Genomic DNA, 72,089 nt, shown 5'->3' with positions numbered 1-72,089 from the left:
ATTCTCAAAATATGGTGGATCTTCGCCTACAGTTAGCCAGGTTTCAGAGAACAGCAACAAGTCAAAGCTAAATGTAAGGGAGCTAAATATACTGAGGATCTTATCTGTCTTGTGGCGTATGCTGCGTGTGTTTAAATGAAAAACCTTTATGCACCTGCGCGCAGCCCCAAGAAGACCATTCGCAGAACTGCTATCATGATAGTCATCACTAGGTATTGCTGTATCGGTGCTCATCTTAAACGAACGTATATCAGTTTGTGCATGTTCGAAAAAAAAAATGTTCACTCTGTGGCAGTTCCGCCCCCTTCCACGGTCATCTTGGCAAGATCATCTGCGTTTCTTATCTTTAGTATAGGCGAGGTTTCGTTTCTACGAGCAAATATCTTGCCCCCCGATGTCCAGACAAATTTCCAACGCATTTCCTTCTTTCTCTGAATAGCTGATCCAAGAAGCTGTTTTCCGTGTTTCGTCAAGTGCTCATTGACATATACTGCAGAAGACGTCTGGCTGCCCAGGTCCTTGCTGTCAATTCTAACTTTCTTTGACTTGCTTAGAATGGCAAGCTTCTTTGTCCTGCGCACAAATCGGACTACTATATTAGTTTGGTCATGACGAGCAGTCGGTACTCTGTGACAGATATCGACGTCATCTGAAGTTATTTCCTCTTGAATGGCACCACAGATTTTCTTAACCGCATCAAGGGGTTCAACATCAGATGGGACACCCTTAATTTCCAGATTATTTGAGCGCTGGTAAGTTTCGACCTCCTCTATTCTACGATGTAGTCTGTCATTTTCAACTTCGAGCTCTTGGTTTTCTTGTATTACAGATTGAATATCTGCTCTGAGTTCTTTCACTTCGTTCAAAGCATCTTTTATATCTCGAAGTTCCTTTCTTAGTTCTCGTCGTAAGTCTTCGATTGCTTTAGCAGTATCGCGCGCATCCTTCGACATGGTTAGCCAACACAAATGCGTTCACTTGCAAACGATGACACAGGAACAGCACGTCCGGCAGCAGTGCACAAATCGCAAAAAAATAATAATAATAAATGCTGTTGAATACAACAGACAAATTCTCCCCTGAAACAGGCGTAGATTTAGTAAGCGATGCCAATGTGCACTGCTGCCGGACTGTAGGCGACCAATTTCTTGCAGCGTCTTTTGTAGCAGCGGTGAACCGTCGCCCTCTGGTGATGCGCTGCTTTCGTCGTCGACAAGCAAACACGCCCCGCTTCGCCTGGGCCAGAGTATCAGGCTGCGTCAACGATGCATCGGTCGTAGGCGTATCTGAAACAGGCGTAGATTTAGTAAGCGATGCCAATGTGCACTGCTGCCGGACTGTATGCACAACCAAATATTGCTGTGTGCTGCATCGAAGTTTAAACGGGCTGGCACTCCCTTACCTCCTATTGCCTAGCACCTCTCTGCCAGAGGAGGACATGGCACTGCAATTTATAGAAAGGCATAAAGCTACTCTGAAAAGGTCTAACTGCTTTGCCTCATACTGCCATCACCTGATCTGTTGGAGATAAGGTAAGGTTGCATGAAAAACAGGTAACCGTGCATCAGTCATTCCCTAATACGTACCTCCTTCAAAAATCCAAAACATCCACGGGATGTCCTGAAATGACGAAAATATTCTTGTCCTGTAGGGTGTGCCACAAGACTAGCTGATATATCTGAGTCCATTAAATGCAGTTAAAATATGTAGGTCTTTGTAAGGACATTATAAAAACTGCCTTGAACAGTGTAACAGTGAAATACAGATTTAATAAGTAAACTGCAAATCAAGTGCAATGTTATCAATGCAATAATAATAATAGTAGTAGTAGTAATAATAATAATAATAATAATAATAATAATAATAGTAATAATAATAATAATAATAATAATAATAATAGTAATAATAATAATAATAATAATAATAATAATAATAATAATAATAATAATAATAATAATAATAATAATAATAATAATAATAATAATAATAATAATAATAATAATGAATATATTACTAACATGATTATAATAGTATTGTGGGGTTTCCACATACAAAGTAACTAATTGCAAGTATTAAAAGGGGGTGCACAGGAAGGCAATGAGGTATATTTATAACAAATTCAATCTAACGAATTCTCCTACTGAGTTGCAAACGAAAGCTGGTCTATTAACACTACAAGGTAGGGCAAAAATAGCAAAACTAAAGATTTTGTTTCAATTAATTCATAGTGACATAAACATCGACACGTCAAAAGTAATTTTTTTCTGTCATTTTAAGTTAACACCTTACAGGCACTCACAAACACATAATAAATACACTTCTAAATCAAGTTGCTATAAATATTCATACTTCCCCCAAACCATAAAAGAATGCAAACCAAATAAGTCCTTTTGGTACTGATGCCTCATATTTCACTGTGTCTTTAGATATGGTACAAGCGTCACGCATAACCGAGAGGAGAGAAAACAAAGAAAAGAAGGCAGTGTTTGCCGAACAGTATAATAGACAGCGCTTTCTTAAGAATTACATAGAAGCTGCAGTTGGGTTAAGATAACTAGATGGCGCTGTACCCCTACTCTCAGATTGGCGGCGTGGGGGGCTGTGCCTGGATATTCATAGAACGAGCCGATCTCTCAGTCTTCTTTATAGTCACCATACGTAGTGGATCGTTGGTGGGGCATGAACGAAGCAGAGTGGCGGGCACGTTAAAGACGCTTGCGCTCGGCTCCTTTGGCACGCGTCTCATCGGTGTTACCCATGCGTCATCTGCTTTCTCGAACGCAATCGAACGCATAGACGCATGCATGGACGGACGCTTCACCCCACTCATCATCAATCACTCCATGAATATGCTGTAATTTTTTTTAATTTTCTTTTTTTCTTCTGGAATTTGAAAATTTATTATTATTTTTTCTCATTTTAACTTGCACATATGTTGTAATACCACTACTATTATTATATTCTAACAAAGCTTATTCAGCAGCTAAGTACCTCTATATCACCCTACATTTCATACAACACTACGCAGTATAGACTTAAAACTACGCTTCAAAGTTAGACTCCACTTATTTACTCATAAATTGTGCCATTCTCTTGATAGAGTGATTCATAGACTGAATTATTTTAGAATTTTCTAACACATTTGACAAGGTCAGTCATAAACATTTACTTTAAAATTAAGTCATCTGGACCTTGGCACTACCGAACAAAGTTTAGTACTTTGAATGCTTCGCATGAAATTGAACTCACTTTGTGCTCAGCTAAGCCCAGCTTATTTCTCATTTTAACTGCCAACGCCCCTTCCTTGCTATCATCTAAATTTCGTCATGATTTGCTGATAATAGTGTTGTCATTTGTGAAATTACTAACAGAAACTATTTGTACCACATGTTATAGATATATTGCTAAAAAAATAGGCTGGAATCAATCGGAAACTCCCGCACTAACTATAAAGTTAGTGCGGGATAAATACCATAGTCTTTCGTCACGATCGTAAAAATTCACGTGGCAGAGGCATACTCATCGCCACTAAAAAAGAACTATCATGCTCTCTAATCAACACATCTTCACAACTAGAATCATTATGGGTAATATGCCGTGCCCCTCCCGAAGCAATAATACTTGGCGTATGCTATAGGCCCCCTCGAACTGACCCAGACTTCCCCCGCAAACTTAACGAAATCTTATCCCAGCTAACTAATAAACACCCTGATTGATTTGGGAGGTTTAACGTCTCAAAACCACTATTTGATTATGAGAGACGCCGTAGTGGAGGGCTCCGGAAATTTTGACCACCTGGGGTTCTTTAACGTGCACCCAAATTTGAGTACACGGGCCCACAACATTTCCGCCTCCATCGGAAATGCAGCCGCCACAGCCAGGATTTGAACCCGCGACCTGCGGGTCAGCAGCCGGGTACCTTAGCCACTAGACCACCGTGGCGGGGCAACTAATAAACACCCTAACGCACGTGTTCTGCTTTATGGTGATTTTAACTTTCCCTCCATTAATTGGCTCAATCAGGTTTCACCTACCTCGAGAAATACTGAAGCATGAGAATTCGTCGATGTTTGCCTCAACTTTAACCTCATCCAACAGGTAACCGAACTAACGCACATCACTAGTGAATCCTCAAACATTTTAGACCTACTATTAACAAATAGCCCCGAAAGCTTAAAATCTATTGCATACTTACGTGAAATCAGCGATCCCAAAGTCATCCATACCATATTTAACTTCACCCCAAAAATACGCTCCATTTTCCGCAAAACGATTCACTTGTATAATAAGGGTAATTATGAATTAATTAATCGTGAATTACAAGATTTCATACCATACTTCGAACTCAATCTCGGTTCCTGTTCTCTCAATGACAGCTGGCTAATGCTTAAGGACAAGATAACTGACTTGACTAATAAATTCATCCCCACAGTGAGCTTTACTGCCAATAAAAATAAACCATGGTTTTCCACAAGTTTGAAAACACTTGAAAATAAAAAAAGCGCCTCTTCCGAGCTGCGAAGTTTAATGGTAATGCGTGCACATGGGGCAAGTACTATGCTGCGGAAGATGCTTATTATGCTGAAATTAGAAAAGCGAAACAGACATTCTATCACAATGATTTATCTAAAATTCTGAAATCTAACCCTAGAAAATTCTCGGAAATCATAAACCTGCAACTAACACGAGACATCACGCTTACAAACGATAAAAATGAGGACATAAGCGACACTGTTTGTGCCAATATCTTTAACACCGCGTTCTCATCAGTGTTCACTAAAGAAGCCAACGTACCATTTTCTACGCCACCTACTACATCACCAGTGATGGCCCCGGTTGTGTTATCCGTTAGTGGCATTTCATCACTCATTGACAAATTAAAACTTTCATCATCAGCTGGCGTAGAAAATATTAACTCTAAATTGTTAAAAAATACTAAGAAAATTATTGCAGTGTACTTTTCGATGATTTTCTCATTGTCACTCGAAACAGGAATTTTACCAGAAGACTGCAAGGAGGGAAAGGTCATAAAAGTCCACAAATCAGGTAACAGACAGTCCCCCTAAATTATCGACCCATCTCTCTAACAAGCGTCCCCTGCAAAATCATGGAACATGTCATATATTCACACATCATGAACTTTCTTGACACCAACAATTTTTTTCATTCTTCCCAGCACGGATTTCATAAATCATTATCCTGTGAAACCCAACTTGCTATATTTATTCATGATATACACTCTTCTCTCGACCATCACTTTCAGACCGATGCAATCTTTCTCGACTTCGCAAAAGCCTCTGATAAGGTACCGCCCAAACGCCTACTGCTAAAACTTTCCCAGCTGAACCTGCACCCCAACATTCTCGCATGGATCACACAATTTCTTACTACCCGCTCTCAGTTCATCTCCATTAAAAATAACCTTTCTAGCTCCCTCCAAGTAACATCCGGCGTCCCCCAAGGATCTGTACTCGCACCCCTGTTGTTCCTAATATATATTATTGATCTTCCTGTTCATGTATCTTCCCATATCCGTTTATTTGCCAACGACTGTGTCATCTATCGCACAGTTACTTATATTTCTGATGAAACTACACTCCAACAGGATCTGGATCTCGTGCAACAGTGGTGTGATCTTTAGTTAATGAAGCTTAACCCTACTAAATGCAAACTCGCCTCATTTCAACGCCAGTGTAATCCTTTATCATTCTCATACTTAATCTCTAATTCCGCTATCGAACAAGTTCAGTCATAAATACCTAGGCGTCACCTGAACATCTGACCTTTTCTGGAACACTCACATAAACAACATCATATCATCCGCGAACAGACCCCTCGGTTTCCTAAAGCGTCATTTGCGTCACGCACCACTAGACATAAAACTTCTGGCTTACAAATCGCTCATCAGACCTAAACTAGAATATGCAGGGCCCATCTGGAGCCCGCATCAGATATACCTAATAAACGAAATAAAATCTGTACAAAATCGTGCCACTAGGTTCATTCCCTCTTCATATTCATACGAAATAAGCATATCATCCCTAAAACATGACATTGATATTGATAATCTTTCTGTGCATCACCGCATCGCCAGCCTCTGTTTGTTTCACAAGTTCTTTCACAGTTCCCTCAATCAAGCACCTTACATTATCCCACCAGCGCGCATATTTCACCGCACAACCCATCCTTATTCAATCGCATTCGCACGCGCTCGCACTACTACTTTTGCTGCCTCATTTTTTCTTCGCACAGCAGTGGACTGGAATGGCCTTCCCCGTGACATTGCAGCCATCACGTGTTCATCAACGTTTGCGCAAAACATAAATACATATTGTTTTTCAGAAGATCACTCTCTGTAACCTCCATTTGTTAACCTACCCCTTATGTAATACCCCCTCACCGGGGTCTTTAAAATAATAAAGTGAAGTGAAAGTTAGCAATGCTAACCACATGCTTGGCTTGTGCCAGAAATGTCGCACCACTCCTTCCTTTCTTAATGTTAACGTACAATCAAACCAAAACATGTGCACACATGTGCCTTTAACACATTTTGTAAACAGATTTGTCCAATGCCTATGAACAAGCCTTACCAATGCCTTTTGGTCTGTTTGACACTTCAGGGCATTCGATGCACTGTAAGGGCACAAGAAAACTTGTGGGTTTTAAATGTGACTTGTTTCAAGACTTTGCAATATGATGGTTGATTGAAAGTGCTAAAATACTGAAGTTGATAAATGAGTTGGTTGTGGTGTCTTGTATAATAATATGCATACTCTGTGAAAAAGAAGCAAGCATGCAAATTACTAAATTCATAATGAAAACATAATGACATCAGTGCAAGATTGGTTGTTGTGGTAACTCACCTGCAGTTTGATCGTAATTATGGAATATGAATGTTTAACTATCTTGAGTTTTAATGAACTGGCATTTAGTTTGTGAATAACAGTATGCTAAAGAGCATGTACATATTCCTGTTTGGTTGTACAACAACAGCGTTAGGAAATATTTTTAAAGAATGAGTGGTAAAAAATTTGTGGCACAAGCCAAGAACATAATTAGCATTGCTCATTTTGTAGCCAGCCTGGACATTCGAGAATAATTTAACAGACATCTTCCCAGCCAAGTATTTAAAATTACCAAGGATGTTTCGAGGGATGACTACATAATAATTGCACCTGCATGCATGAGCTCGTGTCTCTTAAGTTTCATGCATGTGCTTCGTCATGGCACAGCATGGTGCAAATACACCCAATGGTTGTCGGTCACTGTTTGGTACACAAGTTGTGCAGCAAAACGAATTTGAAATAAAATTTAACACAAAATGTTTCATTGCTATTTCCCAGTTGATGTATTATTTTCATTGCAATATAAAAACAAGTAAATCAAATACTGGCTGTATCTCCCTTTGCAGCTATGATAAGGACTCCTAGAAATCTTAAAAGTAGGAATCGAGTATCTGGCGAAAACATCAAGCCCTTAAAATCTACAGAAGTGTTAAGAAAAGGTAAGTGACAATTGTATAAGTAGCAAAATCACTTTCCTAGAGCGAAGCAGCCAGCTGCACTAGATAAGCTGTCATGTTTAATGCGTATAACCTGCCAGGGATGAAACTTATGATACTTTTACACATTTTCTCTTTATTTCAGTGCACTTAACATTTTAAATTTTATTAAACTAGTAAAAAATGTTTAGTTCTACAAATAATGGCGCCTGAATCAAATAGAACAGTATTCAACTTGGTATGTGAAATCGTAGAATACTTTGCACACCCTTCGAATTTGGCAGTTGCAGAATTTCCCTGGGACACATACTTCTCCATATGGGCTTTACATGTTTTCTAGAGAAAGCTTCTGGGCCATCATCGTGAAATATTTTTTTTAATTAAGCCATCATAGCAAGTGTTATACTTGTACTTCATTTGTTTTTTGCAAAGCAGTTGTAGGGTTCACATATCTCTATTTTCAAGAAATATGAAGTGAATGAATGAAAGTATAGTTAGGCAGCTAACTGAATGATATAATGACCCGTATGGACTATGACCACTGGAAGGGTGGAGCGTGTGTTGTTACACGTGGACTTACAGGCTGTTAAGGGTAGATAGACAAATATGGCTGATTGTGTGTAAGTGTTAGGGCATGTCAGTTCAGATTAAATACCAGACAAAGACTACAGGCAGCAGTCCTGATAGATGTGAACTGTTGGAAGCAGTTCAAGCTGGAAAAGAAGTGGTGTATTTAATTGTGACACATTTGTTGAAACTTTGAAAACCAGGAAAATTTCTCGAGCAGGCAATGTTAAGTGATGTTTTTGATGGCTGTGACATTGCACACTGTCACTCTGCACATGTGTCTGTTTCCTTATATATTTTCTACCAAAGCCACAAAGATAGATGGCAGTTAACTCGCGTCCTGTTCCCTGTCTCATGCAAGTGTCATTCTGCACTTTATTACTTTAGAAGTACTTGCTGCTAGGCAGGTTGGTATAACATTATTAGGGAAAATTCTAGACGATGCGAATGTGTGGTGCAGTGTAAATATTTTCTGTAGTTCAGCTGCGACCGATGCTCTTTTTCTGTGCTTTTTTATTTTTCCAGTGCTGCTTAGGCATCTATAATTTTCTGCCTTAGCTTAATTACCTCCCTGAAGCTATGCATCATCTTGCCCATTAACAACCATTGTTAAACTATTGTATGTGGCATTGTTGATGCAAAATTACCTTAGAGTATATGCTAAAGCTCCTGCAGGATCACCGGCTGAATGTGACAACCAGTTCACCATTTATAGGACCCGAAGTATTGACATTTTCAATATATCTGTTCGCACAGTGCTTCATTGGAGTCATGCAAGCTTAAAGTATGGTGCTCCCACAGAGAAATTTTTCTTCCTGTGCTGTGACCAACGGGAAAACTATGTAGACAATAATGAAAAAAGATCACAACTAGGCTTAGCTGTGTGATGTCTGCCTCAATAAAAATGTAATAAATTAATGCAAGTGTGCTTATATCACCATGGTGTTGCCAGTTTATTACTACATTTGATATGAATCTCTGCTCGCTCCACCATGGTGTTCCTAAGGGTGTACACAGTCTTACCTCTGAGACAGCATTGCCAGAACTAATTTCACTGTCACAATCTTGAACAGGTGTGCAACAAGCATGCGCCAGTGCAGAGAACACAAGAGAAGTGGTCACTGCTTGCATGTTCAAGGTCGTATGCACGCACACCGGACTATGATTTTGCAGTGTCTTACATTTTGAGTGGAGTATACATCGTGATGGCGGGAGCCATCTCTGTGGTCACCAGCTAGACTGTCACAATGTGCATATTGTTGCTTCAGACAACTGTTTAGGACAAAAAAAGGGCACCGTAGAAAAAAATATTTTTAGGCTAATGTAAGGGCTTATGGTGAGGAGACTCTCAAAAGGTATATGGTGTGTCATCTTGCAATAGAGAAGCAACATTTATGCCTAGTTTATGTTAGTAGGAGTCTGCTAAACATTGGCCATACAAGCTTGTGGCTAGAGAAGGATGATGTCCAGAAGATGCCCTCCTGAAATGTTAACCTGCACCGTCCTCCCTTGCCCTTCTTGGTGCACTAGAATTTTTGCCCTATAGGTACTAATTCCTTCAGTGGGTACTCTTGAAGGGCTTCTGAATAAGCTCACTCTTACCACCTGCTTTACCCAAGGGCAAATCCTACTGTTGGAACTTGTTTGCTTGGCAGAAATTTTCAACAGGAAAAGAAGCTTAACTCGTTACACAAATAAAGCTATAGCATTGCAAGATTACTATGATGTTATGTACACAGACCTCCCACATACAACTAACTAAAATCTCACTACTTACCTCTATGGTGAGCCTGATTATGCCTTAAGACAGCATGTAAGTTTCTTGATCCTATACTTTTTAATCAGTACATGAACCTTGAAAAAACAAGATAATCACGTGCAGTCCGTAAAACCAGTGCTTATGAACTGCAATGATGCCATCGAAAGAATCAGTGAAAGTAAATTCACCCTGCTGGAAAGCAAATTCTGCATGAAGCCTGTAAATGTACTGTTAACAAAGTCTTCTCGACAACTTCATTATGTCTATTTCTGCAATTTGCATAGTCTTGTTTCATACATACCTTGCTGTTCACCCTATAATTATTGACCTCTGAGTGTTACTCAAGTGACCATGCTCATTTAACATACCTGCAAGCCTCAGTGCTAACCTAATGAAATTGGAGACTTTAATAAAGTAATGCTCTCTAAGGCTCACCCCTTCAAAAAAAGTTTTTAGCATCCCCTGAAAACCTATTCTTTAAAAATTTGGTCATTAGAGATGCGATGTATCTCCGCACCTGATGACAGACATTTGTCTAATTACAGCTACATTATAACAACAAGCAGCCTTTGTAAGATGCGTGAACACGTGCCATCATCTCAGGTCAACATGTTTCCTGAAACCAGCTTGCTCTTAGTTACGCGACAGAATGGTTTTCATAAATCATTTTCTTGCTAAGCTCAACTTGCCCCATGACAAACTGTGTGTTTAATTTTAGACCATTCTTGGGGAGCTATTTTTCTTAATAACTAAAGAAAGCCCGATAAAGTGAAGCATGAGCTTTTAAAAGGAAATTTGCAAAACATGCACAATCGTCTTCAATACCTAGCCTGAGTATATATTTCACTAATAATGATCATTTTCACTTTAGAGCACATATCTGATCATTTTCATTTTAGAGCACAAAATCTGGAGTACCAAGGAGTCTGTCACAGGTATTTTTCACTTCTTTATTGGGGGCCATGCAACAATTTTAAATTATTCATGCGATATACTAGAAGTTTACTGCAGTGTGAATCACTTGCCACAATTAAAAAAAATAATTATGGGGGGAACATATGGACTCTTTACAAAGGTTGAAGTTGGTGCTGATGCCGTCTGTCGCATGACCAGTAATGAGACAAAGCACGGCGCATCGCATTAGGCCTAATAGCAGTGCTACGCTTCCATTTCACACACATACACGCGCGCATAATGTATGCTTTACTGCAATACACGGCAAGCACTTCACCCATGACACTGCTGCATTGCGGCAATGTTAACGTTTAAAAAGACCTTTACGGGTTAGCAATTGAAGCTCGACAATGCTCCCAGCAATGAAATTTCTATTTTATTACATTTTTTTCATTTTTATACACTTGCTTAAACTAGTGTTATCAGCCGTCCCGAATTTCGCTGGACTGTCCAAGACTTTGCCCGCGCTGTCCCAGTCGGGACAAATGTCCCCGATTTTTTCCGAACTGTTCAGTAAATGAAAAAAAAAAGAAACGTTTTGCGTTATAAAAGGCATGCCAAATAACGAGCGTCCGTCTGATCACATAGACAAAGAAATGTTGCTGTGGTTAGCTGCAAGGAACTTTAAACACTTCAGCTGAACTTTAGTGTCAACTTTTACTAGAGCATTCTAGAGCGAGAGGAAGTGTCACGAAGAGCACATAGCAAAATTTAGTACCACATCAAGAGACCGACGCAATAAAGAGAAGAAATAACGGATTTGTTTGGAAGGCACCGCAACAAAGAAAACTAATTTCCTCACCCACACACAACTACCTCCACTGTTGGTTACCCCAATCTAAACACACACTGCTAAGCAAACAAATTGCCATCATCTGCGACTGCTTAATAAAGCCACTCGGACAAGAACGTTCTCTAATTCCAACTTGTGCATTCCGTATCTATCTCGCGCACTTACGCAAGAACAAGCTTCAATGAAAGCGTTGGCACAGTATATACTTCCTCCCAAGTGACACCAGCTGTTTGATCGGTCCTCAAGCAACACGCATGCACGTACCATACATCCGCGTAGTACATGCATCAGACCAACATTCATAAATCGCGTTCCAAAGGCCTTTATTTTATGCTCGTTGTCATTGCTTGTAGATTTGGTGGCAAACACTTCGGGCTGGTAGGTGTTAATTCTGTGCTTCGGGCGAATGACGTTAACTACTCGATAAGCACGGATAAGAAGCTCCTGAACACGGCGACATCACAGGAATTAAGAAAAGCGGCAGCGACTTGCGTATGAATCACTTTCTAACAACAGAAAGCGACCACGACCCCACGGGCAGAGGCGCTTCTCGCCATTTCAAACAGATTACAGTCCAATCCAACACCAACATCGGAGAAAAAAACATCACGACTAGAATACGATGAACCCGCCACAGACTGTGTGTCACAAGCTAGTGAGGAACTCTACCGGAACCACAGAATAAAGAACACCCAAATTGCCTGAAAAATGTTTTCCTACACACCGATTTTAACGGCAACTATTCATACACTTTAAGCCAAGTCAAGCCGGTTTTAGGCGGCTATTGGGTGAACCGAACGCTTTTGCCTCGAAAAGGTTCGTGCCACCGGGGGAACCGAAACACTTCCCACGCGAACAGGTGCCTTGTATTAGCAAGCCCTCCGTGGCTTTGTCTGAGAAGGAACGCAGGTTCCTCGAAGGTTTCGGTGCGGGCAGGTAGTTATTTTATCTTAACCGTTCTGTTTCGTTTTCTTCTAGGTTTTTTCTTTGCTGTTTTTTAGTGCCTTTGTTTTTGTGTTGTTTGTTTTTGTTTTTCTTATTCATGTTCTGCTCTTTGTGCCATACGGTTTTTATCACATGGTCACTGTCTCCTCTATATATTTTCGTGCTCTGCGCAATAAACTCGGAAGTTAGCGCTCGTGTCTTTCGTGTCCTTCTTGTCTCTGTGTCGTCGTTTTGTTCTCGCGCTATAACTATCGTCTCTGTGTGGGGGTGGCTTGTGCACCGCGCGGTGCAGTAGTCTCTGCCTAAGTATTGTGGCTTAGTGGCGCTAGCCACCGCCCGATCTAAAGGATACAGCCATATCCATCCATCCATCCAACGTTGCGGGAATGTAATGTCACGCACCACAGGAGGTCAAAATTACTAGGTGGCGTTAGCCGCCGCCTTATCTAGAGGGTACAGCCACATCCATCCATCCACCATCATATAGGTGTTCTGTGCTTTCGTTGCCTTCGTAGTAGGACAGAAGGGCAGCGCGTTCGTGGGTCATGTTCCAGGCATAAGTTTTTTTAGGAGGCGTTGGGCAAATATACGCGTGGGACGTTTCCTTCCTCCGTGCGTGCGATCGAACAGCGGTCACATATCTCAGTGGAAATCTCGAAGGCTGTCCTTGGCGTGGAGAAGGAAAACGGACCCTCACCACATGTGAGTTGAGCTTAGGAGCACGGTAGCCATGACGCTTGTGACGGGAGCCGAGCTGCGGCGTCTGCTGCACCCGCATTACCTGGTGAACCTGCTTCTGGCGGCCTGTTTCCCTGTGCTTCGGTTGGTGCGGCCGTTCTGTGATGTGCTATTCCCTGGCGGTGATTGCCAGCTGGACTTCAGGGAGACCGAGATCCTCACGTTCGTGGCCGTTGTGGTGCTCTTCCGAACGCGCAAGACGGGCGTGGTGCGCCTAGTGCCATATCTGAGCACGGCGTGCATGTACGCCAAGGTTAGTTGGCACACTCGTTGTTATTCAGTCGTCCTAACTTGTTCGCTGCCGTATTAATACACATTTGGTTTGCTTTAGTGCTTGCAGCACTTAATTTGCATCGCCTCTAGTTTATGCGCACACGCTTCACCTGCCACTACTTGAGATGCTTTGTGCCCTACAACCGCCCCCGCACCTTTGGTGCCATTCACCTGCATGCCACAGGACATATCCATTATCTAGGCCTCTATGATAGTAAAAAAAAACAGCGCAACAGATAACCAGACACACAGGAAACCGACGCACGCAGCGCTGCCTTAACAATTTTGTTGGAAGTCTGTTCTCTTTCAGTGTGTCCTGTGGCTCTTTTTATTCATGTGCTACCAGCAAGACCAGCTTTTCGTACTTTTGGCTTTGATGATGTATTTGGATCAGGTGAGTGTAGAAGTGTGACCGTGAAACCCCCAGCGTTTTGCAAGCCACAACACATGAACGCTCTGTTGTGCACAAGTTTCGTCACGTGTCACCAATGCCTCATCATTACCCTGTATGAAAAAAAGTTTTGTTGGGCAAAATAAACAACTATATCGGGCCAGTGGGTTATTATATTGGGGTAGTTGGTAAGCGCTTGTGTCGTATGTTCCCTGAATAAGTTGCTGCGCTTCCTACCAAGATTGTTGGGCGTTTAATCTCAAGAAATGTTAAGGACGCAACCCATATAGATGAAAAAAAGGTGGGGAAGGGGGCAGAATAGGACAAAACCGCAAAGCCCAGTGAGCTAAACGGCTGAAGGTGTCCTTCAAAGTGGAGAACCAGCAAAGCGCATGGTGATCGGTAACTATGTCGAAAGGGTGGCCATGTAGGTACGGTCTAAATTTATCTGGAGCCCAAATAATTGCCAGACACTCCTTCTCTGTCACAGAATAATTCTACGCTTTGGTAAGGGTACGGCTTGCGTATGCGATTACATACCCCTGGAATCCCAATTTGCACTCCGCGAGCACGGCGCCAAGTCTAACACTGCTGGCATTGGTGTGTACCTCAGTCGGAGCAGTCGGGTAGAAGTGACGCAAGATTGGCGCTGAGGTTAACAGGTGGCGCAAGTTTTTGAAGGCATCGTCACAGGCGGGTGACCAAGCGTAACTTTTCGAGTCATTCCGTAAAGGTTCAGTCAAAGGGGCTGTGATCATCACGAAATTCCGAATAAAGCAGCGGAAATACCAGCAGAGTCCAAGGAAGCTGTGCATATCCTTCAGAGAAGAAGGTTAATGGAACTATTCAACTGCCCAAAGCTTGGCAGTGTTAAGAAAAATACAGTCTTTAGAGACAACATGGCCGAGGATCGTGAGCTGACTTGCACCAAAGTGTCATTTTTTTCAGGTTGAGGTGAAGGCCGGCATCAATTAGGCACCGTAGTACTTCATTTAGCCTGCAGAGATGCGTGGGAAAATCAGGCGAAAATATAACCACGTCATCTAAGCTGCAGAGGCATGTTTTCCACTTCAAGCCGCGCAAAAGATTGTCCATCATTCGCTCGAATGTTGGGGGTGCGTTGCAAAGACATGACAAGGAATTCGTAAAGCCATCAGGTGTGACAAAGACTGTTTTAGGTTGATCTTTGGGTGCCATAGGGACTTACCGGTAGCCGCTCCGTAAGTCAATAGAAAAGCACTACGGCGTCTCTCATAATCATATGGTAATTTTGGGATGTTAAACCTCACATATCAATCAAGTCAATAGAAAAAAATAACTTCACACCTTAGAGGCAGTCAAGGGCGTCGTCGCTTCTCGATAAGGGGTAAACATCCTTTCCGGTTGTTTTTTTTAAGGCGACGGTAGTCAACGCAGAAGCGAATCGACCCGTCCTTCTTAACAAGAATGACTGGAGATGCCCAGGGGCTATTCGAAGGTTAGATGACGCCATGCTTGAGCATGTCAACTACTTGGTCGCCGATAACCTGGCGCTCTATCGCGGACACGCGAAAGGGTCTTCAACAGAGTGGTGCATTGGTGCCCGTATCGATGCGGTGGCACACAGCTGAGGTGCGGCTGAGGGGACTATGCTGGCAGTCAAAAAAAGAATGGAACATTTTCAGGAGTTGTACAAGTTAAGCGCATTGCCAAACGGTTAACGTGTCTGGGATGGAGCTGCTCAGTATGTCAGTCTATAGTTTTCTGCGATGAAGAGGCACAGGTCAATCCAGCGACTTCATGTTCAGCGAAAGAATCAGTCGGCATGTCGATAATTGCAGAAGGGTCGAGACTGTAAACACACCCGACGCACTCGCCCTGAAGTAGTGTTACAGGACATGACAACAGATATGAGATGAGCAGTCTTCTGACGCCATCACGAAGTTACAAAAAGGCATAAGGTAGCGGCCAACACTTGCGACGAACGAAAATGGCAGATGGCGTGAAAAGGGCACTCGACTCTGTGAGCGTCTAGCAAGACAAAAAAGTGCGGCGGTATAGTAATGTCTTCAGCAACAAATAGTTTGTCCCCAGTTTCAAGAGCGTCATATGAAAGAGGATTGCTCAACACTTCAAATGCCACGTCAGGGCGAGAGCAGTCGATGACGGCCATATTAGCGGAGAGAATGTCCGTGCCTGAAATGAGGTCATGGGAGCAGGAATCCAACACTAGCAATTCGACGACATAGATGAGGCAGTCAATCGCAATGCGAGCAGTACAGGCAGTGGCCGGCATGACGTGCTCTACGCTAGCTGTACGAAGCGATGTACTTGCTAGTGGCGTCATAACTTTTTTGAGCAAGCGGCAGAGCCTCGCACTGATCACTGACACTACGGCACCAGTGTCGACAAGAGCGAGTGCAGCGTCCATATATACGCCCAGAACATTCGTCGGTCAAGAGAGAAGCCTTGGTCTTTTGGCGGGTGACGCAGTTCCTGCCTATGGAATTAGCAATTAGTTCTCTCGCTCTGGCGATAAAGGAATACTACGCATTGGTGATTGTGCGTGGCAGTTAACAGGAGGGCGGTGGTCGGCGTACAATATCTGGTCAGGATACTGAGAACCTGCTAACGATGGGCGTGGTGGCACATAAGGGGCAGGTTCGAAGCTCTGGTGGTAGTTCTGGTGATAGACAGGGACACGCCAATGGCAGTATCACGCTATGTGGCGAGGCAGGCCACAAGCAAAGCATATTGGCCGATTGTCGGGTGTACGCCATTGTCCACTACTCTGGAGGGACTTTGGCGAGCGAACCGAGGAGTGGGTCGCAGCGGCGCGACTGATAGTAGTGACGTAAAAGTCTGAAGAGGTGGCCGTGCGGCAACCTCAGCATAGCTTAGAGGTGCATTCACATTTGCACAGGCCATAGGGGTTGGCATCGGCAACATGTCGCGGGCAGATAGGAGAGCCGCGCAAACTTGCTCCTGGATGACCTCAAAAATGTTTGCTGGCAGATGTGATGGTGGGCTATTAATAGCAGCGACAGCTGACGAGCAACCTCAGCACGAACAAACTCCTTGATCTGCAATAGCAGCGACTGAAAGTCAGAGGTGGTAGTCAGGCTTGAGATGAGAGGGTGTCATTAGGGCGTCGCGTGAGAAGACGCTGTCGTCGGAGCTCGTCGAAACTCTTGACACAGCTCGATGAGCTCCGAGGCAGTGGCAGGGTGCTTTGAGAGGAACATTTGAAAGGGGTCGTCGGGAATGCTTTTCATAATGTGTCTTACCTAGTCGGTTTCCACCATCTTTGGGTCAAAACGCTGGCAGAGGTCGAGGATGTCCTGAATGTAGCTGGTGAATGTCTCACCAGTTTGTTGGAACTGGCTTCATAGGCGTTGTTCTGGGTGAAGTTTGCGCACCCCAGCGTGTCCAAAAACAGCTGTGATGCAGGTCTTGAAGGTCGTTCATGTAGTAATTAATGTCAGCCTCGTGGTTTCCGTACCACAGCTTGGCGACATCCGTTAAATAAAACATCACTGTACCGAGTTTCACGGCATCATTCTATTTATTGGTAGCCCTGGCTTGTTCATAGTATTCCAGCCAATCCTCAACGTCTTTCTTGTCTGTGCCACTGAAGATGTTGGGTTCTCGCAAGAGCTGGGCACCAGGACTGCCCCTGGGCGGCAAAGCCCTGGGGATTTGAAGACAGCGTCATCAGGCATGATGGACGGCAGCTTTCGGCTACGCAATTCCAGGACCGGGGAAAACCGCAGCAGCCTCCACCAAAATATAACGTAAATGCTAGGCAAAAAGCGGTAGCAGCGTCTGGACAGAAGCAGCAAGAGCTGGACGGGCGTCGTCGCAGCAGCAACCACGCAGCCCTAGCTTGCGCCTCGCAAGCTAGGGCTGCGTGTTGATGTAGAGCTACGTGTTGATGTCGCTGCAGTAGTGAGCATTCCTCTTCACTACATTCTTACTTTCAATTGAAAGCTGATGCTCCCTTGCCCTGTCATGAACTCTTTCACTGCCACGCAAAAATGGTTATTTTTAATATGCCTCGGCAAGATAGTTTTGCCAGTTTGAAAAGTACTCCAGCACGCATTGCAGCATACCAAATTTTTTGCAATGAAATGCTCTTTCCAAAAACTTGTGTTGCATAGCTACAAAAATGTTTTGGGGTGAATAAAAATGCAAAAAGTAATTTTTGGTTACCAGCTGGCGAACAGTGCAGTAAAAAATGCTCTACATGCAAAAATATTCAAAGCAATGAAAATTCAGAATATACATTTTGAAAATCAAGAACCCAGAAGTACTATAAAAAATGACGAATCTTGTACGAAATATTCCTATTCATATAGACAAAGAAAATCGGTGCCGAGGTGCTGCTTCATTGCTCGAGCCATGTGGTGAACCATGTGGTGAAGCATTGCTTGGTTTTTCTGAGACCATAGTAAACTCGTACACTTTTTTAGGAAATTATTTTTTTTCTGGGATAAGACCCTGCAGGTGTTTTAATATAGATGGATGCTTATGATGGGAATAATCCCTCTATAAATCGGATACTCAATGAGCTTCGCTATTCAGTCTAGTGTCACCTCTTTCCATCAGCAGCTTCATTCCGCATAGGTTGGCGTTCCAATATATGCATCCAAGCATATTTGCATTTTTCACATCGTATTAAAAGAAAAAAAGAACAATGTCGCATTCAGTTCTGAAACATTCCGCTGTGCTCTGTAGCCAGGGACACGATGTGCTCCTGTGACCTTGTCATGAGGAGAAGCTGCATAGCCAGCGGGCCGCAACCAAGGAACATGTGTCACTCGCACATAATCAGAGCAGCTATAAGATTGTGCTCAAAGGTCACTGGCTACACACTTGCATGGAGGAAACAACCCGAGGCCTGAGCCGCGATCCACAAAGGGACAACACCAGTGCCACGCCATTTTGATGGTTCATGCGTACGCGCCGTCCTGCTGTCCGTGCTTTGGCGTGCAGGAGGTGTTTCGGAGGTCTTTAAAGATCTAAGTTGCAATGCGACGGATCTTGGACACAGCGAGATTTTCGCGAGTGTGACAAACGCGCCGACCGCCAAAATGGTTACCCCGATGCTAGCAAGCCGCGCGGATGACGTCAAGTGCATACCCCCTATTAAATAGCTGGCATAAATTTCTAGCAATTATTACTGCTTAATAGTGTCAGATATCCAAGCACACACGTTACTTTGATATTTTACTTGGAAAGGTTCTTTCAATAACAGTATCACTGTAGCACAGCTACGAAGGACACGCATTTCTGTCAAGTTCGCCAGCCAAGTGCATTTTCCCAACAACACACGCACATTGGTTCGTGCAAAAGTCTGTCGAAACTCACTATGTTGCCGGAATGGGCAAATTCAAACTGATTGTGAAAGTCGATTGGCTGGACTAGCTATTAGAAAGTGCTAGGTGCACGAGAAACAAATTCAGCATGCCAAAATTAACGATTCAAAGCATCGATCACCGGTGATCGATTTGAATAGGCGTGGCAATGAAAGAGTTGACGCATCGTCCAGTCTGGCTTATAATAACTTTGCTGCATGTAAGTGGAATTTCATAAACCATGCATACTGTGCAAGGTACAAATGGCCTTATATGCTTTTTACCTCAGAGGGTCACCTTTTACGGCGCTGTGATGCGAGGACATAGGCCTGCTGGCTTTTGTGGGGCCACGGTGGAAGAATAAGTTTGGTGCTGACACTCAATGCTCCGCACAAGGAGAGGGTGCAGGTAGATTGTGTTTGCTGATGATTTTGAGGTACGAGTAGTTGCCGTCGCACATGTTGAGCTGGCGCTACTGTATGGGACGCCAGGTATTCGTGCAACACTCATTCTGAAATTCGCCCGCCATAGAATAACTTCCTGAAAGCTTTAAGTGCATGGGATTTTGTGATTTAGAAACACGCCCTGTGTCTGTGTGCCCTGCCAGTGCATTTGTTCAGCTGATTCGCACTTTGTGATTCAGTGCATGTATACCTCTGTGCTGCATATGACTCCGAGTACACTAAAGCGGCTTGTCGCTGCCTGAGCCTCGAATTGGGCAAGTGGTGTTTTGTCCTAAATTGCAAGACAGGGTGTCGGATTTGTATGGAACGTGTGTTGCTTCGCTTCAGTCAGAGTGCTTGGATAAGTGGCGACGGGCACTTCCGAAATCTGACTTATTCTTACACCGTGGTGTAGCTAAAAAAAACAGTAGGTAGTTTGTACCTATTTGGCACCTTCTTTAAGTTGTGGGAAACTTTGTGCATATCTGGCATAGCTGGTGGTCTTTTATCTACCGGTGGCTTGCCTTTCAATTTCAGAAGGAGGCTTTTCACTACCGCTATCATAACACAACAAGGGTATCTGGCTAATAATATAGCTAGTCCACTTGGTGGTGAAAACTTTCCTGCATTTTGTCAGCACAGGACCGCATCAATGCGGATTCAAGGTACATTCATGCTGTGGCCCTCTTAACAAGTTTCGTGTGTGCTGAGTTGTAGAGTAAAAGTTCTATACGAGAGCAAGGGCAGCAGGCCCAGTAAATGTGTGGCTCCGATAGCGGGAAAGTTGAATCTTAAAACTGCAATTGGTGATATAAAGGCAGCTCATGGGTAAAGGAAAGCCATTTACCATGTTGTCTGAACAGAACAAGAACATCGTCCACTGCATCAGTGGTTGTTTCAGAAGGGTTAAATTATAGGATCACTAAAAAATCTTCAACATATCTAAAAATGTGTTGCACTAGGGCATCGCCAATAATCAAAGCTAACTCGTGAGTAACGGCTCAAAACAACTGCCAGAAAACTGGCACAACACATGACCCTATGCAGATACCTTGACGCTAGATATAGTACTAAGTCTTAACAAAGAAAGGTTGAGTAAAGATAAAAATTGAACGAAGTAATGAAGCTATCAGCCGTGATGCCTGTGCTACTCTGAAAAACAAGTACTCCATTATGTTCAATACATGATTGAACTATTGGGAGTAGCTCGGCATATGGAACGTAATAGAACAAGTCTTCAACGTCTACCGAGAAAGTCGTGAAGATAATGCAGCATGAGATTTCGTGACATATGCCTAGAAGGCTTCACCTTCTGGGTAGATGTTGAAGATTTGTTCATTTGCACAATTAGTTTTAGTTCAGCTATGCACCCACTAGTTTGACAGCAGACGTTACTAGAGAAGCTAAATTCAGCAGTGCTACTCTTGCTGTGTTATGGTAGCGGTAGCGGAAACCCTCCTTCAGAAATTGAAGGGCAAAGTGCCAGTAGATAGAAGACCACAGGTCATGCGAAGTATTGCCAAAGTTTCTCACAACTTAAGGATGGTGGCAAACAGGTTTAAAGTACCTATTGTTTTTTCAGCCCCATGGAAGCTGACCGGCCTGTTTTCATGCATTGCAGTGCCGCAAAAGCTGACATTTTCTGGTAAAAAGCATGTAAGGCGGTTTGTAGCTTGCACGGTGCGCATGGTTTATGAAATTCGACTTACATGCAGCGAACTTTATATTGGCAAGACCGGACACTGCATTATTAAGAGGGCAAGGGAGTATGAGCTTTTGATTAAAAATAAGAATCGATGCCCATTAACCCATGCACTGTGAATCCTGTCTGTGTGAGCCGCACCTTACAATTATGTGCATGCTTGGAAGGAGCAGAAACGCTGGCACATGAACTTTTTGATATTGTCACGGGGTCCCGGCGTCGAAGAAGGGAGCAGACAGTCCTTTAAAGCATAAACAATTTATTCGGCCGAACCTGAGGCCTTGCAAAAGAAAAGTAAGATTACAGTGGGACACTGGTACTAACAGCGGCTACCAAAGCGTCAGCCGTCGTTCAACTGACAAGCGGCGAAGCGCATCGGCATTTATATACTTGCCATCGAACGTTTTAGCGTTATCGTTAGCAGTGATGTAGGTTCCAGAAGAATCTGTAATGTTTGCAGAGTGGGCGTAATCTTAATGAAATGATCTACTGCAGTCCCAAAGCCTCCTGAACACTGCAGGCGCGGTTTGTACTGAGAATCACGTACAGTGTAACAGGGCGATAACAAAACTTGAGGAAAAAAACGTGTCATTGCCCCCCTCTGAAAAAGGCATCGTGCCAATGCTGTAACAGAAGATGAAAGTACTGCAATGCAAGAAAGTACAAGCATTAAATTACGATATAGCAATGATACAACAAAATACACTGTTTCAGTTTGTTGACAGACATGAAACGGCGTAAGGCACGCGACATGGACAACTTTAGGTCACGATCGGCGTCGTTGAGAGTTCGTGATGCCGTCGGAGACAACCTCGTGATCAAGTGGAACAAGACGTCAAACCACCCTGTACAGTACGAACTACCATCGCAGACGCTTTTCACTGAGGCCACGTCGACGTATTGGCATTCACATCCAAACACGTTCACCGAGCTGTTATTCCACAAAGCGTTGTCGAAGATTGTAACGGCGTCTGTCAGTCTGTCGGTTCTTGATACGGAGGCGGGCGAGTTGTCGGGCTTCTTCAGCGTGCTGAAGGTGCTCACTCACAACGAGGTTTTCTTTATGGCTGGGGTCCTTCCATAGACTAAATTATAGGGCGTCATCTGCGTTGTTTCTTGTACGGCGGTGTTGTATCTGAAGGTTGCGTACGGAAAGATGGCATCCCACATCTTGTGTTCGACGTCGACGTACATGGCCAGCATGTCGGCGATGGTCTTTTTAGGTGGTCGGTGAGGCCATCGATCTGTTGTCCAGCAGTGACTTGTCTGGTTGTATGCCAAAACCGCTTGGGTTAGCTCAGCCGTAAATGCGGCACCTCTGTCGGTGATGAGAACCTCCGGGGCGCCATGACGCAGGACGTTTTCGACGAAAAATTTGGCTACCTCAGATGCACTACCCTTCTGCAAGGCCTTCGTCTTGGCGTAGCAGGTAAGGTAGTCTGTAGCTATGACTATCCAGTTGTTTCCGACAAGCGACGTTGGGAACGGCTCAAGTAAATCCATACCGATTTGCTGGAATGGACGGCGAGCTGGTTTGATGGGCTGCTGAAGTCCTGCTGGCCTTCTCGACGGTGTCTTGCGTCGCTGGCAATTCTCGCATGTTTTCACGTAATGTGCGACGTCGGCGACAAAGCTAGTAGTATTTCTCTAGTATTCTCGCGAGTGTGCGGTAAAAACCAAGGTGGCTAACTGTTGAAAGGTCGTGCAGGGTCTGCATAATTTCTGGTCTCATTGCCAAGGCCACAATGATAAGGTAGCTGGCTCTGGCCGGATAAAAGTTCTTCTTTACAAGGATGTCGTTCTTCAAGAAAAATGACGCCAATCCTCGCTTTAAGATTTTTGGGAAGACACAGGGTCGGCCCTCAGGGTATTCCACTAGCCCTTTCAGTTCCTGGTCACATCGCTATGGCGTCAGCGCTTGTGATTCCCAAGAAGTATTTGTCATCCTGGTCCCACGGTGGTGGATCGACGGGGGCACGAGACAGGCAGACCACATTGAAGTGTTTGCTTCGAGACTTGTACATAACTGTAATGTCGAATTCTGGAAGTCTTAAACTCCACCGTGGGTCCTTCAAGCAGCTAGCCAACACAAGGTGTGGCGGTCGCTCACAATTTTGAAAGGCCTGCCGTAGAGATAAGGGCAAAATTTCTACGCTGCCCAGATGATGGCGAGGCACTCCTTTTCTGTTGTGGAATAGTTGGCTTCGACCTTGCATAGACACTGCCTAGCATAACTGATAACCGTTTCCAGGCTGTTGGTCTTTTGAACAAGGATAGCGTCGTGTCCTACGCTGCTTGCGTCGGTGTGTACTTCTGCTTCAGCATATCAGCCAAAAGGCCCAAGTAGCGGCAATGTCTGCAGGCATCGTTTTAGCTTCTGAAATGCTTAAATTTGTGCCATTTCCTGTTTGAAATCGTCTGTTTTTGTGAGTTGCGTTAGTGGCTCGGCGATCCGCGAAAAGTCCTTGACAGAGCGTCTGTAACAGACGCACGAGCCGAGAAATCGGTGCATGGCCTTCTTGTCTGTGGGTGGCGGGAAGGAGGCGAAGGCAGCTGTTTTCTGCGGGTCTGGGCGCACTCCAGTCTTACTGATCATGTGGCCCGAAAACAGGAGCTCCTTGTACGCGAAGCGGCATTTTTCTGGCTTTGGGGCGAGTCCAGAGCTCCTGATTGCTTGAAGTACGAATTCGAAACGCTGGAGGTGTTCGTCGAAGCTCGAAAAAAACATGACGACGTCATCCAAATAAACAAGGCAAGTCTGCCACTTCAAGCCAGCCAGAACTGTATCCATGACTCGTTGGAAAGTTGTAGGTGCCGAGCTGAGACCAAAGGGCATGACCTTGAACTCGAACAAGCCGTCAGGTGTTATGAAGGCTGTCTTTCTTATATAATCAATAAATCATTAATAATAGCATTATTAAATGAGATGTGTATATCAGTGACACGTCTGTTGCCCTGCATAAATCTGAAGTGCAATTTTTGATGTTTTGCTTCCATGCTGTCTTAACTGTAGGATTGCTCGCCCATGTCCTGTGTAACTGTAACTACGCACATGTATTGATTTGTATGTGGGGTTTAACGTCCCAAAACCATTATATGATTATGAGAGACGCCGTAGTGGAGGGCTCTGGAAATTTCGACCACCTGGGGTTCTTTAACGTGCACCCAAATCTGAGCACACGGGCCTACAGCATTTCCGCCTCCGTCGGAAATGCAGCCGCCGCAGCCGGGACTCGATCCCGCGACCTGCGGGTCAGCAGCCGAGTACCTTAGCCACTAGACCACCGCGGCGGGGCAACTACGCACATGTATGCATGCATATAAAAATAGGGCCTTCATTCAAACAAAGCTGGTTGCAAGTTGATGCCCTATCCTTTTTTTCCTCTATGGGGGTTGCGTCCTTCACATTTCGGAAAGAAACAGTGCGAAGAACAAGAAATCAGACATAGAAGGGCACATACAAAGTAGAGTGCATTTAGTTTATTTTTTTGCGCTGTTTCCTTGCAATATGTTGTACCATTGCGCCCAAGCAGCCACTTTGGCTTAGCATTTCTTCATGAAAGGCATTGGTGAAACATAATGATGGTCAATATTAGCTATGTTTGTTCCTCAAATAATGCCCTTTTAATTCTTCCAACAGGTGGCAGGTCTGCTACTCTTCTTCTATTGGGACCCACGGCTAGGCCTAGTGTATGGTGCTCTATGTCTGCTGCAGCTGCTGGTGCTGCCTGAGCCAGCAGCTTATGGTGGGCCTGACCCTGTTTTATACTTGGATGCAGAGAGCTTCCGTGAGCAAGTGCAGTGCGGTGACCGGCGAGTCACCTGGCTTGTCGCCTTCTACGCACTGTGGAGCCCAACTTGTGTTCAGATGGCACCAGCATTTGCACAGCTGGCAACGCGCTATGCGCTCGACAACCTGCGTTTTGCCAAGCTGGACGTGACTCGCTTCCCAGACTTGGCGCACGAGCACCACATCAGCACGGCGGCCCTGAGCCGCCAGCTTCCCACGGTGCTGCTCTTCCGAGCCGGCCGCTTGGTGGCACGGCGACCAGATGCCCAATGTGACAAGCTGGTTCCGTTTGCTTTCACCGAGGAAAACATGGCAGCTGCCTTCGACCTCAACAATCTGCATCAGGAATGCCGCCAGAACCCAATCCGCAAGAAAGTGGCAGGCAAGCAGTCCTGAGTTCTCAAAGTGGGCCTGTAAGCCATTGGCTGATTACATTGACCTTTGGTCCAGCTTAGAACATCCACAGTCACACTATGAACGCTGTGTGCCATACACATGATTAATAACTGCTCGTCTGCTTTGTATACGAGAGAATGAATGTAAGCAACTAGTCAGTAGGTAGCAAGTTGGTGTTTCAATAGTTTCAGATGCTAGGTGTGAGACCATGTCAGCTACTGCTTCCAGTATTGTTTTTGGGGTGATTTGCAATGTACAAGATCGCATATTGGCATATGTACTTGCTGTTTGAGATGAGCTTCATTTGGTACAACTAATTGCTACATTATCAGCCATCCAGAGGTCTACATATGTAGGAGGCACTTCATTTGTGTTCATATTAAATGACTGGGTATGCAAACATGTGCACAGAAGTCAAGGCACCACAGGTGTCTGTGATGTTTGACTTCTTTCCTGTGTGCACAACTCATCTTTTACAATGCATAGTACTTACAGATTAGCTCGGCTCTCTGTTGTTCTATGATTAATGTTATAGCACAGATTACTGCTCTAGGCTACAGTCTACCTAAAAACTATGGCATGACAAGTTCGCTGTTTTGTACATTCAGTTGAAACCATGGAATATCAAGCTAAGTTTGTTGGACAATAATTTGTTGTTTCCAGAACTTTTTCTAAATAGAAGGAGCTTCTTATCATTGCAAATATGTGTATTGAGGTTTCTATATATCAGTGGATGGTAAATACAGTTAAGGAAGCCAGCAAGTTAGTTGGAGTGACATATTGTAAAGAGTTCACAGGGATCAAGGGGAATCAACTTGCCGAAAATTGGGTAAATTAGAGATTACTCTTGTCCTGCAGTAGACCCAAGTAGGCTGAGAATGATAGCTATTTGTTCTAAAATTTCAGAAGTGCAGGGGTATTTTAATTACCACTGTGTAGCCAGCTCTTGAAAAACACGTCCATCACAGCTGGCTCTCTTGCGAAGAAGCGCGCAATCTCTTTTTCTTTCAGAGCGAAAGCTGTTCTTGCCCTTGACCCACTACGTGTAGGTGGCATTATCGCCCTTCAGAAAAAAGTAAAAAAATACAAAAACCAAAAGAGAAAAAATAACAAGACGTAGCGCGGCCCCGACGCTATAGCATAGGCACGTAAAGGAAAAGGAGATAAAAAACCCCCGATAAAGGCAGAGTAGAGAATTAAGAGCGTGGCAATAAGAAAAAAAGTCAATGAAGGAACAGGCCAATTCACAAAAAAGAAAACACAGATGGTTTCATGCTCGCAATTTAAACTGGGTCCGGGCTCGGTCGCGTTCTGGTCTATGCCTGCATTGTCGAGTCCGGGACTGCTTCATAGTTCACGTCACTAATGCAGCATAGCACTTCGTACGGCCCAAAATAGTAGCTCAGTGACTTTTCACTGAGGCCTCAGCGGCTAACGGGCATTCATTCCTAAACTTGGTCTACGAGCTTGTAGACCACTTCCCTGTGGCAGGTATTATAGCATCTGCCTGCTGCTGGCCGATGTCCAGTCATGCGAGCTGTCGAGCTTCCTTGGCATGCTCTGCGAATTTCTCAGCGTCAGTTGCCAACTTGTCATCGTTTTAATACGAGAGCATAGAGTGCAGCATGCTTTGCACTTCGCGGCCATAGTGAATCCGAAATGGCGTCAATCGTGTGGTCTCTTGCACGGCAGTGTTATGCGTGACGGTGATGTAAGGCAAGATCTGATCCCATGTAGTGTGCTGTATGTCGATGTACAGTGCAATAATGTGTGTGAGCATCTTATTCAGTGGCTCGGTAAGCCCAATGGTTCGCGGATGGTACGTGGTTGTCTTTCGGTGTCTGGTGTTGCTTAGTTCAAAAGCTTGTTGTTATGCTAGAAGGTGCACCGTGCCACCTGCATGTAGTGAGTCGAGGGCAAGAGCGACATGTACGTGCCTTCGTAGTACAATATGTGCTGCGCTAACTTGAGTGACTTGGTAGAAACAGGATGAACAAGCAGTGGCGGAGATGCAGCAGGGCGCTTCAAAGCTTCGCATAGGTTGTCTTACGGCGGTATTCTGTATGAGCTGGGGCAGCTGTATGGGGAAGCAAGGTGTCTAGGAGGGTTTGGTGCAGCTATTTCTTGACCACAGTTGCAGTAGAGCTAAGCGTAAGATGAGGTGTTGGACTTGCCTTTTGCAGCTCTTCATGCGCTGTAGAACGGATGAGTTTGCGTAGGCAGTCATTGCTGGTTCCAGTGGCGGTGAAAGCGTCAGCGGTGAACATGCTACTGATTTGCCTCTTGTATAGGTTGGACCGCTGCTGCAGCATTTTTTCGATCGTCACGGCCTCGGACAAAAACTCTGCAGCCGCCTTTAGAGGGCTCCACTTGAGGCCGGAAAAAAGCTGTTCTCTTACGCCGTGCATCAGATGACACAGCTTCTTGTCCTTCACCATTCTCGGGCCAGCTCGCCTGAAGAGGCGCGACATGTCTTCAACGTATATAGTCACGGTTTCATTTGGCAACCGGACGCGGGCCTGAATCGCTCGTTCCGCTCATTTCTGACGATCAGCGTTGGTGTAGGTCTCTAGAAGCTTATGACATAATGCGCGGCACGATGTCAGTAGCGCCTCGCGGTTTTGATACCACGTACGCACCCCATCCTCTAGGTAGTAGTGCTTGTCCAAGTTTTGCCCCGTCATCCCACTGGTTCAAGGCGGCTACTCGCTCGAAGTGCCTCAACCAATTTTGGACGTCCTTGCGCTCCATGTCATGAAACACTCTTGATACCCACGGACTCGCGAATATACGCCGGTTTGACATCATGCTTGCTGTGCCGGTTGAAGCAGTTTGCAAAGAAGTGGTAGGCATACCTGTCGAAGTGGTGGGAAGTATGTTGCGAATTCCCGGAGGCATTTTTTTTTATTGGTCAGCTAGCCCGATGCACGGGAGTGTTGACTGGCACTGGGCTTGTACGGCGGCTCTCTGGAGGTGTATGCAGCATCCGTGAGGGCTACCCAGCACCTCCACCAGTTTGGCATGAGCCTTCAGAAGTGGAGGTTTTTTTTTTTAATTACGATGGTGCAGCCATCTCCCGAAAAACACGATGGTTGGTTGGTTCCTCAATATCCTGGCACAACCCACTCTGGGAGGCTCTGATCATAGGTAATTCATGGGACTTGGCTGGCTCTCAAGCAAAGAAGTGTGCTATCGTCTTCTTTTTCTGGGCGAGAGTCATTCTTGCCTTCAAGCCACTACGTGCAGGTTGAAATATGGAAAAAAAGCCAAGCAATTAAACTGAATTTTGTCGTAAGCTGTTGATATATAGGTTGTTCCAAGATACAAACACAGGCCAATAGACCACGGCTTCAGTGTGTCAGTATGGCACTGTTATAGCTTGCCTTTTATGTGAGGCACATTATGCTTGGGCTCTTGGAAAGTACGTCACCACTGCAATATCCAAAGTTTTTTGCTTGCACTGTGAACCCATGATGTCATAGCCGTGCCAATTGCACCAAACAGTGCCAATAGGTGTAATGTGCTACATCTTGCTACATTTCTGCAAAAATGTCATTTGCACCAAGTGTGCACGAAGAAGTCATTCTTGCTGCCTTGCGAAAAAAAAAAAACTGAACCAACTTGCAAACTATACAAAATTCAGCACTATGATAATTTAAAGTGATCATTGGAGCATTCTGGCGAGTGCTATGTGGCTAAAATAGTTGCTTGGTGCAACCCTGTTAAATAATTCAGATTGGCCTATTCTGCGAGATCACATTATTAAGTCTAATAGAGCAGCCTCTAACTTTTGTAGACCAATATATTTATTTGATATCATGAACTACTGTGGCCGTTACGTGTATGCAGTTGTGTAGAGAATTTCGTTATACTTTGTTTCAAAATCAAATTATTTCAGTTGCTGTAATATGCACATAAACAGAACGACCTTAAATGTAGTACAGGCTTCTTGATTTTCAAGCGTTATTTTATACGGTCACTAGAATTTTTTAAGAGTTCTACAAACTGCAGTGGACTGTGTTATTTTGTAGAAAAAGCATGATGGGGGGGGGGGGGGGGCAGGATACTGTCGCATGTGAAAAAGAGGGACTTGCATCTGTAGTTTGTTGTTGCGTGATATGCAGGCATGCCAACTGTCGAGCTTCTTCGGCATACTGAGTAAGGTGTTCAGCGTCAGGTGTGAGCGATCCGTTGTAATCGTGTGGCAACATAGCGTCTAGCATGGGCCGGACCTCGCGCCCCTAGACAAGACGGAACGGTGTGAATTGTCATTTTTTGAATGGCAGTGTTATACGCCAATGTTATGTATGGGAGGACCTGATCCCACGTCTTGTGCTGAACGTTCACATACATAGGTAACATATCGGCGATGGTCTTGTTAAGTTGCTCTGTCAAGCAGTTAGTTTGCGGGTCATACGCCGTCGTTTTGCGATGGCTCGTGAAGCATAGTTTGAATATATCGTCAATGAGCTGAGCCGTGAAAGCTGTTTCGCGATCAGTGATCACGCAAGATGGAGCGCCATGGTGAAGAACAATCTGGTCGACGAAAAACTGGGCAACATCGGAAGCTGAAGCTCATTGGAGGGCTCTTATCCTGGAATATCTCGCTTGATAATCTGTCGTTACAACTATCTACTTGTTACCAGCAGATGACAGAGCAAAGGGCCCCAGTAAATCCATTCCTACTTCATCGAACGGAGTCCTTGGTGGTGTGATTGGTTGGAGCAGGCCTGTGGGCTTCAGTGGTGGAGATTTGCGACGTTGACATTCACAGCAGCTTTTCACACATCGTTTGATGTACGTAGCAAGTTTCGGGCAGTAGTATGTCTGTTGAACTCTGGCGAGAGTTTGTGAAGAACTTAGAGGACCAGATGTGGGCTCGTCTTGGCAGGCCAGAAGAGTGTTGTCTCGCATATCGGAAGGGACCACTAGCAGGTAGGCTTTCCCACTGCCGTTCGAGTTTGTTTTGTGCAAGACACTGTTTCGTAGGCAGAACGAAGAGAGATTGCGAGAAACGTGTTAAGGTTCGGGTGTGTTGCGTCATTCTAGATTGTCAACGATTGCGTGAATCTGGACGTAATCGTGTTGTCATGTGATCAAGTCTGTTGCAGTGAGCACTCTGAGGAAGGCGCCGTCATCCTCATTGTTGGGATCACAAACTGCAGTAGGTGCATGGGACAAGGAATCAGCATCTTCGTGCTTGTGGTCCGATTTATAGACGAGGGTAAGGTCAAATTCTTGCAAACAAAGACTTCATCTTGCCAGACGCCCACATGGGTCTCGCAAATTGGCTAACCAGAACAATGAATAATGATCACTCACTACTTTAATGTGACGACCGTAGAGGTAAGGCCTGAATTTCATGGTGGCCCACACTACTGCTAGGCACTCCTTCTCCGAGGCGAATACTTCATCTCGGCGCAAGACCGGGTACGGCTGGCGAAAGCTATTACGTGCTCGGTGCCTTCTTGATGTTAGACGAGCACGGCACCGAGACCTACATTGCTCGCATCGGTATGAACTTCGGTGGCAGCATCCTCATCGAAGTCAGCAAGAACTGGTGGTGCCTGCATTCGCTCACGTAGATCGATAAAAGCCGCGTTCTGTTCTTAATTTCAAACGAATGGTACGTTGTCACGTGTGAGACAGGTCAGCTCTACAATTCTAGAAAAATTGGCGATGATAGTAGGCGCACAGGCCGAGAATGCGGCGTACCACCTTCTTGTCACGGGGAACGAGAAAGGAGGTCAGGTCGAACACCGTCTGCGCGCACAACATGGCCCACGAATTTAAGTTCTTTATAGCCGAAGTGGCATTTTTCTGGCTTTACCGTCACGTTCGCAGAGCAGAACGCTTTCAGAACAGCCTGCAGACGCTTCAAGTGTTCCTCGAAGGTAACCAAAATCACATCATCGAAATAATTTAGGCAAGTGTTCCACTTCAGACCAATAAGAACAGTGTCCATCATTCCTTGGAAGGCCGATGGTGCAGAACACAGGCCGCAGGGGGGCACATTGAATTCATACAGACCATCCGGTGTAACAAAAGCAGTTTTCTTTTTTCAGTCTCTTTCATCAACCTCAATATGCCAGTATCCGCTTTTCAAGTCAATGGATGAAAAATACCTTGCCAGCCATAGCCTGTCTAGTGAATCATCGATGCGTGGCAGAAGATACCTGTCTTTTTTAGTCAGCGCTGTTCAGTTTTCAGTAGTCCATGCAGAAACGCAACGCTCTGTCCTTTTTTTTTTACAAGAACGACTGGCGATGACCATAGGCTATTGCTGGGCTGTATATCATTATCCTGAAGCATTTCTTCAACTTGAGTATTGATGGCGTCATGTTCTTCAGCCGAAACTCGGTAGAGTTGTTGCTTTATGGGCTAGAGGTGTGTGTAATAATACGATGTTTCGCGAGGGGCGTTTGACGCACCTTCGAGGACGAAGCGAAACACTCTTGGAATTCAAGCAACAGTTTCAGCAGCGCTGCGCGTTCTTGCTGCGAGAGGCCTGAATTCATGTCCACCTTTGCAAGAGCCATAGAAACGCCTGTCGATGTCGATTGTAGCCCGCTGTTCATTGATGTGGCGGCAAAACATTCAGCAACGTCGTCGATTGGGTAGGTGAAAGTGATAGCGGTGCGACGAAAAAGGTGCTGCTGCTCATCACTAAACTTTGTCACAAGCAGCGTGGCACGTCTGTCGTGAAGAGTAATGCGGCTGCGGGCCGCACAGACACCTGTGCTGAACAAAAGTGTCAAGTTGCCTTCGGCGACTGCGTCACCGTCACAAAGCTCGTCTCACACATCAACTAGGACACTAGAATATGGGGCCAATGTGATTATGTCGGCCGAAACATGAAACGTGCCGATATGCCTGTCATTAGGTTTTTCTGCTGCTTTGACTGTCTAGAACATCACGGTGCTCTGTCGGAGGTCAATTATAGCACTGTATTTATACATAAAAAGTCGATGCCTAGGATGAGGTCTCAGGAGCACTAGGAAAGTATAAGGCAATTACACAGAAATGTGCGTTTGCGAATGCCGACTCTAGTCATGCACGGATTTGTGTTCCGTACCACGGCGTAGCAAGTTTCTTGAGAAGCATAGCCAGTTTTCTGCTCATAGTGAAGTAGTCAGCCCCTGTGTCTAATAAAGAACTAACATTGTGGTGGCCATCAAGCACTAAGGTATGTCCAGAGAAAGTCGGCTTTCTGATTCGGAAGCTGTCGTCGTCAAATCGCTGCTGGCACGTACTCGCGTCAATGGGGGCCTTTGCTCGTGTGGTTTATCAGCGGCCCCGCCCCCGAAGGTCGCTGTCGTTAGTTTTCCCACCTAGGGATGAGCGAACGCGCTGGCGCCGCCCCTGGGTAGTTCAAGGCACTTGAAGAAGACCTTCTTGAAGATGCTGATCATGACTGTCGCTGCGGGGGCAGTGGCATGGTCTGCTTGGACAGGTATTCCTCGATCGCTCTGGGTCTTTCACCAAATCCGTGCTCTCCAATTATGCCTCTCCAATTCGGAATCCACACCAATCTTATTTATAGACGCCCTTGAAGCCATTAAATATAGCGCGGCTCATTTTATAGCCTCCCAATACAATTTCCGTACAAGTGTTGCTACTATAAAATCATCACTGTCTCTCACCTCTCTGGTTCTTAGACGAAAAATAGCACGCCTTTGTTTATTTCACCAACTGTGTTTCAATTATTCTTACTTAAATGGCTCCCCACTTCTCCCACCAATTCGAACTTCGCGCCGTCTCTTCAGTTCTTCGAGTGTCCAAAATTTAAAAGGTTAAACCAACGCTTTTAACAAATCTTTTCTCCCGTTCACAATTGAGGATTGGAATCAGCTTCAAATCAAATGCAATAGCCAACGGACGTAATACTCTCAAGTTTAAAACCTTACTCGCAACTCATTTTACAACCATACCGTCATAATTCCTGTGTAGCCAGTTGCCTTTCCTTTATTTTTATGCCACTTTGAATCATGCTATTGTTGTATAATGAGTTTTGTTATTATTATTGCCCTGTAATTCCAATTCGTGAATATTATCCTACTTTATGTTCTTGGTCTGTAATTGCCTTTGCGTATCCTTGTTTGACCCCCCCCCCACCCACCCTTATGTAATACCCCGTCAGGGGCCCTTAAGGGAAAATAAATGACGATGGTCTTGGCCTGGGCGAGTCGACAGTGAAACCCTGATGTCCGAGGCGGCGGTACTGGCATTTGCAGTATACATGTCCAACTTGGCCACTGTAGTAGCACCGCAGCCGCCTGTCCGGTGTGCGCCATATGTCCGATTTCTGCAGGAGGAGCTGCCGATTCTCGAAATGCTGGACTGGTAGTACTGATGGAAGTGCATCGTGAGGTGTAGGGTGTATGAAGCAGTGTGGAGGGACGTAACAGCTCACAGCTTCGGCGTACGACGCAGGAGGGGCGTAACGGTTCGCAGCTTAGATGTATGATGCAGGAGGGGCGAAAAAGCTCACAGTCTCGGCATAGTGGTGCACGGCGAGGCTCTGTCGGTACAGACCGGGAAGCATCGCTGAAAAGCGGGACTTGCAGAGCTTGCTGTACTTCGCTCCTGATGAGGCTGGAGATAGATCCTGCAGCAGGTGGAGGCAGGCAGTGAATCTTTTGCAGCTCTTCGCGTACCACTGATCGGATGAGATCGCAAAGAGCTTCGAGACTCCTTGCAACTTCAATCGGGTCCACCGGCGAAGCAGCATTGACATGGCGGTCATACACAGCCGATTGCTGCTGCAGCATGTTTTCCATGGTCGTGACTTCAGTTAAATACTCCGCCACAGTTTTCGGGGGATTTCGAAAGAGACCAGTGAAGAGCTGCTCCTTAACTCCTTGTATTAGGTGCCGCAACTTCTTGTCTTCTGCCATACCTGGGTCAGGGTGAGGCAAAAGGCTCGTCATGTCCTCCACTTACTTCATCACACTTTCGTTCGGCATTTGAATGCGTGATTGGATGGCCCGCTCCGCTCGTTCAGAGCGATGGGGGTCGGCGTAACTTGCCAGCAGCTGACTGCAAAACACCGTCCAAGCTGACTGCAAAACACCAAGTACGAGTGCCATCCTCAAGGCTGAAGTATACATTCCGCAGCTTGTTGGCATCGGTCCACTCATTGAAAGCACCAACGCGCTCAAAGTGAGCCGATCAGTCCACGTCATTCTCCAAAATAGAGCCGGGGAACAGCTTCGGCACTCGTGGCTTCTGCAGCGTTTAATTAGCCGTCGGAGTATTTTCCGTACCGCTCTGGGGGGTGGGGGGGGGGTGCAGTTGACGTCATTTTCAGCAGAGGTTCACGCTCGGGGGACAATCCTCGTATTCTCTGGCTGGCCCGGTGAACAGGTGTTGTGACTGCAGTTATAGGGCTACCAGAAGACATTTGGATCATTGGCTGGGAATACCCAGAGTTGCCGAGTGTGAAAAAGAGGAACTTAGGGCAAGGAATACAGCATAGTCGCAAAGACCCAGGTCAGTGACTCAAAACAACCAAAAAGCCTCGGGGAATGCACGCCCTGTCCCAAGACGATTTCGTTTGTTTCTCCAGGATGCGGGCTCGTGCTCTCCACAGTTCATGGCCAGGTGGCAATACCAGTATCTCTATCATGTTTCTTAACCACATTAACAGTTGGTGCTTTAGAACTTGTCGAAAAGTTAAATACAAGGCCCATTACTGTGATTTTCATATTGCATAAATTGATTTTGGCTCAAAGGACCAATTATTCAATCCTCTATTAACCACCTATGAACTGGAATCTTAGCGATTCTCCTCATAACGCACCACAGTGTGCACTTTTATTATTTTATTAGGACTGCAACCACTATTACCAGTGTTTTAGCTGACAATGCATGAAAAATAAAAGGTATATGCCGCTCAAAATATATATATATATATATATATATATATATATGAGATATAACAGATAGTAATGCCAAGGAATGTACAGGGGAAGTTATTAGAACCAATGGAATGTAAATAAGAAGAAAGAAGAAAGAAAAGTGGATGAAAAAATTACCAACTGTGAGCAGGAATCGAACCTACGACCTTCGAATTACGCGTTCGAACGCGTAATTCGAAGGTCGTAGGTTCGATTCCTGCTCACAGTTGGTAATTTTTTCATCCACTTTTCTTTCTTCTTTCTTCTTATTTACATTCCATTGGTTCTAATAACTTCCCCTGTACATTCCTTGGCATTACTGTCTGTTATATCTCATTAATATTGTGTTAAAACACGGAAAAACGAGCCCTTAGGTATACACTTCTTTCCCTTATATATATATATATATATATATATATATATATATATATATATATATATATATATATATATATATATATATATATATATGTACGTACATGCAGAGGGGACTAAGAATTGAGGGGCTAGTTACGCACAGAATATAGTAGCCAAAAATAAAATGCTAGAGATATGGTTTTAGTAATTAAACAAAGCATTTTTTTATATAGGCACTGCTTCGCAAAGATCACTGTTGTTCTGAAAGCATGAACATCATCAGAATAGTTGTGGATCATATACAAATGCATTAAAAGTGCATACTGCTTGTTTTTCCAGTGTTTTCAATTAAGTGTGAGGGAAAGTCATTAACTTAGAGATATGAAGTGGATTTTGGATAAATGTTTGGTGGCCTAAGTTTGCAGCACGAAAAAACTTGTGGCTGTCTGCTAAAAGAACAGAGAATTTTCTTGCCTTCACGTTTTGGGATATTTTATGTCAGCAGCTATGTTTATATATGTTGTTTTAAGTAAACATGTGGTACAACTGCTTTAGCTTTGGGATAAGTGTTATACTTAGAATGTTTTTGGTGCAACGCCGCGGTGGTCTAGTGGCTAAGGTACTTGGCTGCTTGCCCGCAGGTCGCGTGATCGTGTTTCGGCTGCATTTTCGAGGAAGGCGAAAAGGCTGTAGGCCCATGTGCACAGATTTGGGTGCAAGTTAAAGAACCCCAGCTGGTCAGAATTTCTGGAGCACTCCACAACGGCATCTCTCATAATCATATGGTTGTTTTGGGACGTTAAACCACAGATATCAATCAAAAATGTGTTTGGTGGCTGCTTTGAGGCGAGGTTTTAGCTGGTCGAGAAGCTGTGCCAAAGTTGCTTTAGTCGGGCACACCACTGTCTGTATCAGTGAAAAAAAGAGGGAATTCAGGGAGCTTGATAATTTGTTGAATATAACCAAGTCAATAAGCAAAGACAGGCCAGCGGTGACAAAAAGGACATTTATTGTCATCTTCAACTGCAATGTAGTCATGATTTAAGGAAATAATGTGGACCACATCACCATTTCAGTCTGTGGGAACCAAGCCCACAAAATTCACATTATACATCCGATGCTCTGCCAATTGAGCTACGATGAAAAGCACCTCCCTGTACAAGAATGGAGATTAGGATAACGCGGGAGGTAAATATAGCGCTGAAAAGGGCCAAAGAGCAGCCAATGCCTTGTTGAGGACGAGATGAAACCACACAGGATGCAAGAAAGCAGCATATTTCTCCTTTAAGTGTGAATCATGAGGCACTGTTTATGAATGTATCAAATTAACATAGCATAAATCCAATGCACTCAACATTACGTTTCCCAGAAAAAATGTATTGTCTGTGAGCTGCAATAATGGTAATTGGCATGTAATTAAATACTTTTTATTCTGCTGTCAGTCATGTTTCATTTTGACCTGATGATGTATTCATTGGCTACAGATATGTGTGCAATCAGTTTTTGGTTGTATTAATTTCGAGAAAAGCAGAGTACTACGATTGATTCTGGAAAAGCACGTCGAACGTCGTAGTGCCTTCATCAAAGTGATTGGCTGCAGGCATATCCTGCCGCACACCTCGAGGGGCAAGTCCCCCTACCTACTGAAGAGGAGCTCTGTGCACACTGAAGGTTTGCTTCGTCTAATTAGGAATGTATATTACGCAAGTTGACAATTGTCATGAACATGTACTGATGAGCTAGTTGGTCTGCCATGATAATAAATGTAAAGCATGTCTTTGTGTATGGCAGGCACTTTGAGCGTCTCTCTGCATATCTATCCAGCCGCCTACGTCTAAGCGCTTTCGTGATTACCCCCTTGACTTGGGGTGAACAAAAAGATTACTGTGGAAGGGTAAGATGGTTTGAAGAATATGTCGCTGGTCATCACTTCCATTAATTCACAATCCTGTTGCTTACATTCTCAAGCTAGTATTGAAAGCTCCATAGAAGCCTATACATTCAGAAAATGGCGGCCGATCAGCTGCTCATGGAGCTTAGCATCGTCTCAGTGAGGAGAGAGTAGTTTCGGTGAAACAAAAAATAAAGTAAATATAACTTTAACTTGTCCCAGACAGGTTCTCAGCACTGGGTACTTGAAGATGGCAGCCACTGTGACTTTTTGACGCATTTAAAAGGCCACTCACCAGACCTCATAACAAATATTAGTTAGACCGTGGAAGTTGTGTGTCCAATAAGGAGCATTATGGCACAAAAATTTTTCCAATCGGTTTACAACGAACTAAGAAAAATTTGTTTTGTTATTTTTAAGCGGCGTGAAACGAAGATGAGAGGGGGGCAAGCTCGAAACCATTGCGGCGTAGTCTTTGCAAGCCAAATCTCTTCCCTACCCTCTCCGGCATCCGACTAAGAGGTCACGTGCACATGACGGTCCTAAACAAGCCCAACCCGCATAAGTTTCATACAATACCTAGAGGGGAAACTGGTGCTAGTGTCTACGCTGGCTCCTTCAGCGGCACTTGTACCCCCATGGGAATTATGGAAAGTTGAGGCTTCGGATCTGCTTCGGATGAATTACATTCTTGAAATTCGCGACGCATCTTTTTCGAGTGTAAAACAAAATTATATAAACTTATGTCTAATTGAACCTTGTTTTGTTTATTTGTAGGCGAACTTTATTGCAAAAACTTTTTGTGACTAGACGCAAAAGTGAATCCTGAGCAAATTTAACAATCAAGGTATGCATTGCTCCGCCATTGCGTTCTAGATTGGCCATCAAGATTTAATTAATTTTTTTCACAACTCTTGAAAACCAACATTCTTATTTTTCTCTCGAAAGTACGCATTATCTATTAATAAAAATAATAGCGCAGTCTTAAGTGAGAAACGCTTAACATTTTGTCTTCTGCGACGCTAGGTGCGGCTGCCTAAGTGGTCTGCCCGCAACGCACCTCTGCCTTTGTGTTGAGGTCGAGTCAGAGGAACGTGATGGTGCGTATACTTAGCTTCTTCACTATTTTCCAGTCGATTTACAAGTTTAGGCAAGATGCGCTCGTGAAAAAATATGAACTTGATGCATATCCTGCACTGGCATGAGACGCTACATCTATGTGCAGCGGTGCGTGGACAACGCTTCGTTTAAACAGTCAATTACGACTTGTAAAGCTCCAATACCGCAGCAAATGAAGAGACCTAGTGGTCTTCAGCCTCTTTGAACAACAAAGGCACTGCTTCACCACTTTTCAGTGCACCCCATTACCCGTGCTGTGAGAAGAACGAAACTGAAACTGTAGAAAAATGTCTGTAGATAGTTTGCTAGCTAACCCTGTCCAGTTCTAAGCCTGTACTTCCCATAATTCCCATTGGGGTTCACGATCGCAGTGCCAGATTTCTCTCTTGGTATTATTCTATGAAACTCTATGCCAACCCCCAAGCACGCTAGCAGCGTTGTTTTGTTGACCAGTGTTAATTTATGGTGTACTGCCTGTTTCTGTGGGATGGTTTGAAAACGTTGACTTATACGCGGTAGAATAGATGAGCACAATGAGTGAGCAAACACGCAGGAGCGTTATGTTCGCTTTTACAGCTGTCGTCTACTCAATGCGCTGATCACGGGGACACGAACGCATGTGAAACGCTAGTACATTAACCCCACATCTCGTCGCAATCAAGGGAAAATATGGAAAAAAAAGCACGCATTCCCTTATTGTGTATCATTATTTATTTCAAGTTTTATTAATCTCTTCAAGCAACAAATTACGTAAACTACGCATGTCGTGTTAAATAATTTTCACCATGTCGCATTTCACTGTTGACGACGTCAGAGCACAGTTGTCTACGTAGAGGACGAACCTCACTGAACTGCCGTGTACGTAGGGCAATTCACAGGTGCACGTCATGTCCTCATTCTCTGGGCGTGCGCTCGCGAAAGGAAGAGGGAGCAGGGTCAATTTTGAAATTTGACCCATTTCCGCGGCGCGTAGCGTTCCAAATTTTGGCAGATGTGATCGTGAACGCCCCATCGCACATGTTGCGCTTGTCAGCTCGAAATTGTCAAACCTGGTGAGTGGCCCTTTAAAGGTGCTCTGGAACGCACTGATATCGTTGCACAAATGGCAACGCCGAAATCGACGCTGTTATAATTTTAATTCATGGGACAAACTACCTTGGTTTCAGGCTGCGGCGACACACATCGGCTATTTTTGTTATGGGAAGTGACGTAATGTCATGTGACGTGACGACAAACACCGTCCACTTTTGATTGGCTGACGTAATGTCATGCGATGTGACAACAAACACCATTCACTTTTGATAGGCTGGACGTGATAATTAGCGTGCAATATTCATATAGTGGTACCTAGGCCATACGAGTGAATGCTAAAAACACCAAAAACGTTTTTTATACTTTCTCAGAAAGAAATCATTCCTGTTTCAAAATGATGGGTTTGGAGAACAACGAACACAACACAGCCTGCGAACAAGGCTATGGTATGCCAGCGAGCAACTAACCATGAAGAGGCATGCCGCATTTTTAGCGAGCCAACAATGCGGTGGGCGCCGGCGTTGACGTAGAACGAATTTTTGCATGCAAACTGAGAAGTAACCCTGCCCAAAGTGTATGTGCGTATTTTACACAGTGACCATGGGAGCGTCTTCTAAGGTTCTACTCGACGCATGTTCATAGTAACCATGCTAACGATGCCGTCCCCCGCAGGGGCGCCTGCGCAAGTAGGCGTTCGGTGTGTAGCGACACCACGGACCCGAGCTAACGGTGGAGTTTCTACTCCCTCCCACGCCTAGCCGTGCGTGGCTTTGCCATGTCCGGGGAAAAGGGGATCCTGGGGGTTGAGCCGACGCTGGGTGGTTGGACCGTTAAGGCCCCCCGGCAGAGGCAACACACCCCTTTGGCCCCGGCTTCACGTAGACGGCACCCCTGGGCTGACCCACCAAGGGAAATCAGCAGTCGCCTTTTCCTATCTCTCTCTCCCTACATCTTCGTCTTTATCTCTTACTATTTATCTGTCCTGTCTTCTACTCTCTTCCGTTTACTTCCAAACTTCCTGGCGGCTAGGGTTAACCCTGTGCAAATAGCCTACCTTGGTCTAGGCGCATTGGGTTATAGTGACGTTGTACGGCTGGCGTCTGCAGGTTTCAGCATCCGCAAACTTGTAGCGTCCCCTCGTTGGGCTCTGTGGTGGGTGGCCGCCAACGCTGCTGAACAAAAATAAGACAGGCATGCATAGAGCATTCCCCCTACTGTCTGATCGTACCGGCGTAAAACGGGTACGCACCGATGATATAAATTTTTTCAACCGGCCAAAAGAAACATATCCTCACTTTCATGTTAACCACTGTGAAAAAACTGAAAAGCAAGCCAGGACCGTCTCTCCTTTCCTAGTTTCTAGATGTCTTACCGAAACTCTTGGCACAGGATACAAGGTAACCAAATAGGCTAGTGGAGACCTTCTCCTCGAAATCCGTGACAAAGAACAATTTGAAAAGCTAGACCGTCTTTCAGATTTCGGTGGCATACCAATAACCATAACACCACATAGATCAATGAACACAACTCACGGAGTGGTATCTGACATGGACTTACTTGACCTGACTGAGACTGAACTTTTGGAGGGGTGGAAGAGCCAAAATTTCACTAATGTACAGAGAATCATCATGAGAAGAGATAATAAGGAAACACCGACAAAACACCTAATACTCACGTTTGCATCGAGTAAACTACCGGAATATATTCAAACAGGGTACACGAAGACGTCTATCAGGCCGTACATACCAAACCCTCGTCGTTGCTTCCAATGCCAGAGGTATGGCCATGGCTTTAAAACCTGTCGTGGTCGCCAGACTTGTGCACAATGTGGAGTCCTAGGCCACGTGTCTGAGAACTGCAAACAACCACCACACTGTGTAAACTGCGAAGGAAACCATGCCGCATATTCACGCTCCTGCACATACTGGAAAAAAGAAATAATTACGTTGAAGGTGAAGGAGAACATTGCATTTAAGGAAGCATGGCGAAGAGTCGCTCCATTCTATGGACCTACATACGCTGATGCGGCGCGTCAGGGGGCACCGCAGCACCAGCCCTCGCCACTCCTTCGGCCCGCGCATACCGAGCAGGTGGTTGTGGCACCTGCCCCCAAGGCGGCTGTAGCACGGGCTACACCGCCTACTCCCAAACAGAGACCGGAGACTCCAGAGTCCTCGGGTCTCCAGGCCTCACCTCACTGGGCGAGGCCCGAAACTCGAACTAACAGCCCGCACGTGTGGGCATCCAGTGCCTCCGAGGAGGCAATGGATACGTCGGTACCCTTGGTGCCGAAAGAGCGGCGTGGCTCCTTGGAGCGCGCCAAGAAAACAAAAAAGCAGATAACAGGGCCTGGTGACGGCCCTGTTAAGTGAACTCAAAACTCCCTGTCTAAACAGCCACTCGCTTTTCGTACACACAGCACTATTTTACATTCATCATGAACACTCAAATTATACAATGGAACATCAGGGGCCTTTTCAGAAACCTTGACGACATCCAAGAACTCTTACATGAACACTCACCAAAAGTGCTGTGTGTACAAGAAACACACCTTAATTCAAAACACACAAATTTTCTTCGTAAATACGTTATTTTCCGAAAAGACCGTGTTGATGCCATGACATCATCCGGAGGTGTTGCCATCATAGTGAATCAAGGAATTGCATGCACACACTTACAACTCCAAACATCCCTTGAGGCAGTGGCTGTTCGGGCAGTTCTTTTTGATAAACTGATCACAATCTGCACTATTTACATTCCTCGTAGCTATCAGCTGCAAAAACGTGATTTACACTCTCTAATTGATGAACTTACGGAGCCTTATGTTCTCCTTGGAGACTTTAATGCGCATAGCGGGCTATGGGGTGACTCTCGGTATGGCGTGGGAGGTCGACTGATCGAACAGTTCCTTCTCTCTTCGAGCGCGTGTCTCCTAAATCGAAAAGAACCAACCTATTATAATCTCGCTAATAACACCTACTCCTTCATAGACCTAAGCATAGTATCTCCATCTCTTGTGCCTCTACTCCAGTGGAAAGTCGTCAGTAATCTGTACGGAAGTGACCACTTCCCCATAGTTTTGAGCACAACTACAGTAACTGAGTGTCCACCACGTGTTCCCAAGTGGCTCATAAACAGAGCCGACTGGGAACAGTTTTATACCATCGCTCGTCTAGGTTGGAATGACATATGTACTTTGAACATTTATGTTGCTGTCAACTACTTCACAGCGTTTTTTATTGATGCTGCGACAAAATGTATCCCACAAACAAATGGACACCCTGGAAAACGGCGTGTGCCATGGTGGAACTCTGAATGCCGAAACGCGCGCAAACAGCAAAACAGAGTTTGGAGGCTGCTTCGGAACTTACCGACAGCCGAAAATCTTGACACCTTCAAGAAAATAAAGTCTCAAGGCAGGAGAACGCGTCGGCAGGCCAGAAGAGAAAGCTGGCAGAAGTTTTTGTCAGGGATCAATTCATACACACAGGAGGCTAAAGTCTGGAACATGGTCGGTAGGATAGCAGGAAAACAAGTACACACACTTCCACTCGTAAACACTCAGGGTGATACCTTGGAAGATCAGGCAAACTTCCTCGGTGCACACTTCGAACAGGTGTCCAGCTCATCCCACTATACTGACACTTTCCAAAAATACAGAACAAGAATAGAAAAGCAGAAACTCGAACACAAATGCTCTAGATACGGGGCATATAACCAAGGTTTCAGTCTAGCTGAGCTGCGAACGTCTCTAAACTCCTGCAGTACTTCTGCCGCAGGTTCTGACCGTGCGGTGTATGAAATGTTGAAAAACCTACCAATCAAAACACGAAAAACCTTACTTTGTTTGTACAATGCTATCTGGTTTTCTGGCACTATTTCTACCCCCTGGAAAGAGGCTATTATTATTCCCATTTTGAAAGAGGGCAAGGACCCTTCTTTACCTTCGAGTTATAGGCCTATTGCACTTACAAACTGCTTGTGCAAAGTCTTCGAAAAAATGATAAACTGTCGACTTGTACATATCATTGAAACAAACAATTTGCTCGACCCATTTCAGTGCGGGTTTCGAGAAAGTAGATCCACCACCACAGACCACCTTGTTCATATCGAGGCACAGATCAGGGACGCCTTCGTCCATAAACAATATTTTCTCTCTGTATTCCTCGATATTGAAAAGGCTTATGATACTACATGGCGTTACGGAATTCTAAGAGACCTGTCCCACCTTGGCGTGCGCGGAAGAATATTTCACATAATCGAAAATTACCTGTCAAACCGGACATTCAGTGTCCGAGTGGGCACGGTTCTTTCCCAATTATTTGTCCAGGAAACAGGCGTGCCACAAGGTGGTGTACTTAGCTGCACACTTTTTCTCATCAAAATGAATTCCTTGAGCTTGTCCATTCCTCGCAATATGTTTTATTGTACATATGCCGATGACGTCCAGCTTGGCTTTAGATCTTGCAATCTGACAATGTGTGAGCGGCAGGTTCAGTTAGGTTTAAACAAGGTCTCCAAATGGGCAGAGGAAAACGGATTCCGACTGAACCCACAATAAAGCACGTGTGTCTTGTTCTCCCGAAAGAGAGGCATGCACTCAGAACCCGACATTGAACTGAACGGTCAACGTCTGTCTGTTAATACGGAGCATAAATTCTTAAGATTAATCTTGGACAACAAGTTGACCTTCGTACCGCACATCCTGTATCTAAAAACAAAATGTTTAAAAGCCATGTATGTTTTAAAAGTGTTGTCACGTACTAGGTGGGGTAGTGACAAGCAATGTCTCATGAACCTATATAAAGGCCTCATTCGCACCCGCTTAGATTATGGGGCCGTTGTTTATCAGTCTGCGACTCAAAGTGCTTTGAAGATGCTGGACCCCGTGCACCATTTGGGCATCCGCCTTTCTACGGGTGCTTTTCGCACCAGCCCCGTAGAAAGCCTTTATGTTGAGTCAAATGAGTGGTCGCTTCATCTGCAGAGAACTTACATGTCCTTTGTTTATTTCCTTAAGGTGAAAGCAGACAAGAAGCACCCCTCATACTCTACTAATAATGATTTGTTGAGCTCAATTCTGTTTCAAAACAGGCCTTCGATGAGGCAGCCCTTCTCAGTTCGCCTGAAGAGTCTAGCTGAGGAAACTGGAGTCTCACTTGAACACAGTTTAATGGCTCCTGTAGCATACCCGCCACCGTGGCAATGGCAGACTATAGACTGCGATGTGTCTTTTCTAGAAGTTACAAAACATGCGCCTATTGCCCATATCCGAACATACTTCCTGGAACTTCAACACAAATACACACGTCCTGAGTTCTTTACAGATGCCTCCAAGTCTAACTCCTCTGTGTCCTACGCTGCTGTCGGCCCATCCTTTTCGGATGCTGGCCCTCTACATCCAGGCACAAGTATCTTCACAGCGGAAGCTTATGCGATACTTGTGGCGGCTAAACACATCAAGCAATTACGAATACAAAAAGCAATAATTTATACGGACTCCCTCAGTGTGGTAACGGCTCTGCACACTCTCAAAAAACAAAAAAACCCAGTCCTTCTCTCACTTTACTCCATTTTGTGCACACTCTACACACTCAAACAACATGTTGTAGTGTGCTGGGTGCCAGGGCACCGTGAGATTCAAGGCAACGTGAGGGCGGATCAGCTCGCTGCATCCGTCCTCAAAAGCACTGCCCTACACCCATATCAATCCCGGCCCTTGATCTTAAGCCGTCTCTCAAACGAAACCTCAGGGTATACTGGCAGAGCAAGTGGCATACACACACACAAAACAAACTACACGTTATTAAGCCACACCTTGGTCATTGGCTGCCCGTATCGAAATCGCGTCGTACAGAGGTAATACTAACGAGACTCTGTATAGGACACACATACGCGACACACACTTATCATTTGTCTGGTGACGATCCACCATTGTGTGACAGATGTGGTGAAGCATTAACAGTCCTTCACATGTTAATCCAGTGCAAACACTTAGAAACTCTAAGAAAACAACATTTTCCATTACCCTACCCGCAACATCATACCTTTTACACCCTGCAATGTTCGTCGGTAGGGAACCGCTTTTAGTCATAAATCATTGTTAGCGTTTTTAAAAGACATTCATAGTTTTCATATCATATACCCGGGCATTCCGTAGCACGACCTCTCCAGAGAGGTTTTTGCTGCAGTGGCTACACAAGAAAGCACTTGCCTCGCGGCCCTTGGACGCAAGGGTATGAACGAGTGAGGCACTTGTGCTAATGCCATACATATCCACCATCGTCTTTTATTATCACCAACTTTTGTCATCTATTCACACCACACACACCTTTTACGGCATGGTCATGATTTTATTACTTGTATGTTCTTACCCGCCTTACCGCGAGGAATTTTATGGCCCTTATAAGCCGCTTATCACAATCATTGTCCATATTTTTAGTAAGATGAACTGGCGCTCTTTGGCCGTGAAATGACCCTTGCACCACAAAACATCAAACATCATCATCAACGATGCCGTCCAAAAGAGCGTAGTGAGGTATTGTGGGAAGACCACCATGAGGTGACATTTCCGGAATGTCTTTATGAAACGCGCACTGTGACTGGAAGCGATCTTTGACGTCAGCAGGTGAGTGAAATGCGAAAGAGAACGCTTCTCGTCGTCTGCTCGAGTTTTGAACTTTGAGGACTAGTAACTTTACTGTCCGTACACCAATTTCCATCATTCTTGTTGCATTCGTCTCAGTAATCATCGGTATGCGTGTTCCAGTGCTAAATAGGGCTGTTCAAAAAGTGTCGCAGGGCCCCTTCAAGAGTGCCAGTGCAAGGGACGACAAAGAGTCTTTCATCCCTCGCACTCTTTTGTGCCATCCCCGTTTCACGCAGCATCTCAACTAGCTAGTACCTGAAAATGGCGATCACGGTGACGTCAATGCAAAAGTTAGCTGGTACCTGCAGACGGCGACCAGTGACGTCAATGCAAGTGATGCAATACATAGCTTGCGTTGACGTCACTGTGATCGCCATCTTCAGGCACCAGCTAGTTAAGATGCTGCGTGAACTGTTGCTCAACCACGGGAAGCAAGAAACGGTAACACTAGATTAGTGCCTGTGCCTATTCCAATTCTTTCTGTTTTCCCTTGACGCGGCTGGCGAACTGGAGGAAGCAGGGATAGCTCAAAAAAGTGCAAGGGGTGAACGACTCTCTGTCGTCCCTTTCATTGGTTCGCTTAAATTCGACAAATAGTAATGATGGCTGTTGTCTCCAGATGCCCAGCGCAGAGAACCTGTATGTAACGACACGCTCAAGTTATGTATATTGTGTATAGCTGGTAGACAAGTCACGTCATTTTGTTGGCACTAGTGCAAAATTTTACAAAGAGATGGACTTTACTATTTCTGGTAGATTGCTGGGCTGGGCCCTCACCTAGGATTTATAGGGGAGTGAAACATACTCAAATTGGTTCAACAGAACATTTCGCATACAAACTGTGCTACCAGTTAGGACATTTCTGGGATAGTTTGCTTACCGAGTTGATTACCCATTAGGAAATTTATGGGACATTTTGTGCACTGGCTATGCTACCCACCAGAATAGGTTGTATGCTGAATTGCTGTATATTACGTTTTACTTTTATGTGAAGATAATGCTAGAGCGTGGTTGTGTACTAATAGTATAGAAACGTGTCAGTGGCGATGCAGACGATACCCATGTAGGGTACGTGGCTGCGCCATCCGCTGAAGCTAGCACAAAAACAACCAGTTTCTGAAATACTTTATTTTGGTGCCCCGGCCAGGAAAGCCAACAATAATATCCTCCAAATGATGAGGAGAATGAGGCACTCAGTAGTCTTGATTTGTCAGAATAATCAGTGTACTTCCAGTGATCCTTAAAAAAAAAGTAAGCTTTTTTGAGGCCAGTAGTTAAAGAGATTCTATATACTTCACTAGCACAGCATGAAGCCACTCTTATTATCAGTGCAGACAGTGTTTCAGAAAATTGGGGAAACAACTCTTTCTGCAGTATATGTGCCTTACACGGCAAAATTCGAGCAGATGAAATCACCAATGTGGCTCCTAATATATAGGACAAAAGTTTGGGCAAATGCATCATAGACCATGCTGTGTAGCTTCACAGTAATTGACACACTATCAAGCAGTCACGGAATTCTTCAAAAGAGTGCTATAAAAACTTGCATTTTGTAGTTCGATTTTGCTAAAAAAAAATCTGCAATAAAAGGTTCTCGGTTTTTCTAATTCCGGATGCCTCTGGACTCTTCGCTAATGGCAAACCATGAATATTCAAACAAGCTGAGCTCGTTAGGCAAACGTGCACATTCCAGCAGTTTGCCGTAGTCCTAAAATGACGAAACTTTCCTCCGACCAGCTCTCTGACCTTAAGGGCCCTACCTGGAGTTTGCAAGAGTATCCTAGCAAATGATGGTAGCGACAGGAAACAAAACTGGCTCCATAAAACTGACAGCAGTGTCGTGACTGCGGCGTGCGAGCACCACGATTCTACCACTCGCACTTGTAATATTCGCCAGCACACTGTTTTGTCATCGGGAGACACAATGCCTCAACTTTGACGGTCATAATCTGCACATGACTGCAAAGTTGGCGCCGATCATGCTGCAACGAAAAGTCTGGTAGCGCCAAGTTCACGTCGTTGTCGTCGCGCAAGCCACCGCTGATTGGACCACTTACTAGATCTGCAACAGTGATGCACCACATGTGCATTTATTAACAAGACCGGCCGAATCGCCACTAAACTCGGGATTATGCGCCATCTGCTCATTGTGCTGAGTCGCTTAACCTTGAAGTAGGGTGCAACCAGTAGATATTGTGTCGAGCAGAGAACATTACATGTTTGTAGTACACTCGGTCGGACTTTGAGCACTACATGCCGGCTCTGCGAGGTCATTGTTCATGTTCACAGCTGAACACAGGCATCGCCGCGGCAAAATAGTCATTCATTGCTTTCTACCGTCACGAATACACAAAACAAGTGCAACGATCTCAAGAAACTGGATGCAACTCACAAATGTTTATGCCTGGGCGCGTCTTCCCACGTGCAGCCTCTCCGCATGCCGCCATTGAAGTTCAGAAGCAGAAAGGAAGCGGAAGACACGTGTGGAGACTGCTACAGCCACTAGTGGTCCACTTTTTTTTTTTTTTGTCCAAACTAAAACCCCTTGATCTTGGAAAAGTAATGACACTCTCTACCATGCGCGTGTTTCCTCCTTGATTCTCCTTGCCCACTTGCCGTACGCGCGTCGCCATTTTTCGCCGACGATCCCGTGGGCGCGCAGCAGAATTCAATGGAGGCGAGTTATTTGAGGCAGCTTGCGCGCCAGAGTAGTGCTGAAATTTTTTGAAATGGTGATAACAAAATTACAAACACTGAGACTACTGTTTATTGAAGGATTAGCTTCTTTCAAAAGTTGTATAAGTGGGGCATGCTAATAAATAAAAGTTTTTATGGGGCGTCCTACGATGCAGTGTTTTTCTGCCGCATGATAACATGCTGTACGTTTGCATCTCATGTAGTTACGCTTTTGGCATGTCCGTCTGTGTTCGGACTTTTTTTTTTCGTGCTTGTGCGCCAGTATAGGACGCAAGTAGTTATAGCGTCACATATTGCAATGACTTCGTGGATGGTGGATCGTTTAGCCACGTGTTCATCTTCTTGGCATGAAAGTATCTTTGCGTAGTGGTCTCCAAACTGAAGAAGGCCTTTTAGCTATGTCAATACGATTAAGTGTCGCCAACAGTGACTCATCTACCACAATAACAGAAGCATAAGAAAATGATTAATTACAACTGCGCTTTGACGTTCTTGTCAAAGAAACTATCGAATGGATTACTTGTGAGAGGAGATACTCTGCTCCAGGAATACCATCATAATCTGCACGTCGATAGCGACCAAAAAATCCTATCCGGACTGACTGATGCCGGTCAGAAGTACCCATGTGACACTGGTATAAACGATAATATAGTTTTTTAGTGGAAAATGGAAGACATGCTAATGCTGCAGGCATGGCCAAAACTATTGCGGCCATAGTCTCCTAGAAAATAGCTCACTTGCTATCACCGTGCTATAGCTTTTTTTTTTTGCATTGCACCTCTGTATTTTTTTTTTCCTTTAGATGGACCGCATCTCTTTCATAATTTTTGTGTGTTAATTCTCCCCCCCCCCCCCCAAAGAAACAAATAATAAAAAAGATACCCTTATGGAAACGAGCGCCAATTAGTGTCATCTTCACTCATCCATTCATTTGTTTTCTCTTACAAATGTTTTCGTAAACGAATCCTTAATCACAAAAAGCGTGATCGAGAAGCTGTGTCATTCCACCTAATTGTTCGCAGCGAAAGCAGACTGCAGTTGGGCATTTTCGACGATTGCCGAGGTGGGTGCGAGATAATGAAGTACGAGCTGAATATTCGTATTCATTTTACTTATTTATTTAAACATACTGCAGACCGGCGTTTTGGTCCAGGCAGGAATACCCTGCACATGCAATAGCCAAGAAGCATGTTCTTGGCATGGGAGCCAAGCATTTTGGCCAGTGCAATTTCTGGCTCATTTATTTTAGTTGTCTGTCTTGGTTACAATTTGATGCCCTGGCTACTTTTTTTTCAGATTTTTCATGTGCCCCCCCCCCCTTCCCCCCCACGATAAGTAACAAGACAAATATTTTTAGTGCTTCATGTTTATTTTACACGTAATATATAGAAGGCAATATGCCATTTTTCCATTTTGCGAACTCTTGTGATTCTGAAATGTTGCTTGGGCTTCTCTTGAAGTCATCGATCATAGCGGCATGCCTTCTCACATAGGAGCACCTTCTTGATCTGAAGCTAACACAAGTTATCCTTTTGTTTGTTCGAAACAGCTGGGCCAATTTTGTTGAACAGGGTATGTCTTATCTGGAAAATGGGAGAAAATGAACATCATGGGGTCCTCTTCTTCAATAAGCCATCTCTTAAACAACTGCTTTCACCAATTTTCACCAAAACACACAGTAAGAACATTTGTTGCGAAACTAATTGGTTATGCATGATTATGAGGATGACGGCACCTGCATAGACGGGACTACTTGTTGGACTCGATGATGCATTTGTATTACTAAAGTAGTGTGCAGTCATGAGAGATCCCCACCAATAATAAAAATGAAGACAAATAATAAAAAAAATATTTATATTCTCGCACATTCTGGAACATATATTCTCTCAATTAAGAAAAAAAAGTAATTTTCTTACTGATAGCATTCTGGAAGCAGCATTGGCGCAGAAGCACTGTTTAGTGTCCTTGTTTTTTTTTTTTTTGTATGTACATACCTTTATATTTATAAACATTACTGAAGTAGTCAATGCACCTTTATTTACAAAGGTTATTTTTGTTGTGTAGCTTCTGTTGCCAATGCTTTATTTTATTTTAATGCTCATTATTGAGCAGTCTTGCCGCTTAGTCTTGCAGCTGACTGTTTAAACGATGAAATCGGTCATGTGCTCTGGCTCCCAGCTCCCACAACTTGGCAAGTTGATAGCATGACGGTAGTTATAGCGCGTAAACAAAACGACGACACAGAGACGAGAAGGACACGAAAGACACTTGTCTTGTCTCTGTGTCATTGTTTTGTTTTCGTGCTATAACTATCGTCATGCCATACCAACAGCCCAAGCTGCCACACTGCAAGTTGATAGAACAGGAAATAAGATTATACAACATTTAAGCGGTGAATACGGCGGCAGTGAAACTGTTTCAATGCTCAATCTTGCTCTAGATGGCAGAAGTTGGCTTTTTTCAGGAGGGAAGCATATATAAACTGAAAAAATGAAAATTGTATTAGTAGGTCAAGTTTTCAAACAAACATCAGTGATGCAGTATGTGCAATATTCTGGTCCTATTGAAGCATTTTCTAAAGAACAGCAACCAAAATATCACAGCATCGAGAAGTCTACATAACAAAAAGTCATAAGGATGTTGCCAATAAAAGGCGAAGCAAAACCAATTTATTTGTTTTCTGTTAGTGCTCACCAAGTAGAAACATTAGCACATTTGCAGGGTTTTCAATGGGAAATTGTTCTTAGTGGCCCAGCAGTACTTCTTTGGAGCCACATTAGTACAATATGATGGAGCTTTCTGTGCACAGCGTATTCAGCACTGCTGGCATTTTCTAGGAACAAATAGCTGACCTGTAAAAAAAAGAGCAATACATAAATTAGAAAGCTGATAAATGTAACACATGTTTAGAAGCTTTGAAAAAGTCTCTACTATATGCAGTGGTTGTGGTGCCAACAGAAGGATAATCTTGCTATAACGAAACAGCACCAACTCTTCAAAATATTCATTGCACATTCTACGAAGTACTTGTAGAACTGGAAAAAGTGTGCCTTCATTGTAGAAAATTGTGATTGAAATTCACAAAACTCTGCAAGTATTTAGGCCCGATTATTTTGTGTAAACATCATTTTTTGGTGTATATTTCATAAAGTTCCTGTTGGACAACTGGAAGAATCATGTGTTCTTGTGTAATTTATAAATAGTCTGGCAAGTGGCACTCACTCCATGCCAGGAAATAAAAGAGATATTATGAAGTCTTGGTAGTCTTGGTTGCGACAGCGTTTAATTGAGGAAAGACCTCGCAAAACGAACGGGCAGAGCCAGTCCACAGACGACGATGACCCAGAGTGGCAATGAGGACAAAGAGACAAGCGGATGATGGTGATTGTGATAATGCAGGGATGAGGACATTGTAAGTAACAAATGCCCACACTAATTCCCCCCACTTGGAAGCGGACACCCTGGCCGCCGTAAGTCAAAGTGACGGGGAACGTCGCGTGAAAGGTTTCATGCGACAAACGTGGACAATCTCTGTGCTGCGGTAGCGGCGGTCTGTTGGGCGACGATTGGTGTCACACGATAATTAACCGGTGAAGTGTGTTTTAAAACAATGTATGGCCCGACAAAGCGTGGTTGGAATTTGTCACAGAGACCAGGAGTGCGAATAGGTGTCAAGAGCAGCACCTCGTCACCAGGTTGGAAAGACACAACACGGTGGGATTCGTCATAGATGATCTTCCCCTCGTGCTGTCTCGCTTCAGTATTGATGCGAGCCTGATGGCGAGACTGGGCCAGGCGGGAAATGTATTCTTCGCTAGAAGACTGACATGAATTCCCATGGCTGCTAAAGAAGGAGACGTCGAGAAAGGTAGTCGGGGTGCGTCCATACACGAGGTAAAACGGTGAGTAGCAAGTTGTTCGCTGAACGGCGGTATTGTAAGCGAATGTCAGGAATGGTAAAAAAGTATTCCAGTTTTTGTGGTCGGGTTGGACGTAAACGGCTATCATGTCTGCAAGGGTTCGGTGAAATCTTTCTGTGAGACCATTTATTTGAGGGTGGTAGCTTGAAGCTGTCTTGGGAGTAGTTCCAGAAACGCGCAGTACTTCATTTACCATTTCTGACAGGAACACATTGCCGTCATCACTAAGCAGTACACGAGGAGCCCCATGACGCAGGATTATGGCGTGAAGAATAAAGTCTGCAACTTCCACAGCTGAGCCTGTAATAACAGGACGTCTCAGCGTAGCGTGTCAGGTGGTCCACGGCGGTCACTATCCATCGTTTGCCAGCAGATGTGACGGGGAGAGGCCCTTAAAGGTCAACACCTACAACCTCGAAAGGCATTGAAGGGCACGGAAGTGGCTGTAGAGGTCCAGCAGGTGCAGATGTGGGGAGTTTACGACGCTGGCATGGGTAGCAGGAACCAACGTACCGCGCTACACTAGAAGAAAGGCCGGGCAAGTAATAACGACATCGAATGCAGTCAAGAGTTTTTTTTAAACCAAGATGACCAGCAGTCAAGTCGTCGTGGAAGGCTTTGAGCACCTGAAGTCGAAGAGAGCGTGGCAGTACAGGAACCCAGCGCTGACCGTCAGGGTGGTAGACGTGGCGGTGGAGAACCCCATTGTCCAGCTTAAAGAGCAGGAGTTGACGACGGAATCGCGCGTTTGCTGGATGAGAAACTCCCAAAAGGTGGTCCATCATGCGTCTGCAGTATCAATCGGACCGCTGGTGGGAAATAAATGTTGGCTCGTCGTCCGAAAAGGGTTGCGTTATTGATGCGAGCGTATGAACTTTGGTAGATGTGGCGGTTGAGTTCTCACCAACGCTGATATGAGTAGTTGGAAGCGGGCAACGAGATAAAGCATCGGCGTCTTGATGTTTTCTGCCTGACTTGTAAGTTATGTCAAAGTCGTACTCCTGCAAGCGTAGTATCCACCGACCCAAGCGTCCGGACAAGTTCTTCAGTGTAGAAAGCCAGCATAAGGCATGGTGGTCCGTAACGATTGTGAAGTGACGGCCGTGGAGATGGGGACGAAACTTCTGGACCGACCAAACAACAGCCAAACACTCTTGCTCAGTTATAGTGTAGTTCTTTTCAGCAGGGGTGAGTAGGCAACTGGCATATGCAACAACTTTCTCTAGGGAAGACTTGTCGCGTTGTAGAAGAACGGCTCCTATACCAAGGCCGCTAGCGTGGGTATGAAGGATAGTCGGTGCGGCTTCGTCAAAGTGGCAGAGTAGAGGTTCAGACGTGAGTGCCCGCTTCAACAGCTCGAATGCTATTTGACATTCTTGAGACCACAGAAAGGGGACGTTCGAAGCGAGTAGTTGGTGTAATGAAGCAGCAATAGAAGCGAAGTTCTGGATAAACCGGCGAAAATAGGAGGTGAGGCCAAGGAAACTGCGAAACTCCTTTGGTTTTTCGGGACGCGGAAAGTGAAGGACTGCAGAAACCTTGTCAGGGTCGGGCCGGACGCCATCTTTGCTAACGACATGTCTCAAGACCTTGATAGATTTACTAGCAAAAGAGCATTTCTTAGTGTTTATTTGAAGCCCGGCGCCGGCAAGGCACGGCAGAACTTGATCCAGTCGTTCTAGGTGCTCAGAAAACGTTGACGAAAAGATAATAATGTCGTCCAGGTAGCAAAGGCAACTTTTCCATTTCAGGCCACGCAGCACGGTATCTATCATGCGCTCAAAAGTCGCGGGTGTGTTGCAGAGCCCGAAAGGCATCACGTTGAATTCATATAGCCCGTCGGGGGTCGCAAACGCCGTTTTCTCCTTATCGTCTTCATGCACGGGGATCTGCCAGTACCCAGAACGCAAGTCGATGCTTTAAAAGAATTCCGCACCTTGTAGAGAATCAAAGGCGTCGTCAATGCGTGGCATAGGGTACACGTCCTTGCATGTGATCTTATTGAGCGCCCGGTAGTCCACGCAAAAACGCACAGAGCCATCCTTTTTGCGAACCAAAACAACAAGAGACGACCAAGGGCTAGATGAGGGACGGATGACTTCCCGTTTAAGCATGTCCGCAACGTTTTCTTCTATAATTTTTCTTTCAGCTAGAGACACGCGGTAGGGTCGGCGGTGTACGATAGATGTCCCAACAGTTTGAATTCGATGTGCTATATTATTAGTGCGGCCCAGCTTAGACGAGCAAAAATTGAAAGAATTTGCATGTTTCTGTAACAGTGCGAGCAGCTGCTGCCTCTGTGAATATGTCAATTCGCTGCTGATAGCGGTGGTAAAGGCAGAGGAAGAAACATGCTCACCGACGGAAGGTTCTTTGGATGCGATGACCTGAAGTGGCATGACAAATACAAGCTCGAAGTCGGCAACACAGGCCACAGTAGTGCCCTGTGGCAGTAAGATCTTCTCCGGTGTAGAGTTGACAGCGGTGACAAGTGCAGAGCCATTGCAAAAACGAACGACACCGGACGGAAGAACTATACCTTTACGAACCCAAAGTGGTGAAGGTGAGACCAATACATCACCGTGATAGATGTCATTAGACGTAATGCTGACAATTTGCTTTTGCAGTGGAGGCAGTTCGATGTCTTTCATTGCGACCAGACGAAGTGGCTTCTGATTGTTGTCGTCAAGCATGTAGTCGGTGTCAGCGAGGTGAACGACGCGTTGTCCACAACAAATCGCCGCGGAAGCAGACGATAGAAAATCCCACCCTAAAATTAGTTGGTGAGAGCAGCGGGACAGGACAGCAAACTGGACATGATGGCGAATGCCGTCGATGAAAACACGCACAGCACAGAACGCGGAAGGGCGAATAACGTTCCCCTGGGCAGCAATTAACGTGGGGCCATCGTAAGGTGTCATTACTTTCCTTAAATGTTCACACAAATCAGCACGTATCACAGACAATGTCGCACCTGTGTACACCAAAGCATCGACTCCCACTCCTTCCACTTCCACAGAAAGCGTGTTACACGGGCCTGATGGAGGAATTTCAGTTCTAATTCCGAATGCAGTTTTTCCTCCACAAACTGCATAACTTAGTTTCCCGAATGAATATCAGATGAGAATGAGGCGGGCCGAAGTGGAGAAGTGGAATGGCGAAAGGGCGAAGGCGAGCGGCGTCTCGTGTTTTGGTTGTTTCGTGGTGCAGTCGATGCCGGAGGAGATGGAGACCGGTGCGGGGGAGACGAATAACGCCGACCTTGATAAGACGCCCCAGTGTACGAATCCCATTCGCGCACGTCGTTCCGACGCTCATCTTGCTGGCGCTTTCGGCAGAAACGAGATATGTGGCCGCGATAGCCACAGTAGTAGCATACAGGGCAAGACGAGCGCCATGGTGGGGAATAGAAGGCATTCGGGGCACCTGGAGATAGCGCGGTCAGGTGGGCCGGAGGGTCAGGGGGCACGGAATAGTAGTTTACCGGGGGGAGCGGTAGCAACTGATGCGTAGGATGGGCGCAGCAATGTCGCGTGGAAGTCGCTGGGAGGCACGGCAGCAACTTCAGGGTACGTGGGTAAGGGGCGTGAAGCAGGTGGCTGTACGGGCGCAAAGCCAGTCAGCGATGTAAGTTCCTCCCTGACGATGTCACGCAAGGGCACTCCCAAAGACTGTGTAGGACGCGGTGTAGGAGGTGTGAAGCCCATAGACCGCAATTCTTCACGTATAATGTCCCGGATGTGGTCACGCAGGTGGCCATGAGACGTAGAGTGGTGGTCGTCAATGTCCGGTTGGAGGCGAACAGAGTCCAGCGTATCAAGGTGCTGGCATGTCGTCACGACATCAGCGATGGTAGCTGGGTTTTGCACAGCAAGTGCATCAAAGGCAACAGGCCCAATGCCTTTCAATATGTGGCGCACTTTGTCCGATTCCGGCATGGATTGATTGACACGCCCGCACAGTGCGAGGACATCCTCGATGTATGAAGTGTACGATTCACCGGGATGTTGTTGGCGAGTATCAAGTGTACTCTTCGCGACGGCGGATCGAATGTCCGGGGTCCCAAAAATGTGTCGCAGCTGCTGCTGGAAGGTAGCCCAGTCGGGTAAGTCAATGACGTGGTTAAAATACCATGTCCTTGCGATTCCGGTCAGATAAAAAGGGTCGTAACGCAGTTTGGCGGCCTCGTCCCACCGATTAGCGACACTTACGCGGTCGTAGTCGTCGAGCCAGTCTTCTACGTCTTCTCCACGAAGACCAGGGGTTCCCGCTGATGTCCGTGTATGTAAAAAGGAGGGGCAGCTTGCGTCGGTGCGTGGTTGATGACATCAGTGCCGGTAGGCTCGGTCTGGGACATGCTGCCTGACAGTGGGCGCAATCGGTGGCCTGAACGAAGCTCCAGCGGGTAGAGCGGACTGCGGGAGGTAAGAGGACCGAAAATCCACCTCCACCACCAATGAAGTCTTGGTAGTCTTGGTTGCGACACCGTTTAATTGAGGAAAGACCTTGCAAAACGAACGGGCAGAGCCAGTACACAGACGATGATGATGACCCAGAGTGGCAATGGGGACAAAGAGACAAGCGGATGATTGTGATCATGCAGGGATGAGGACAATGTAAGTAACAAATGCCCACAATATATGTAACTAATAATACATTTAGCTGATGATAGGTCATTTACGACAGATTATACAATAAAAATTCCGAAGAAATGCATTACATTCAGAATAGCACCGCTCGTCAACGTTGCGTACTTATTGACTAACCACAACTTTCAAACTGTGCGAACATCTAAAATGGCAACTTTCTCAATATCGATAAAGGAAATCCCAAAGTCGCTGACGCTGAAATTGCATCATAATATTTCTTTTTTTTTTTTTTTGAAGAGCAGAATTCCACTAAAGTAGACCAAACAACACAGAGGAACTTTATTGCATCAATGCATTACGTAAAAGGAAATAATACAGGCGTGGCTGAATTTGGATGGTAGATGACCCATGACTCTCGCATTCGGCAACTGCCTTCATATATACCGTATTTACTCGCATAATAGGCGCACTTTTTTTTTTTCAGAAAATCCGGCTCGAAGTTAGGGGTGCGCCAATGACGCGGGGTAAAATTTTCGAAAATTTTTTCAACTCGGTTATCGCGCTTTAAATCTGCACACTTGTCAAGTAAAAGGCGACTTTATCGTTTACCAATTAATTCAGCAGCATAAAACAAACACACCTACGTACCTTTTAATGAACAAGCGAGAGCCGTCAACTGCACACACACACACGTAAAATTTATTTACACAAAAGTCGTAGCTGTTCCTCCTTTTCCCTATTCGGAGTCCGAGTCGGAGATCACACATTCATCCTCGCCGAGCGGGGATTCGTTATCGGTGTCCGAATCATCCGCACCCAACAAATGTCATCCTCACTCGCATCCAGTGCGTTCGAGATAACCGTCTTTTTGAAGCTTTTCCTGACGACTTCGTCGGAGATCGCCTGCCACGCTTCCACGATCCAAGCGCACAGCATTTCCACAGGCGGCCTCTTAATCTTACCACCTGTAGTCAGCTGATGTTGTCCTCCAGCCATCCAGGTGGTGTACAGCCTTCGAACATTGTCCTTGAAAGGTTTATTCAAGGACACGTCCAAAGGCTGCAGTATCGATGTGAGGCCGCCCGGAATCACTGCCAGATCTGTGCGCAGCTCCTTTAGCTCATCTCGTACGCGGTCTACTAGGTGCCCACGAAAACTGTCCAGGACAAGCATGGACGGCAACAACAGACCACCCGGCCGCCGACCCCAGACTCTTTTCACCCACTCCACCATGAGTTCCGCGCTCATCCAGCCTTTTTCCTAAACTCTGACGTAGATGCCTTGGGGGAATTTTGCCTTTGGGAGCGTCTTACGTTTAAAAATAACGTAAGGCGGTAGCTTACGCCCATCCGCTGTCACCGCCAGCATTACGGTGCATCGTTGTTTGTCAGCGCCAGACGTTCTGACGATGACGCTCCGTGCACCTTTCTCCTCCACTGTCGTGTTCCACGGCATATCAAAGCAAAGGGGGTTCTGATCAGCGTTGCCGATCTGGGACAAAATGAAGTCTTTCTGCTGTCGGAGCATTATAACAAAACTGTGGAGGTCCACCACTTTGTCCTCATATGCTGCGGGCAAGCGCTGGCACAAGGTGGTCCGCCTTCGCAGTGCGAGGCCATGGCGCCGCATGAAACGAGTTGTCCATCCGGAGCTGGCTTTGAACTCTTTTGCTTCGATGCCCTGCGCTCGGGCTATTCTGCGCGCCTCAGTCTACACAATATCCAACGACACAGCACAGCCGTCTTGTCGTAGCTCCCGTATATGCCGGACCAGTTGCTCTTCGACGTTCGGATACCTGCCGGTCTTGGCACCGCGGAAACCCCGTCGTGTCTTCTTCGTCGCCTCAAGTTTTTCTTCTTGGTCCCTCCAGTACCGAATACTGGTTTCTCCAACGCCGAAATGCCTGCTTGCAGCCCGGTTGCCGTGCTCCAGCGCGTACTGCACTGCCTTCAGTTTAAACCCAGCCGTGTAGCTCGCGTACTTCCCCATGGTGGAACCAAAGTTCAATACACGACCACAACATACGCACACCGCTTGCAAAATGGCGTTTCTTTCTTTTTCTCTGATGGTGGTGATGGCGATCGAGCCCCCGGCGTTGTACACGTGACCTCCAAAAAGCGCGGCGATTTGGGGGGGGTATCGGTAATTGATAGAACAGCCGTTTTTTTTTCGCTCATGGACGCTTTTTTTTTTTCAAGTTTTATTTCGACAAACACGTTGGTTAGGTCGTTGCACTTCGAATTTTTTTTATTTGCTCGTCGATTTGCCTTCTTTTTTTTTTTCAGGGTACGGGGACCGCGTTCCAACTGTACCGCTGGGGGGTAGAATCGTTTCTGATCACGGCCAAGTTCGGGGTGCGCCTATTATGCCTGGAATTAAAAAAAAAATCGAATTTTCCGCGACCAAACTAGGGGTGCGCCTAATCTGCGAGTGCGCCGATTATGCGAGTAAATACAGTATTTTACTTTTTAAGTATGACTGCAAGCACAAGCTTATAATTTCAAATTAATTAATAAAGTACCGGCGTCAACCCTAAATCGCATGGCGCATTAGCGAGATGCACTCGTCGTCAGCGGCAGGCAGTCTCGCAAGAAGTCAACAAGAAAAATGGCCGCGCACCACGCGTCAACATATACAACCGGTGGCTGGGCGCCTGTCCTTCGCACCGGGTCGTTTCAGTTAATTTCAAGTTTTCCCCGGAAATAGTGAAGCGCGTCCTGCAGGACTGAAATAAAGTTTTTTCATTCCATTCATTGCCGGAAACAGTGTATCGCTAATTTTTAAAAAATACGCCGAATTGAATCGCTGCTCGAACACAGTACCGAAGAACACTTCGATTATGTCCGGTTTTTACTTGCAGAGCCTCCTAGCTAGGAGGTTCTATACTATGTCTTCTGGAATGGAGGTGCGCCTCGATAAGTGACGCCGGTTGCCGCCATACTGCAAAAGGAAAGACTCGGAAGCAGACGGCGAAGTGCGCTTCGTAGCTCCGCCCTCGCAGTGGTCTTTGGAGACTGTGGCATGCTTTTGTAAAGCAGTTAAAGGTTTTACAAGGCCATGGTGACTTCGTGCGTCGCTTATAGCTGTACAAATCGCATCAAAAAGACGCCTGGGATTACTTTTGACATGTCAGTATTCACGCTTCGTTCGCTGACGATCACGTGTTTCCTCACTTATGCTGTTAAATTAGAACTAGGAAACAAAATACATCCGTATAGCTGTATGTAAGCTAACTTGAAGCTTTAAATGCTCGCTGACACGACGTTGTTCATTAGTTTTAAGTTTATGGAGGAAGCAGTTGTGGTCTATGGCTGCACGTATCAAACATTGGAACGAGTAGGACGTCTGAATGCCCTTTGAATTCCAAGTTTTCTGGTGTTGTCTTATAAGGCAAGACTGACGGCGTGCATGCATATTTTTTTGGTGAGTGAATATCGAATTTGGTGCATGTTTATTGAGGAATTGACAAACGTCGAAAATATTCCGTGCCGTGATTATCCGTGTTACCGGTTTCCGAAAGACATTGCGCTTCGTTCTGCCTGGAAACGCGCTGTTCAAAGAAATAGTTGGAGGGCTACACACGGTGACCCCCTCTGTTCCATTCACTTCCAAGAATGCTGCTTCGACAGCACGGGGCAGACAACCAAACTGCAGCCTGGCAGTGCACCTTCAATTTTTCCTGCTTTCCGAGCGCATGTGCAAAAACCTGAGCACATGAAAAATCTGCTAGTTTCTACATCCTTGACGTAGCTTCAATAGAATGTAGTGACGAAAATAAGCAATTGCATCCAAAACAAGATGAGACACCTTTGAAATTCGTTCTATCTTGCCAACTAAACTGAAACCAAAACGCCAATAGACGAAGTTGCCAAAATGAGTGAGTGCCGTTATATCAAATATCGAGCTACCTCGTTTCTAGGCTCTGAAGGCTGCGCTTGCCATGACAACACCCGTCGCCAACGGAAGTTGATAAATATTGTGCAGAACTAAGACCACTGCAATCGTCCTTATAAACGGTTCATTTGGGTACGTCTCCTGGAGTTTGTCGGTTGCACGCGACATCGGTGATTCGGGTTTGGTTCCGCCTGTACATCGGTTAGAATTCGATAACTCTAGAAAAATTACTGGCGACTCCCAGTTTACTTAATTACCTCTATCTTTCAACTTTGGCTTTCAACTTCCTTATATAATTCTCTGGTAATCTGCCGACACACGCTAAAGAACACCTATGAAAGAGGCGAGCAAATGTCACGTTCCCCTTGATCTTGAATATCTGCAGGCACATTTCTTAAAACACCCAATATATACTCCAACCCTTTTGTACTGCAATAGTGCACCAGCAAGCTCAGTATTTATTTATTTATTTATTTATTACATACTGCCGGCCTCATATGGAGGCCTTAGGCAGGAGTGGGGCATAAATACACAACACAGAACAAGCTCGAAGTATTGAATAGAACTGCACTAACAAAAAAGAAATACATGACTTAGTGTTCTGCAAATCAACGGCATTGGCAAAATATGCGAAAGCAACGAAAGGGAACCAATTGCACGGCAGTTAGTACTTGCATAGCACAAGGTACTCACATTAAGTATTTACATAGGAGAAAGCATTGCAGGTACTGACATTGTACTTACATAGCACAAAAAGTCAAAGGAAAAAAGAAAAAGAAAGTTTCACCATTTATTCGAACACAGCAATGTGAAAGCAAATGCAAGTGAGTACATGTCTTTACATGACGCTTCGAGCATAGTGGCGATTAAAGAACTTCATTTCTGATTGCCTGCAGAAAAGAATCAATGTTGGAACGTTCTACCGCATGAGCAGATAAGGCGTTCCACTCGACGATTGTCCGAGGAAAGCAAGAGTACGTAAAAGTGTTTGTTCTGCACTTCAGCTCAGCCATTTTTTTTTTTTTTTTGCGTGAAGAGACCGAGTAAAGCGGTTAATGACAGGTTTTATAAATGCGGATGAATCAACTCGTAGCATTTTGTGATAAAACAAAATAACTTTAACCTATCATGACAGCGCCTTGTTTCGAGTTTCTCTAGTCCTGCTTTCTGTAGGAGGTGGGATGGGGATGTTTTCCAACTACAACTGTTATAAATGAACCTAACAGATTTTCTTTGGATACTTTCCAGCTTTAGTTTATTAGAGGCTGTCCAGGAATCCTAGGCCGCCGCTGCATACTCCAATATGGGCCTAGTAAACGTCCGGTAGGCTAATAGTTTAATTTCCGTTGTTGAGTGACCCAGCATGCGCCGAAGATATCCCAGTTATCTTTAGGCTTTTTTAGCAATAAACGTTACATGTTCATTCCAGCGCACATCAGAGGTTATCATTACTCCTAAATACTTATAGCTTTGCACTAGGCTTAAAGGTTGATTAATTGATGAAGTAGGTAAATTCAAGTGGTTTATTCTTGTGGGTTATGGTCATTGCTACCGTTTTTTACTATTAACTGTCATCTGCCATGTACAACACCAGTTTTCAATTGCACTTAATGATTGATTTAGCAGGACCTGATCATTAGGGCTAGATACTTCCTGGTATATTACACAGTCGTCTGCGAATATGCGAATTTGGACGCCGATGCTCTGAACAATATCATTAATATATAGCAGGAAAAATAGATGCCCGAGAACGGAGCCCTGCGGAGCACCAGATGCCACCAAAGCTGAAGGAGAAGCTGTGCCACCAATGACTACACATTGCCGCCTTGACGAGAGGTACGCAGCAATCCAGGCCAAAAGGCGATCATTTTTGAGAATGGGCTTCAGTTTTAGTATCAGCTTGGAATGAGATACCAGGTCAAAGGCTTTTTCGGAGTCTAGAAATATTATATCTACCTGATTATGTCTGTCTAATGCTAAAGCGAGGTCATGTATTGTTACGACTATCTGGGTTACTGTAGACATCCCTCTACGAAATCCATGTTGCCGATGGTGGATCAAATTATTGCTCTCAACAAAGGAAGATATGTGCTTAAATATAATATGTTCAAGCAGCTTCACAGAAGTACATAAAATCGATATAGGCCTGTATAAAGAAGGTGATGAATGATTGCCTGATTTAGGTATGGGGGTACTTTTAGCAAATCTCCAGTCATCTGGAAGTTCCGCACGAATCGGTGATTTGCGATATAGCAGAGTTAAATACTTCGCGCACCATTCAGCATATCGCACAAGGAAAGCGTTCCGTATTTCATCAATACCAGGAGATTTCTTTCTGTCTAATTTCAGAAGCAACATCAGGAAACCCTCTTCACTAATGAATATGTCATCAATCGGCAGTATTTCTTCGAGATGCGAAGTTTTTGGAGCACTACCATTATCCTGAGTGAACACAGAACAGAAATATGTGTTAAGTACTTGAGGTATTTCAAGTTTGTCGTCGAGTACTGCGTCACCGGCGGACAGACGCGGCAGAGACTTTTTTTGCGGTGACGAGTGTCGCCAGAACTTATCAAGGGATGAGAGAAGAAAGTTTTTCAGTGTCACGTTTTGGAAGTGCACTTTTGCTTTTTTGATACCGTTTCCTAGCATAGTGCGTAGCTCAGTAATCTTTTCAGCGTTAGCGTTTGTTGGATGACGTTTGTGCCTAGTTCTCGCCTTTTTAAGCTTACGCCCCATTCGAATGAGGTCCCTCGTCAACCAAGGGTTACAGCTGCGCACGATCTTTTGTTTTTTTTTTTTTGGCACGAACTGCGCAATGCATCGAAAAAGCAGTTCCTTAAAGAAACGCCACATTTGTTCGACGGAGCCATCAGTTGGTTCGTACAGAGTGCTGAAGTCGGAGAACGAACTACCAAGTAAGTCTGGTACGTCGACGTCACTAGCATGTGTAAACAACGGGATTATACTTTCTTTTATTTGAAGTTTCAAAGAAAACTGCATTTCTAAAGTTAAGGATACCATCTTGTGATCACACACTCCTTCAAAAATATCTATTCTTGGATTCCTCCTTAAAAGCTCATTGGAAACAAGAAAAAGGTCCAAAATATACTTTGCTATTTGTTGAGTGCGTGTGGGGGATTTAACAAATTGGGTTAAGATGTGCAAGATAATGAGGTCAAAGAATGGTTGAGATGCGTCAGTAAGAGCTTCTGGGAAATAGTCTGACCAATTAATTGCTGGTAAGTTGAAATCACCCGCGAGTAACAGGTTGCCGGAACGAATAGTGTTCAAACACAAGAACTCGTTTAGGTTTTCAGCAAAGGGACTATCACAGCTTGGTGGGCGGTATATACCCACTACAATCAGGTTCCATTCTTCAAGGAATAGTTTAAGCGCAACACTTTCAATGCCCGGTACATTCGGTAATCTGGACGCCCGCAGCGATTCCTTGAGAAGAATAGCGACTCCGCCTCCCCTACTGTCGCGATCATTGCAGTAGATTCTAAAGCCCTTTGGTATTGACTCGTGGTCACGTGACGTCTTGATGGAGCCAGGTTTCGGTTACAACTATGATGTGCGGATTGCGTGCCATAATAATACTTTCCAAATCAGCTAACTTGTTAAGAATACTACGAGCATTAATATTTAGGCAACGGATAGTTTTCCTGCAACCTCTACTAGTTCACCGATTTCGCCTAAGCCTACTCGTGCTCTGAATGTCGGAAGCAGAAGACGCCTTATCTGTAAGAATAGGAACCCTTTTGTTAAGGCTGCTATCTCATCGAAACAGAGTGCCATCGATATGCCATCGATACCTTGTCATATGTGAGTTTCACTTTCTTTCCCTCGCTTCTCTCTTTCGCAGCACTATCCCACAACTGCTTGCGCAGTATGCTAGTGGCAGTAGAAAAATTTTCACTGACTGAAACGTTCTGGCCTTTAAGCTTGTGGCAATTTCTTAAAACATCTATTTTTTCGCGATAGTCAATGAACTTTAGGACAACCGGTCGCGATTTGTTTGCTTGTCTGCATCCTATTCTATGAATTCGCTCAACAGATTTCACTTCGACATTTAGTGTCGTCGCAAATAAATCATCAACCACATTCACAAAAAGCGATTGTGGCGTTTCACTCGCCACCTCTGGAAGGTCAAATAAAAGATTATTGTGACGGCTTCTGTCCTCTAGGTCAAGGAGTTTCATTTCCAAGTTACCAATGCTTTTTTCAAGTCCTGTGATTTTGGCACCAAATTCTTTTAGTGTTGACGTAGAAGCCTCAACCTTTTGTAATTTAGATTCAATTACGTCCAGCCTATTTTGCATGAACGAAGGCCCCCAAGAAGTTGTTGAAGCAGATTATTGGTGTTGGGTCTCGGATTTGATTCCACATCCCCACAAACCATAAGCAAAAAGAAAAGAACGCCCTTTGCATACGAACAAAATACACAGACAGTATAGGGGCACGTCAGCTGGAGCCTAATAGATGCGTGTTTGTTACTAACCTGCATAAAAAGCAGAAAAGGATTCATGGTAATGTTGACTGGTGGCCAGCTGACGTTCCCACTGAAAGAATTCCAGCAGAGTCGTCTTCTTATGAAGGAAGCCGACGATGTCAAGCGTAAATTTTTCCCAAATTAAGTAAAAAAGGTAGGCCTTGCGACGGTTAAAGTAGACATGCTAAATGTCTACAAACGGTATTCTCTTTCAGATGCAGATTTAAATGTTCTGGTGCAGGGCACCTCCTCAATGTCGCACAGTATTTAATTCAGAAAAAATATCCTACTTGTGTCGGCTTTCAAGATGTCTTGCTGGGGTGATGTTTACAATTCACTCAAATCAAAGGCCCTTTCGTTCAAATCTTGCATGTTCAGAACCCCAATCATTGGCTTACAGTAACAAATGTTGGTGCGGACAAAAACACAGTCTTCATATATGATTCAATTGATCAAGATACCCCTCCTGACGCTGTTAGGCAAATCTGTCATATTCTAAAATTACAATCGCCAACATTAACCATTCAAACAATGAAGGCACAAAACCAGTGCAACACACTTGACTGTGGCTTGTTTGCAATTGCTAACATGTATTATATAGCGTCAGACAGAAAACCAGAAACTTTGAACCTTAACCAAGTTATGCTGCGCAAACATTTGCTGCAATGCATACAGAATAATATGGTCGAAGACTTTCCCCTTATAAACTCCACTGCTGCTCGCGTACAGCCAAGAGATAGTATTTACAAGTTACATTGTGTCTGCCGGCAACCACAATATAGTGGGGTAGTATTGGACATTACTTGTGCAGGTTGTTCAAGAGGATTTCACGGAGCTTGTCTGGGCTCTTTAGCAGCTAACTTGGACAAAAAAGTATTCGTGTGTTCTAAATCATGTTTGCTAGTTGCCAAGGAAAAGATACATTCTCCTAATTATTAATAGCATTCCATTTTGATGTAGACATATGGCAAAATTTCTAACCATTCTTCATGTCTCCTCCTCTAATTTTTGCTTTTCATTAAAGGGCCACTCACCGGGTTTGACGATTTTGAGCTGACAAGTGCAATGCGTACATCGGGAGTTCATGATCACGTCTGCCAAACATTGCAACTCTATGCGCCGCGGAAATGGATCAAATTTCAAGACAAACGCTTCTCCTCCTTTCTTTACAGGTCGCGCCCCCAGAAAAGGAGGGGCACGTATGAATCGCCCTACATACACAGCAGTGCAGTGACGTTCGTCCTCTATGTAGACGACTGTGCTCTGATGCTGCCAACAGTGGCACGTGACATGGCGAAAATGATTTAACGTGACATGCGTAGTTAATGTAATTTGTTGCTTGAAGAGATTAATAAAGCTTGGGATACATATTGAGACGCAATAGGAGAATGTGTTTGTCTTTTTCATTTGTTTCCCCGTGAATTGCAACGAGATGCCGAGCTAATGTGCTGGCGTTTCGCACGCGTTCCTGTCTCCGCGGTTACTGCACCAAGCAGAGGCCTGTCCTGAAAAAGAAATTAATGGTCCTGCGCATTCGAGCACTCATTATGATCATATTTTCAACCGCATCAAAGCCAGCGTTTCCAAACAATCTCGTAAAAACAGGCAGTAGACACAAAACAATGCTGGTCAACAAAACAACACCGCTCGCGCGCTCGAGGGTCGGGCTTGTTTGAGCACGTCATGTGCACGTGACCTCTTGGTTGGATGCTGGAGAGGGTAGGAAAGAGATTTGGCTTGTGAAGGCTACATGGGGGAGTGGCAAGGGTTTTGAGCTTGCCTCCTTTCATCCTTGTTTCCTGCTGTTAAAAAAAGAAGAAACTGTTTTCTCAGCTCATAAAGAACCGATTGAAAAACTTTTTGTAGTATAATGCTCTTCATTAGATACACAACAACTTCCACAGTCTAACTAAAATTTGTTATGGGACCTGGTGAGTGGCCCTTTAAGGACTGACTTCAGGGATCGAAAGTATGAAGTTAGGCATGTTGGTTATAGCACAAAAATTTCACTCAGGACAAGAAAAGGAACAAACACGAGTGTTCACTTCCAAGAATATTTATCTTGATGAGCAAACACATATATACTCCTGAAATGTGAAAATCATTCAAGACGCCCACAACTGCCATGCGCAAATATCTTACATTTTCAAAAAAGACAATTTGTTTTGACAAAGCCCGAGACAGAGTGCTGACGCAGTTCAGCTCTAGTCTACAAATCCTCTTTGCCTCGATAATTTCTCTTGTCATTTTATTTGTTGTTTTTTCTTCCAGCAATAATAATGTCGTGCAAAATCATTTTGCATCCACACGTGCTGCAATGAACACGCTTGTAACCTCAAGAATGGTCGCAAACGTTTTGTGGCCTTGCACTGCAGCAGGTGTGGCTCCAAACCACTTTTGTGTGACACCATTATCATTGGGAAAAAAAAACTACAAAAGAAATTGTCGTGGCAAAAAAGATTTGTAGACTATAGCTGAACTGCATCAGTACTTTCTCTTACTCTCTCTCTAAGGATTTGTCAAAACGAATTGTCTTTCTTGAGGATGTAAGGTTTTCGTGCATGGCAGTTGTGGGCTTTTTGAATGATTTGTCTGTTTTGTGCATTTCAAGAGTATATATGTTTGCTCTTCAAGATAAATCTTGTTGGAAGTGAGCACTCGTCTTTGTTCCTTCTCTTGTTCTGGGTCAAATTTTCACGTTATGTGATGAGTTGACTTTCTGCATGCACCACATTATTTTTCTCCCTTGTTGTAAGCTAGTGGTGGAGCGTTAACTAGGAATACATAAAAACATTGCCAAATGTATATTACCCCAACGAATCAAATTCCTTTGTTGAGGCAATCCTTTCTGTGGCATTCCTTCTTTATTGGCTTCTCATCACGTCAAACCTCAAACCTGTCTCTTTCATAAAAGTTCTGGAACTAGTTCTTGTTTTGTTTTGTTTTTTTGCCAAAAGTAGAAAAACTTCCATTCGTTGAGCAAATTTTCCTGAACTAAAATATATTCATAACTAATGCACGGAATGAAAAATAAAAAAAAAAACAAGAAAATTCATTGGCTGATCCCTAAATGTCAACTGAATAAGGATTTCGGAAATAATACTATGAATGGCACACAACAAACACTCATGCATGCAGCCTTTTACAATGTGCAGCTGTAAACTGCAAAAAAAAGTATCAGATATTGTATATGAGTTGCTTTTTTTTTTCTTTTCAGCAACAGTAACTTGCCCTTTAGGAGAAAAATATGAATATCAAATTTTCAAAAATAGTCATTTTTGAAAATCTGTCAATATATCAAAATGGTTTAGTTGATTCATGATTATGCAAGCAGTTCTTGCATGCCTGCGGCACTGGGATTGTTAATGTAGGCAGGCTGAGTTTGTAATGTTCTAAAGCCTCAGCATTTTGGTGTTATATTACATTCAAATATTTTATGAATTCAATTATGAAATTTGCTCACAATGAGTTTGCTACAAATCAGGCAACCAAAGTCTGTGTATATATTGCCCACATTAACGTCACACTGCCACAAGTCTCTAGGCGGAGCCTGACCAATACAGAGCGCGTTCTCGGGTGGCGGATAGAGAAAAGTCTTGCAATGAAGTGATGCTAAGCAGCTTCTATTAATAAACAAGACTGGCACTTGTTCCCGCGGACCAACAGGCATTAAATACATATGGCAACAGGAGTCTTTTCACTGCTGTGATTGGCAAATTGAAAGTTTCAGGTGCCATTTTTTAAACTCTTTGATTTATCTGTTGTTTTTTTCGTCTGTTTTCTTCATCTTGTACAGGTCCAGTACATTGTGGACTCACCCTGTTGTCAAGTCGTCAGGAAGTTGGATGATGCTGTCTTCTTCCAGCTAAATTATGCAACTACTAAGAAGGGGATCAGAATTCTATTTTGTAGCAGTTATTTTACAAATAAATGTTAGTAAAATTTTTCTTGGTTGTAGTAGTGTCATTGTGTATTCACGGACCATAACATTACATAAGACAGGAATTCAAGTGCACAGCAAAAAAAGTGCTGCTATGAGCACCTGTTATCAATATCAGCTGGTCATTCTTAATTTTGGTCTTTTATTTATCGCACATGAAGTAGCCGCGATTGCTTGGTTTACAGGCTGAGAGAAAATTTAGCTCCCTTTCTTGCACGCCAAAGGTTGCTGGCAGTGAAACAGCGTTGTCAGCATTTTGATAGATACTTTTAAAATGAACGTGAAAACGATGGAGGCACAAGACAAATGCGAAGTACTGATTATTTCTCATCTCGTGTTTCCGTCGTATTCGTGGCCGTTTTCCAAGACTGCATAGTTTCCAACTCGACCTTACTGATATATTGTGAAAACTTTATGAAAACATGAATCCCCGAAGTTAAGTATAAAACTTTCACATAGAATGCATCACTTCTAGCATCAACAGTTGAGCTATCACAAAGCTTTGATGAGTCGCAATACACATGAAAGCAAGTATGGTCAAGCTTCACTGCCTTGTGAAGGCACTGTGGTAAAGCCAGCGTGAGCAGAAGAGCACAGCATGATACGAAATGAACGCATGCACAGGCCACTTGTGCATCAAACAAATATAAGCATTTGCGATTGCTCAAGCCAAATATGCATCTTGGCACGTCCGTTTCAGGGAGACAAAAAGACAATTGCCAAAAGATGATTAAGCTTCACTGCATCACGAAAGCACTGCGGTAAAGCCAGCGTGAGCAGAAGAGCATTACATGATACGAAATGAACGCATGCACAGGCCACTTGTGCATCAAACAAATATAAGCATTTGCGACTGCTCAGGCCAAATATGCATCTTGGCACGTCGGTTTCAGGCAAACAAAAGGACAATTACTAAAATATGATCAAGCTTCACTGCATCGCAAAAGCACTGCGGTAAAGCCACGTGAGCAGAAGAGCATTACATGATACGAACATGATACGAAATGAACGCATGCACAGGCCACGTGTGTATCAAACAAATATAAGCATTTGCGACTGCTCAGGCCAAATATGCATCTTGGCACGTCCGTTTCAGAGACACAAAAAGACAATGACCAAAATATGATCAAGCTTCACTGCATCGCAAAAGCACTGCGGTAAAGCCAGCGTGAGCAGAAGAGCATCACATGATACGAAATGAACACATGCACAGGCCACTTGTGCATCAAACAAATATACGCATTTACGACTGCTCAGGCCAAATATGCATCTTGGCACGTCCGTTTCAGAGACACAAAAAGACAATGACCAAAATATGATCAAGCTTCACTGCATCGCAAAAGCACTGCGGTAAAGCCAGCGTGAGCAGAAGAGCATCACATGATACGAAATGAACACATGCACAGGCCACTTGTGCATCAAACAAATATACGCATTTGCGACTGCTCAGGCCAAATATGCATCTTGGCACGTCCGTTTCAGGGAGACAAAAAGACAATTACCAAAAGATAATTAAGCGTCACTGCATCGCGAAAGCACTGCGGTAAAGCCAGCGTGAGGAGAAGAGCATTACATGATACGAAATGAACGCATGCACAGGCCACTTGTGCATCAAACAAATATAAGCATTTGCGACTGCTCAGGCCAATTATGCATCTTGGCACATCCTTTTCAAACAGACAAAGGAACAATCACTAAAACAAGGTCAAACTTCACTGCATTGCGAAAGCATTGCGGTAAAGCCTATAAGTAAATGATGTGCAGCAATCAATGGATATATGCCTTATTCATCGTACCCACCTGTTGGTGTATTAAAGCTTCTCACATTTGGCAGGCTATTATGTGAGTGAGAGGCAATACCTGATGTGATAACAGCTGTTACATTTCTTTAATTTCTCACATTGGGAACTATAGCTGGCTGATGGCAAGTTGAATTTGCATGAGTCCTTGATTAACTTAGCCATGTGCCATCTTTGCACATGATGTCTTAGCTGTCACAGAGTTATATAGATAGATTGA

At 44.7% G+C, this 72,089-nt stretch overlaps 1 protein-coding gene across 4 annotated transcripts; it reads left to right on the top strand.

Annotated features, from left to right (window-relative positions):
* The first annotated feature begins 12,991 nt into the window (after positions 1-12,991).
* Positions 12,992-70,077, top strand: LOC119167872 (thioredoxin-related transmembrane protein 2 homolog). 4 transcript variants are annotated; one of them, XM_075891040.1, is made up of 3 exons: positions 12,992-13,510; positions 25,043-25,574; positions 69,927-70,077. In XM_075891040.1, exons 1-3 carry the CDS (start codon positions 13,250-13,252, stop codon positions 69,977-69,979), a joined length of 846 nt encoding a protein of 281 aa, XP_075747155.1. In that variant the 5' UTR covers positions 12,992-13,249; the 3' UTR covers positions 69,980-70,077. The 4 variants fall into 4 exon arrangements, with proteins under 4 accessions (XP_075747155.1, XP_075747157.1, XP_075747153.1 ...); XM_075891042.1 differs by having other exon boundaries at positions 12,994-13,510; positions 25,043-25,605; XM_075891038.1 differs by lacking the exon at positions 69,927-70,077 and adding an exon at positions 36,486-37,285 and having other exon boundaries at positions 12,994-13,510.
* Positions 70,078-72,089: the final 2,012 nt, after the last annotated feature.

This window comes from Rhipicephalus microplus, chromosome 3 (genome assembly GCF_043290135.1).
Source record: "Rhipicephalus microplus isolate Deutch F79 chromosome 3, USDA_Rmic, whole genome shotgun sequence".
NCBI lineage: Eukaryota > Metazoa > Arthropoda > Arachnida > Ixodida > Ixodidae > Rhipicephalus > Rhipicephalus microplus.
Note: the sequence above shows the minus strand (reverse complement) of the source record. Positions and strands in the feature narration are given on the sequence as shown.

Coding starts and splice junctions, on each gene's coding strand:
- LOC119167872 (XM_075891038.1), top strand. CDS start 13,250: ATGACGCTTGTGACGGGAGCCGAGCTGCGGCGTCTGCTGCACCCGCAT. Junction 13,511..25,042: donor CGGCGTGCATGTACGCCAAG/GTTAGTTGGCAC, acceptor TTCTTCCAACAG/GTGGCAGGTCTGCTACTCTT. Junction 25,575..36,485: donor AATCCGCAAGAAAGTGGCAG/GCAAGCAGTCCT, acceptor GCTTGCCCGCAG/GTCGCGTGATCGTGTTTCGG.